The sequence below is a fragment of the Camelina sativa genome, chromosome 20 (genome assembly GCF_030686135.1).
Source record: "Camelina sativa cultivar CO46 ecotype springtype chromosome 20, ASM3068613v1".
Classification (NCBI taxonomy): Eukaryota; Viridiplantae; Streptophyta; class Magnoliopsida; order Brassicales; family Brassicaceae; genus Camelina; species Camelina sativa.
In genome coordinates, this window is record NC_141899.1 from 20,963,009 (window position 1) to 21,035,097 (window position 72,089).

General features: G+C 38.5%; 1 protein-coding gene, 1 long non-coding RNA gene, 1 other non-coding gene and 3 pseudogenes across 18 annotated transcripts; 3 read left to right on the top strand and 3 right to left on the bottom strand.

The window, feature by feature from the left end:
- Positions 1 to 4,103: 4,103 nt before the first annotated feature.
- On the bottom strand, positions 4,104 to 4,210 carry LOC147919240 (small nucleolar RNA R71). The gene has a single exon (XR_015594262.1). It is a non-coding gene; the product is annotated as a small nucleolar RNA R71 (small nucleolar RNA).
- Positions 4,211 to 15,642: 11,432 nt separating this feature from the next.
- LOC147919241 (uncharacterized) lies at positions 15,643 to 16,038 on the bottom strand. The gene has a single exon (XM_087503903.1). It carries the CDS (start codon positions 16,036 to 16,038, stop codon positions 15,643 to 15,645), a length of 396 nt encoding a protein of 131 aa, XP_087360029.1.
- A 2,633-nt stretch (positions 16,039 to 18,671) lies between these two features.
- Positions 18,672 to 19,851, top strand: LOC147919242 (agamous-like MADS-box protein AGL36 pseudogene; annotated as a pseudogene).
- Positions 19,852 to 25,579: 5,728 nt separating this feature from the next.
- LOC147919243 (uncharacterized) lies at positions 25,580 to 27,949 on the bottom strand. 15 transcript variants are annotated; one of them, XR_015593590.1, is made up of 9 exons: positions 27,468 to 27,949; positions 27,177 to 27,245; positions 27,036 to 27,077; positions 26,868 to 26,952; positions 26,625 to 26,692; positions 26,483 to 26,553; positions 26,306 to 26,379; positions 26,083 to 26,221; positions 25,580 to 25,993 (listed from the first exon to the last, which is right to left on the bottom strand). It is a non-coding gene; the product is annotated as an uncharacterized LOC147919243 (long non-coding RNA). The 15 variants fall into 15 exon arrangements; XR_015593583.1 differs by having other exon boundaries at positions 26,071 to 26,221; positions 26,805 to 26,952; positions 27,468 to 27,948; XR_015593597.1 differs by having other exon boundaries at positions 26,071 to 26,221; positions 26,483 to 26,537; positions 26,872 to 26,952; positions 27,468 to 27,946.
- Positions 27,950 to 40,242: 12,293 nt separating this feature from the next.
- LOC147919244 (agamous-like MADS-box protein AGL80 pseudogene) lies at positions 40,243 to 41,214 on the top strand (annotated as a pseudogene). Its single transcript, XR_015592465.1, has one exon. The product of XR_015592465.1 is annotated as an agamous-like MADS-box protein AGL80 pseudogene (transcript).
- A 1,463-nt stretch (positions 41,215 to 42,677) lies between these two features.
- On the top strand, positions 42,678 to 46,064 carry LOC147919245 (uncharacterized; annotated as a pseudogene).
- The last annotated feature ends 26,025 nt before the right edge of the window (positions 46,065 to 72,089 follow it).

Here is a 72,089-nt window from a genome sequence, read left to right on the forward strand (position 1 = left end):
GATTTTGTTCCGTCTTGAGTGATTTTTGGTGCTAACCCACTCAATTTTCCCTTTTTTTTTTCCAGATCCAGTGTCAATTTCCTGGTTTGGAGTGATGTCACTCCAGAAAAAACAGAAAATGACCGGCGGCAAAGCTTCTTCTTCTCGCCAGTCCGTCCACCGTCAGCCACCGCGAGCTCCGGCGAGACCCTCCACCACCTTGCCTGACCTCTCTCTTCCTTCTCCCATTCCATCTCTCCCTCCATGGCCAAAGGAGGAACATGCCAAGATTAGCACTGAAAAGGAATGGGATGATGAACCTCTTGTTGAGGTTGGGAAGCCTGTATTTATCAACAGGCCAATGCTGAATCAGTGGGGGGAGAGTATGAGACAATGTTGTACAAAGCTTTGTTAGAAGTTACTATCAAACCCACCAGGTTTGTTGATCCTGCTATTATTCATAGGATGGTAATTTATGCTGAGGTTTTAGGTTTGTTAGAGAAGATGCGCTTGGGAACTGTATGCACTAAGCAATATGATTGTTATCCGGATTTAGCGCGTCAGTTTATGGCTTTTATTAGTATTACTTATGAGGATGAGCAGGATCCGCAATCTTATGGCATAAGATTTTCTGAGATTTGTGATATCTACGAGTGGCCCCGTTTCTTTCAGCACACTTCTCTGCCCAAGCAGTATTTGGACGTTTCTACTCTTTGGTCTTTCATAGGCATTGGAGAGTATAACTCCAAGGAGTCTCTTCAGTCAAATGTCAGACATCCAGCGCTCAGGTATATTCATCGTGCCATTGGCAACACTTTCTTTTGTAAGATGGAACCAGGAAAGATGAGAGCTTCAGAGCTTCAGAGTTGTACTTGTTAGGCCTCGGAGTTGGTGACTTGATTCACCCTTTTACTGAGCGTAGTGATCCTGTAGCTATTAACTTTGGGGGTGTTTTTGCACATCACATGGTCTCTCTGCAGGCCAAGCCGTTTATGGGTATTGGTATTAAGAGTGAGTCTTTGGGGAGCCTTCTTACCGCGATTTTTCAGTTCAAGAACATATCTACCAACGGTTTCATTGTTATCACCAAGAGGAATCTCATGGATGAAGGTTACTTGAAGAGTGCTACTTGGCTGAAACAGGATTTGATGTGGAGGTTTTCTGATGACACTGGAGAGCATTTGATTCGGCTGCCGCGACCTGATCTTACCACCATTGGTGATGATGCGGAGCAGTTACGTTTTACTCCTACTGCTGATGACTTTGTTTCTTGTCCTCCTACTCATCTCCATCGAGTACCGCGGACTACTCCTGTTGTTGCACCTGCGGTTGACCCTGATGGGGGTTTTGAGGTTGGTTCTTCTTCTGGGACCACGGCATTTGAGTTTCCAGAGCCTCCACAACCTTTTGCTACCATGGAATAGGGAGCTTATCAGGAGTACCAGACCTCCACTATGCCTGCCATCTGGAACACTATTGCTGAATTTTCTAGGTGTGGATGTGATGTTCATATATTTTACCTTGTTTTCCCTTAGTATATCACATCTTTTACATCTTTTGCTATCTATATTGACCATTATTGCATAACTTTAGGACTGTTCATGCATTAGAGTATAGTTGCATTGCATTTGCATCTTTTCTTGCATAAACAGGTGATTTTGGAGCCTAAGGAGCATGGAAGCAATGCTGAAGAGGAGTGAAGCTATCAAGAGGAGAAAGCAAGGAAGTTAGAGCTGAAGAACCAAGGTCCAGAGTTCCACTCGACCGCCCACTCGACCAGACACTCGACCGTGTGCAGAGAAGGACTCGACCGAGTGGAAGGAGCTGAAGAAAAGCCAACTCGACCGGTCACTCGACCGAGCACCTGGTCGAGCTGACCGAGCCGCCTAGCTATTTTGTCTTTTAGCATTTTTAGGGCTTCCACTTCTTTTTCTATATATGGCCTTGTACCCTTCAGCCACCAAAGAGTCCAGCTTTTTAGATATTCTAAAACCTAGTATTTACCCCTTTGGGAATTATTGCTTTTTGCACTTTTATTTTCTTAGATCTTTTACCTCCTTGAAGGACAAAAACAAGAGATTCCTCATATTTGATGGTTTCATAACTTTCAAAATATTGAGAATTCGAGTTTGATTCCTTCTTCAATATGGTAGATCTTTGCTTTATCTTTATATTGATGCAAGTTTCGGTATTTTTTGGGTTTATGACTTTGTTGTTCATCATGTGTGATTGTGAGTAGTTTCTTTAGCTCTTAGGGATGGTTTAGGCTGGATGGATGTTGTGGTTGTTTGATTTGGTCAAGCTTGATTGTTGTAGATCTCTTCTAGGCTAGATATTCCTAATGCTGATCCTATCACTGAGAGGGTAGAGTTTGATCTCAAGCCTCTTAGCATCACACCAATGTCTAAGGTGCAAAGATAAGGCTAGATCTAGAGATTTTCATTAGGCATGCTAAGAGATTAGATGTCTTGTTTGATTATTGACTATAAATGATCTGTTGCTTAATGCTTGCTTGTATAAGTTATTTGCTTTGTGAGAACAAGCCTAGAAATATATGAGCTTGATTGTTTCTGTCATGGGAGTGGATTAACATGTTCTTGGAGATCTTTGTCTAGAGATTAGCTCATATTGGTTGTGGTTTGTTGATTAAGTTAGATAACCACAATCTAAAGTCCAGCCCATGAATCCATCCCTAAGACCTTCCTTGTTTATTGATTTCCTAGCTTAATTCCTGTTGTTTGATCGTTGTTTGATTCGCTTTTGTATTGCTCTGTTTTGCTTGCATTGCTCTGTTTCTCGCGTTTGTCCAGCTCGACCCTGTACTCGATCTACACTCGATCGAGTCCTCGAGCTCATCCCCAAAATTCTTGTTTATGCTTTGTATTTGTCCTGTTTCATTTTAGTTGCATTTTTGTTGCATTCACTTAGTATCCTTTTCATTACTTGCCTTGAATTAGTTCATTACTTGCATCACCATAGCTTCTATTTCTGTTCTTGTTTCATCATAGCTTTGATTAGTCTGTTTTTTTTTTACATGTAGCATCTATCTTAGTATTTTACTTTCTGCATTTTACATTTCATCAATAGGTTGTTAGTGACAAACATCCTTCATATTTGGCTTGACTTAGACATTTATGCACATCCTGATTGCTTGCAAACACTCATTTAGGATTGACATATCTTATACTACAACAGCATAAGGGTAATTGAAACACCTTACACCCACCTGTTCATCATTCTTATCTCATCATCATTCCATCATTCACCAAACATCCATATCCACCACCATAAAAAGATTGTTACAATTTGGCGCCGTTGCCCATTTGAGTGTGTTTTGTGACAATTAGGATCAATAGAAGTCTAAGATTAAGTTTGTTTATCCATTTGTTCGCTACTGATCTCGCTTCTTCTCCTGCTTGTATGTGATTGAGTTTCAGGTACCAGCTCGACCACCAACTCGACCACCACTCGACCGAGTGAGTGATCGAGCACTTGATCGAGTCAAAAGCTGGATACAAATAGACATCACTTCCCAGTCGACTCGACCACCCACTCGAGCCTGTGCTCGACCGAGTGCCTGTTCGAGTCTGTACTCGCGCCTGTTGATGCAAACAAGGTCAAAGGGTCATCACAATCTTCAGAGACTCCTAGATCACATCAACCGACCACCAAGGGACCTAAGACAGCAGAGAACAAGGATCTATCAGGAACAAGAACAACAAGTGCTAATGGAGCAACAAGATCAACAAGCTCCAAGGGCAAGAAACATTGGTGCTGGAGATGCACCAAACACACATAACCAGAGAGCTGGTATTGTGCCTCCTACAGTAGCAAACAATAATTATGAGATCAAGAGTGGATTGATCTCCATGATTCAAGCCAACAAGTTCTATGGGTTGCCAATGGAAAATCCCCTAGACCACCTTGATGAGTTTGATAGGATATGTGGTCTCACCAAGATCAATGGTGTGAGTGAAGATGACTTCAAGCTTAGGCTGTTCCCTTTCTCACTTGGAGACAAAGCTCATCTCTGGGAGAAGACACTTCCAACTGGAGCAATCACCACATGGGATGCTTGCAAGAAGGCTTTCTTGGCCAAGTTCTTCTCCAATGCTAGGACTGCTAGATTGAGGAATGAAATTTATGGGTTTGCTCAAAGGAATAATGAGAGCTTTTGTGAAGCTTGGGAGAGGTTTAAAGGATTCCAGACTCAGTGTCCTCACCATGGCTTCAGCAATGAGTCCCTCCTAAGTACTTTGTATAGAGGAGTGCTTCCCAAGATCAGAATGCTTCTTGATACAGCCTCAACTGGCAACTTCCTCAACAAGAATGTGGAAGAAGGATGGGAATTGGTTGAAAATCTTGCTCAGTCAGATGGCAATTACAATGAGAACTTTGACAGAACAATAAGGTCCACCTCCACTGATCAAGAGGACAAGTACAAGAAGGATTTGAAGATGGTCAATGAGAAGCTTGACAAGATCCTCCTTAGCCAACAAAAGTCCATTCACTTCATTGGTGAAGAAGAGGTTCCAGTTCAAGAAGGAGATAGGAAATTTGCTGAGCTCTGTTATATGCAAAACCAGGGTGGATTCAAAGGCTACAACCAAGGAGGAGGGTTCAAGAACAACAACCTCTCCTATAGAAGCACCAATGTGGCCAATTCACAAGACCAAGTCTATCCACCTCAACAGCCTCAACAGCAAAACAACTATGCACCCAAGCAACAACATCAAGTGTTCCAGCCCCAATTGTGTCCCCCACCAGGGTTTCAGACTAACCAAGGCCAGGCAAAAGACTTAAGAGCAATGATGCAGCAAATGTTGATTGGACAAGCCAATGGCAAGATTGAGGAGGCCAAACAGTTTGCTGAGTTGAACCAAAGGCTCACATCCCAGTACAATGATCTGAACATGAAGTTTGAGGGTCTCAACTCTAGAGTGAAGTTTGTGGAGAGCAACCTTGCCTCTACTTCAGCTCCTAAGCCCAACCAACTCCCTGGAAAAGCAGTTCAAAACCCAAGGGAGTTCACTGCCAAAGCCATTCATATCTTTGATGAAGCAGTCACTGAGGACAGTGATGTTCAAGATGGGGAGGATTGGTCATTTCTTGAAGTTCAGACTGAAGTTTGTGCAAAGCAGACTGAATCCAGTATTGCACTCGACCAGGTGCTCGAGCCAGCACTCGACCGAGTGCCTAATCGAGTGGTCGATCGAGCCAAAGGATCAGAAGCTGTCAAGCCTGCTAAGTACATTCCTCCTGCTTACAAACCGCCTCTACTATTCCCAGGACGTTTCAAGGCACAGAAGCTTAAGGAATTAAGGGAAATCATTGAGAAAAAAGAAATGATGGCTTTGCAACAAGAGGAAGTGAAAGCTTTGAAGGAAGAGTTTGTGATTGAGAAACAAGAGGAAGTGATGGCCATACAAGAGGTTATCATTGCTTACCAAGAAGAAGAGAGAGGACCTGCCTTGGAACAGTATGATCCATATCCTCTCTATAAGGATTTTTTGCTTGAATTGTCAAAGAAGAAGGCTCATGCTCAAGATGAGAAGGATCTTAAAGACCTTGGAGGAGTTATCATCCCAATTAAGCTTAAGGATCCAGGTCCATTCTATCTGCCTTGCTCACTTAGCTATCTTCACTAGAAACCAGTGCTTATGTGACTTGGGAGCATCTATCAGTGTGATGCCTTACTCTATAGCACAAAAGCTTGGGCACATTGAGTTCAAGTCCACCAACCTTCACATATGTCTAGCTGATGGATCAAACAGAGATGTGGTTGGCAAGTTGGAGAATATTCCAGTCAAGATAGGAAAGGCAAGGATTCATACAGACTTTGTGGTTCTAGAGATGGATAAGGAGCCTGAAGATCCTATCATTCTAGGGAGGCCATTCTTAGCCACTGTTGGAGCTGTTATAGATGTTAAGGAAGGTCTTGTGACCTTGAACATTGCTAAGGGGATAACCATGAAGTTTAACATCTATAACCCAACCAACCTTCCTACCATTGATGATCAACCTTTTACTATCATGGACAAAGGTAGTCATGAAGGCTTAAGTGATGAGGCAACTCCAAAGGCTAAGCTCTCACTTCAAGAGGATTCAGTGGAAAAGCTTAAGGGTTCAGTTCAAGAGTTGACTGGTATGGTGAAGGATCTCCAAGTTAAGCTGAGCAAGAGGTCTTTGAAGAAGGCAAGACCAAGACTCAAAATCAAGAAGAAATATGGTTTGTGTGTTAAGGGTGAAGTGATCAAGGGTCAACTTCACAGTGATCAAGAGGTGCCAGGGAGGATTTCATCACCTCCTTGGTATCCAAACCAAGCCTGAAAAGGCAACCAAAGTCAAGCTTAGTGACTCTAAACAAGCTCACTAGGGAGGAAGTCCCTAAGGTATCCTTTGTAAATATGCTTTATTTTCCTTGTAGTTTTGATGTGTTTTATTTTATGTTTGTGTTGGACAGGCCTTTCAATGAAAGTGTAGATGGGTATGGAGAGATTTGGACTTGGGGAAGTAGATTCGCAAGCCCACTCGACCGGCCCACGACTCGACCGAGCTGAAAAGAAACCAAGGCCCACTCGATTCCCATTTCTCTAGAATGATCGAGTGGAGGGAAGAAAAAGAAGAAAATCTTGAATTTTCAAACTTTGGTCAAGGAGCTCGACCACGTGCGGTCGAGTGTGGGGTCGAGTGGCAGCAAAAAGCAGGTTAAGATTTCTATTTCAAATTTGAATGGTATGGACGCTCCACTCTTGTCTCCTTGTCCCCTTAGCTTCTTTAAATAGAGCTTGATTCGATCATATACCTCTCACACTCTCTCATTTGCTTAAAAACAAGTTAAAATCAAGTTCAAATTTCTCTCAAAGTTCATCTTTTTGCTCAAGCTTAGCTCTTTTAGTTTTTGGGTCACTAACCTATTAACTTTAAGCTTTGAGTCTATTCCTCTCAGTTCTATTCGAAAATATCTTCAAGGATTACTAGGAAGTCTCAACAAGCGGCTGAAAGCTCCCTAGATCGTTGTGATGCTCGTCTTGAATCAAAAGGAGAAACTGGAAGAACCACTCGACCACCCACTCGAGCATGCATTCGACCGAGTGGTAGTCCGAGTAGCCGATCGAGTCGGATTCCAAGTTCAAGAAATCAGTCAGCTGAGGAAGATCCTGAGAGAGCTGAAAGTGAAGAAGAAAGGGAGCCAACTCTTAGGGAGATCATGAGGAGAAACAAAGCCAAAGGCAAGAGGCCAGCAGTTGAAACTCCACAAGAGGAGGATGAAAGTGAGAGTGAGGAAGAAGATGAAGAAGAAGAAGGAGAGGATGATGGAGAAGCAGAATCTTGTGGTTTGACTAAGAGGGAACTTTATTAAGACTTCATGATAATGCAGTTCTTGGGGACTAGATACCCACACAAAGAAACCATGGAGAAGCTAGGCATTGATGAAGATGTGGAATATCTTTTTGAGAAGAGCAGCCTAACCAAGTTCATGGGGCTTTGCATGGAGGGTTATAAGGAAGAAAGCTGTGAGTTTCTAGCCACAGTCAAGTTGCACACCTACATAAGGAAGGATGATGTGTTGGGAGCTGGTCATATTGCCTTTACTATCAAGGGGAAGAAGTATGAGCTTCCAATGAAGAAGATAGCCAAAATCTTTGGCTTTGAAGTTGGGAGTAATAGGAGCTTGAGGATACCAAGAGAAGAGCTCTTTGCTGTTTGGGAAACCATTGGAGACAACATCACTTACTCATCCTCCAAGACCAAGAGTTCCAAGATAAGAAGCCCAGTCCTAAGGTACTTCCACAAGGCCTTAGCAAACACCTTCTTTGCTAGGAAGGAAACTGGAAATCTCAATGAGGGTGAGCTCAAGATGATTGATATGGCTCTCAATGGAATCATCCTTAAGGCAAGAGATGGAACCATCATTCTTGGGAGCACTGTGGAGACTGATCTTGCAATGGTGCTCATTGACCACATGATATATTTGAGAAGTTGGGTAGGCAAGCTACAAAAACAAAGGTTCAAGAGGAGCCCTAACCATTGGAGGGATCATCACTCCAATACTACAAGCTGCTAAGATCCCACTTAGAGGAGAGAAGGTCTTGCCAAGATGGATTGATTCAAGCTATCTCACCTCTACTCTCATACTAGCCAAGGAGATACATCAAGGAAATCACATTTTCAACTTTGAGCTTCCAACAGTTGGGAAAAAATAGTTTATCCTACCTAACCAAGACCTCACCACCATTCAAGAAGGAGCAAATTTTTAGCATAATCATGTTAGTATTTGCATAGCATCTAAGGCATAGAAAAACCCTAAAAATTTGAAAATTTTTTGCAAAAATCTTTATAAAAAAAAAGTGTTCATGTAGTTGCATTGCATATTAGGATCTTGTTTAGCATGTTTCATGTAGGACTGTCAATTATTTGCATTAGATATCTATGATGAGTTTTGCCTTGTTAGCTTGCTAGATTCACCAAACTAGGATCAATGCCCAAGTTAATAGTACTTTGATGCTAGTTGAGTAGTTAGAAGCATAAGATTGAACCAAGCCTTGAATTCCTGCATTGTATTTTGTCTAAATTGAAGCATGTTGTGATTTGATGCCATTTCCTATCTATAAGAACCTAATATTGACTTTCAATTATCAACTTGTGCATTGCTTTAAACTCATGGATACCATATACATATTTGGATCATCTTTCTCCTTTTTACCACTCTTGTTGATCCAAGTAGCTGATTAAACCATTAAAATCAGTTTTCCTACCCATTAACCAACCCTTCTTTCAAGCCATGTTTATTCTTGTGTGTGTGAGGCCTATTTTTGGGATTGAGCTTGGTAGAAAGTGTTAGGTTTGAACTGACAAGAGTAAAGTCTTGTGTAGTTCTAGTTTGCATTTTTCAAACTAGATAGGACTAGGTGGTTCACTTGTTGGGTTTGGGACTTGGCTGTTTTGAAAAGAAAAGAGGAAAAAAGAGAAAGAAAAAGGTAGAGTCTTTAAGACGAGAGTGTGTAAAATCAATGTCTAGTGAAAGGATGGGAAGTATGAGATTGTTTAAATGTGGTTCTAGTTAAAGAAAAGAAAAGAAAGAAAAGAAGAGTCTAGCAAAATGCTTGTATGTCTTAAGAATAAGAAGAAAAGAGAACCATAGCAAATAAGTAAGAATCCCCCATTCCACTAGAAAGATCAAATAAGAAACCTCTCCTAAGACTTTTAAATCAAAAGAGAAAAGGGTGAAAGAGAAGTGAAGAAGTTAAAGGGTAACACTAGGATCATTTGGGTTTAGATTGATAGGATAAACACTTTGGGTGCCTTTTGGATAGACAAGGTTTTGTTCTTGTATGTGTCTAAGTGTTCTTACCTTTAGCATTCTTCTAAAGCTCAATCCATTTTTTATGAGAGAACCTTGATATTGATAAGCCCCACTCTAAAAAAGAGACCATCATTGTCTTAAAACCTTTATCTCCAAGCCAAATGAGTTTAAGCATAGCATATAATTGATTCATGTTCTTGATTAATGAATGTTAAAGGAAATGGTTGATTTGAATGCATGTGGACATCTAAGGCTCAAATCAGTAAAGGTTGTGATAGGCTTGTCTAAAATCTTTAAGTACAGCTCATTCAACTTGCATCATAGTACTAGTAACTTGGACATTGATTCTAGCTGGTTTATTGGCAAGCTTTAGGAGCTGAGATCCCACTTTTAAACCTTACCTACCTTCTATGTCTTGATTATTTGCTTGAAGGCAAGCAAAGACTAAGTTTGGGGGTGTTGATGTTCATATATTTTACCCTGTTTTCCCTTAGTATATTCACATCTTTTGCATCTTTTGCTATCCATTATTGCATAGCTTTAGGACTGTTCATGCATTAGAGTATAGTTGCATTGCATTTGCATCTTTTCTTGCATAAACAGGTGATTTTGGAACCTAAGGAGCATGGAAGCAATGCTAAGAGGATTGAAGCTATCAAGAGGAGAAAGCAAGGAAGTTAGAGCTGAAGAACCAAGGTCCGGAGTTCCACTTGACCGCCCACTCGACCAGACACTCGACCGTGTGCGGAGAAGGACTCGACCGAGTGGAAGGAGCTGAAGAAAAGCCAACTCGACCGGTCACTCGACCGAGCACCAGGTCGAGCTGACCGAGCTGCCTAGCTACTTTGTCTTTTAGCATTTTTAGGGCTTCCACTCCTTTTTCTATATAAGGCCTACAGCCACCAAAGAGTCCAGCTTTTTAGATATTCTAAAACCTAGTATTTACCCTTTTGGGAATTATTGCTTTTTGCACTTTTATTTTCTTAGATCTTGTACCTCCTTGAAGGAGAAAAACAAGAGATTCCTCATATTTGTTGGTTTCATAACTTTCAAAATATTGAGAATTCGAGTTTGATTCCTTCTTCAATATTATAGATCTTTGCTTTATCTTTATATTGATGCAAGTTTCGGTATTTTTTGGGTTTATGACTTTGTTGTTCATCATGTGTGATTGTGAGTAGTTTCCTTAGCTCTTAGGGATGGTTTAGGCTGGATGGATGTTGTGGTTGTTTGATTTGGTCAAGCTTGATTGTTGTAGATCTCTTCTAGGCTAGATATTCCTAATGATGATCCTATAACCGAGAGGGTAGGGTTTGATCTCAAGCCTCTTAGCATCACACCAATGTCTAAGGTGCAAAGATAAGGCTAGATCTAGAGATTTTCATTAGGCATGCTAAGAGATTAGATGTCTTGTTTGATTATTGACTATAAATGATATGTTGCTTAATGCTTGCTTGTATAAGTTATTTGCTTTGTGAGAACAAGCCTAGAAATATATGAGCTTGATTGTTTCTGTCATGAGAGTGGATTAACATGTTCTTGGAGATCATTTTCTAGAGATTAGCTCATATTTGTTGAGGTTTGTTGATTAAGTTAGATAACCACAATCTAAAGTCCAGCCCATGAATTCATCCCTAAGACCTTCCTTGTTTATTGATTTCCTAGCTTAAATCCTATTGTTTGATCGTTGTTTGATTCGCTTTTGTATTGCTCTGTTTTGCTTGCATTGCTATGTTTCTCGCGTTTGTCCAGCTCGACCCTATACTAGAGCTACACTCGATCGAGTGCTTGCTCAAGCTCATCCCCAGAATTCTTGTTTATGCTTTGTATTTGTCTTGTCTCAACTCATGTTTCATTTTATTTGCATTTCTGTTGCATTCACTTAGCATCCTTTTCATTACTTGCCTTGCATTAGTTCATTACTTGCATTACCATAGCTTCTATTTCTGTTCTTGTTTCATCATAGCTTTGATTAGTATGTTTTCTTTACATTTAGCATCTATCTTAGTAGCTTTTACTTTCTGCATTTTACATTTCATCAATAGGTTGTTAGTGACAAACATCCTTCATATTTGGCTTGACTTAAACATTTATGCACATCCTGATTGCTTGCAAACACTCATTTAGGATTGACATCTCTTATACTACAACAGCATAAGGGTAATTGAAACACCTTACACCCACCTGTTCATCATTCATATCTCATCATCATTCCATCACTCACCAAACATCCATATCCACCACCATAAAAAGATTGTTTCAGGCTGCATTTGTCCTACTAGGCGCAGATCACCATCCCCTCCTGCCGGTCCAGGTGCTGATAATGCCTAGCTTCTAATCATGGTTTTCTTTATCTTTTTCCTTTTTAGGTTGAGTCATTTTTCTTCTTGCATTGAGTCAGTTTGAGTTTGGAGTTGTATGAAACTAATGAAATATCTATCTATCATGTTGCTTTTAACTTGTGTTTGAGTGCTTCTTAATAGAGTAATCATCCAAGGATTACTTACCAACACAATCTAACTGCAACTAACAAAGGATTTTCGATCATGTTTCTGTCCGCAGAGGGTGTCAATCAACACCTTCATGGCGTCGGTCGACACTGTGAACTTCACAGAATAACATTGGTCGACCCATGGGTAACCTGTAACCAGTTCATCTTTTCATTACAATTTTCAATACATTTTTTTTTAACTTTGCTTCTCTCTTTCTTGATAACACTGGAGACAGTGTTGTTTAAGTCTAGGGGAGGTGTCTACTAACTACTAACTATGTTTTTGTTTCTATTGTGTCAGTCAAAACCGTATTTTGTTTTTATTGAGTCAAATTTTTCAAATTTTTCTTTTGGGAATTATGATATTTAACTAACAGTTTCTGTTCTTTGGCTAACACTCTAATGACTCTTGATTAAGTTTGACCTCAGAACCGAAGTGTGGAAAAGACTATGAGCTGTATGAACAATCCCGAAAGCCTTATTCAATGGATATCTGGTTAAATTAAAGTTTTCTCAATTTTTATCAAGATTTTAACTGGACTTAATCTCTTACTTTGGGAGTTGGAAATCAGTGGACTAGACTTCTTCTTTGGGCCATACAAGACAGTGCAAGTTTTCAAAATACGTCTCCCCTCTCTCTTCCCTTCAGTTCTCTAAAACAAAAGAGAAAGATCAGAAAAAAAATGGAGAAACAAAAAAAGAAGAAGGATATAAGTGAGCTGAGGGATGTAGCGTAAACTTGTGCATACTTCTATAAAAAATTGTTTGATAAAAAAAGTAAAATGATACTCTAGAAAATTAGAGAAAAATGAACCCCTTGTAAGTGAGAAAAGAGATAGGAAAAGAGATGTATGAAGAATGTCTTGGCAAGAAGATAGACCATATGCCGCTGATCGATATTCCCAAGGTAAGAACTCGCTTTTATTTGCTTTAATTTATTTAATGAGATTACAATGGCGAAACTAGAGACTCCAGAGGATTGTGGGATTTGAGTAAGAAATGTTGATGCTTTTTATTGACAAATAGTATGAAGTAAATTCTTGAGAGTCAAGGCGATGAAGAGTGTGAAGATCAGTTTCTTGCAGTTGAGTGAGTTCATATGTTTTCAAACGTCTTTCACAGGTCTAAGTTTCTGTTTTGCTTGAAGGCAAGCAAAAGCTAAGCCTGGGGGAGTTGATATATCATGGTTTTTACGGTTTTTAACCATGATATAAGTGTGCCCATAGAGCATCATCCAACTTCTTTGTCCAATCCTTCCTTGTGATACCTACTGTTTTCAAAAGAATTGCCTTGATTTCCCTGTTGGAAACTTCAAATCGACCACTAATTTGAGGATGGTAAGGAGTAGCAACCTTATGCTTCACTCCATGCTTCTTGAGAAGAATCTCAAAGACCTTCTTGATCAAGTGTCTTCCTCCATCACTTATGACCACTCTTGGAATACCAAACCTTGGAAAGATGATTGTCTTAAACAACTTCAACACCACATTTGCATCATTAGTAGGACTAGCTATGGCTTCTACCCATTTAGAGACATAATCAACAGCCACAAGTATGTAGTTATTACCATATGAAGAAGGGAATGGTCCCATGATGTCTATACCCCATACATCAAACACTTCAACTTCAAGAATAGGAGTTTGAGGCATTTCATCGCTCATGCTGATGTTTCCCTTTCTTTGACATAAATCACACTTGGAGATAATCTCTTTAGTGTCCTTGAACATTTTTGGCCACCACAAACCAGCTTGAAGGATTTTTGTAACTGTCTTGAATGTGGTGAAGTGACCCCCATAGGCTGCTCCATGACAAAGTTCTACTACCCTTCTATCTCTTCTTTAGAAACACATCTTCTATAAATTTTGTCCTACAAAAAGCGAAGAGATAAGGTGCATCCTAGTAGTAGTTATTGATGTCCTTAAATAACTTTTTTCTAGCATATCCCACCAATTTTGGTGGCTAAAGACCACAAGCTAGGTAGTTAACATAATCTGCATACGAAGAACTATTCTCTTCTAAACTTATGACCTCTACAAGCTTTTTCCAAGTCTCATGGCTCTTATCTAGAAGTTGAATTGCCATTAGCCGCTATTCCAGAAGTGAATCATTGATTGGAATCTCATTGTCAATCCTCAATCTAGATAGATGAAAAGCTACTCAATTCTCAATGCCTTTCTTGTCTTTAATCTCCAAATCAAACTCTTGAAGCAACAATATCCAACTCTTGAGCTTGAACTCCAATCTAGAGCTTGAACTATTGGAGCACTAACCAACTCCAGATTTGGAGATTTGGAGATTAAAGACAAGAAAGGCATTGATATTCAAATGGTAAACTAGATTTGGAGAGTGTTCCATATAAAGAAAGAGTTGGTTAGTGCTCCAATAGTTCAATATCAATCTGGAGCTTGAACTATTGGAGCACTAACCAACTCTTCATTTATCTTCTTGAAAGCTTGTAGACACTCCTCATCAAACTCAAATGCAACATATTTACACAACAACCTTGTAAGAGGCCTAGCAATCTTTGAGAAGTCTTTTATAAACCTTCTATAAAACCCAGCATGGTCCAAGAAGCTTCTCATTTCCTTGCTGAATTTGGTGGTGCTAGATTGGTCATCACATCAATCTTAGCTCTATCAACCTCAATGCCCTTCTCTGAAATCTTGTGTCCCAACAAAATCCCTTCTTTCACCATGAAGTGACACTTCTCCAATTTGAAACCAAATTGGTTTCTTCACATCTCTTTAAAACCCTGCAAAGATTAGAGAGGCAAGAAAAAAAGAATCTTCATATACAAAGAAGTCATCCATGAATACTTCAACAACATTTTCAATGAGATCCGAGAAAATGGACATCATACACTGTTGGAAAGTAGCGGGTGCATTACATAGTCCAAACAGCATTCTTCGATATATGAAGGTACCGGGACATGTAAATATCGATATACGAAAGAATCCTGAGTAACCGTCTAAAAAGCAATAATGACTATGGTTTGCTAACCGTTCTAACATTTGATCAATAAACAGTAAAGGAAAGTGATATTCTAGAGGCGGCATTAACTTTTCTATAATCAATACACATGTGATGTCCAATTATAATCCTTGTAGGAATTAACTCATCTTTATCATTCTTAAGAACAGTGACTCCTCCTTTCTAGGGTACCACATGTACCGGTGAAACCCATGTACTATCTGATATAGGATATATGATACCCGTATCAAGGAGCTTTAGAATCTCTTTCCTCACTAGATCTCTTAGGTTAAGATTTAACAATCTTTGTGGTTCAATGGAAGTCATTGATTCATCATCTAAATGTATCCTATGCATGCAAAGAGATTCAAAGATTCCTTTAATATTATCTAGTGAAAAACCAATAGCTCTCCTTTAGTTCTTTAATTTACCTAGGAGAGTAACAGTTTATAGTTCACTAAGTTCTTCATTGATAATAACAGGATAAGTAGAGTTTTGTTCCAAGAAAATCATACCTTAGCCCTTTAGGAAGTGGTTTAAAATCAATCTTGGGTGCTTTAAGCTCACTCAAATCATCATTTGAGTCCCATTCAACTGAGTTCACCACCTGCTCTTTCAACTCAAGGAAGCTTCCATTATCACTTGAAGGCTTGCGAGAGTCAAGAATCTTCTCATACCCTTCACTATCTTCCTTTAGTAACCCAAACTCCCCTTGTTTAACAGTCAAAGTGTTTTGGGGCTCATCTTCTATGGCTAACTCTTCCAAAAGCTTATCAGCCAAAACATCCCTTTCTTCAATGTAGAAAGCTTGTCTTTTAATTTTAGGCTTCCTCATCACCTTGTTGATGTCAAAACACAGGGCTTCCTTTCCTAAATTCAAATGAATCTTTCCTCTTTACACATCAATCATAGCTCCTGCGGTTCTTAGAAATGGGCGTCCCAAGATGAGCAGGTCCTTTGGTTCTTCATACATTTCTAATTCAACAAAGTCAGTTGGAATCTCAAAATTCTCTACCATGACAGGTAAGTCTTCAAGCAGTCCTACCGGGGTTCTAACTGACCTATCCGCAAGAACAAGGGAGATTCTACACTCTTTGTAGCGAGTGAAACCTAATCTTTTGGCAACCGAGAGAGGCATCAAGCTCACACTAGCCCCAAGATCACATAAACAATGGCTAAAAGATAAAGGTCCCAATGAACAAGGAAGAGTGAAACTACCAGGATCATCAAGCTTCTTTGCTACTATCTTGTTTTGAATGATAGCACTACACTCATGGGTTAATATAATCATTCCTTGAGGAACTTGTCGTATGATGGGTTCAGCAAGAATGCATCAATGAGTGGCATTGTAATAGCAACATCTTTCATTTGTGCATCAAACATAGCTCTATACTTGTCCACTTGTTGTTTCTTAAACCGACCAGGAAATGACAATCTTGGCTCATAAGGTGGAGGCACAAATAGAGTCTCTTTGGCAGCCATTTGACTCTTCTTGGAAACTCCATCAATGATCTTGTCCTGCTTAGGATCCTCCACCACTTTACTCTTTCCTTTGTCAACCACAACCTCTTCAGCTTCTATGTCTTTACCATAATCTTGCTCTATCAACTCATCTTCAACTTCAATCTCAACCACAACCTCCCCTTCTTTAGGTTCAATGTCCCTATTGAGCTATTGAGTTGACAACTTCTTATCACTTCTCAGTGTTATTGAAACGACCTAACCCTTTTTCTAATATTAATAACTAATAATCTAGTGATCTCATAGTCACTAACATCCTAACCCCAATCAAACAACAGCGGATAACATAAACGATACCATTAAACCAATGAATTAACCAATAACCAAATATCCAACATTAATTCCATAACAAATAAACCAACAAACCAATCTAACATAAAACAAAGAACCAACAATCTTAGACAACTTTCTAAGGATTCAACTCTAGCAACCTACAGAAGCCAAACAACAACCAATCGAGCCACTAGAACATCCTCCTCTTCATTGCCTTGATTCCAGGATCACACTTTGCCTTTACCTGCACCACAAACACAAATTGAGATGCTAGAGTATTGTCATAAACACTCAGTGATGCAATCCTCCCATCTATTGGGCTACACACACAAGCAACTGAGATTCCAATGTCAAACAATTATCAAACAAACATAACAAACCAGGGAAACAAGTATCATCTGCTCGCTGAAAAGGGAGGTGTCGACCGATACCAGCCAAGTGTCGATTGACAGGGGCTATTGGTGTCGACCGACACTACCCCTCAGTGTCGATCAATACTGCTCCATGGTGTCAATCGACACTAACTCCGCAGATGCGATCTGATCAAAGCCAAGAGTCGAATCTCGCTCCTCTTATCCTCCTATATGTCCATAACTTGACCAAAAGTCAGATGAAACCGTAAGAACCCTATAGCAATCATAACAAGCAAGACAAAGGTAATCTCAGGCTTAGATCAGCCATGGTCATGCACTCACCTCTTTTGTAGAAAGTTTCTGACCCAAACTGACGAATCCAACACCCAAGCAACCTTATATTACGTCTCAAGCCCTGGATCTTCACTCCCACAGAAAGATCTCCAAGGAAAAGCACCAAAACTCCAAAATCTCCCAAGAACGCTCTCTTGCTCTCTGTTTCTCTCTGAAAAAGGGAAACAACACTGAAACCACGACCTAGGTCGACTTTCCACTTAAATAACCCCATTTTAAGGTTTCACTTAAATCAAACCAAACCAAATCGACAATTTAAATCAATATGGTCGAACCAAAAATTGAAGGTGTCGATCGACACTTCCTTTGGTGTCGATCGACACCCATCCCCAAAACCAACAAATAGATAAGATTTTAAAATTAAACAGAATTATTCTACTGAACAAAACCAGGGCCGACCCATAAATTACCTCTTAATCGATGAATCCCAAAAAAAATTTCAAAAAATCCGAAACTTCGCTGTCCACCAACAAACTTCACAGTCGACCCAGGAACTTTCAAGTGGACTCTTCCTTTTCTTCCCCACTTCCGTTGTTTATTACATCCTTTTACTCTTCGCCAACATCTTTTAGAATTCGCCTCGCTCCATTGTTATTGTCGATTTGATACCTATCAACAAGTTCGTTCTTTAGTTCCCAAATCATACCACAACATAATCGTCATAATTTATTGAACATAACATCTTCTTAAATTAATTCTACCAGAATTGTTGACAAAAGCCACTTGAATCACTACTCCGGTTCAAACGACACAAACGACTCCTTGGTTTCTATTGTTGTTTAGGGTTTAATGTTTCATTGTGTTTTTATTATTAATTATTTTTTCCATTTATAAATGAAAATGACACTTTTGTAGTTACGAAATTAATACATGGTTTAAAGTCTTTTTACAACAAATTAGTACTATTCTAGTAAGTAACACTTTATATGTGCTAGTCTAGTAATAAACCAAAATATATGCACTACTTTAGTAATTCTTTCAAAATGAAATATTTTCAAACCTGCTATATTACTTCTAATAATAAGCTAATAAAAAGTATTTTTAAATAAAAATAGCTGGCATAACGCCTCTAAAGGTATTATATCTAATATATTTTTTTCTATATTTCAAATTTTATTCACAAAAGTATTCTTATATTACTAACCGCACGTTCTAGATATGTTCTTTTTTTTTTTGGACAAAATTCTTCCAAATTTAACAATCTATGAACAAATTAAGCTAGATAAAATTAGTTTTAATAATAAAAATAACTTATATGTATATATATATTATATTATATTAAGTAATAAGCTAATGATAATGCACCAACTACACACAGAAATATAAGGATCTATATATAGATAAACACATAGTAAATTGATAAAAGATTTATTGCCTCTAATTTGGACTTAGTGATAAGAAACCTAATGAATAGGGAAACCCTTTCGTTGCTATATAAACAGTCTTTGTGCCAACAAACTAGACAAACCATACAAAATAAAAGAAAAAAGATAATGAGGAAATTGAAATTATCTTTGATAGCCAATGAGAGATCAAGAAAAAAAACATTCATGAAGAGGAAGAAAGGGATAACGAAGAAACTTCACGAGTTGACAACTCTTTGTGGTGTCCAAGCTTGTGGGGTCATCTACAGTCCGTATATGTCGGTACCAGAGGTTTGGCCGTCAAAGGAAGGTGCACAAGAGGTGGCAATGAAGTTTATGGAGATGCCAATGGAAACAAGAAACAAAAAGATGATGGATCAAGAAACGTATTTGCGGGAGCAGATTACCAAAATCAAAGAGCAAGTAGACAAGCTGGCTGTTGAGAATCGGGAGTTACAAGTTAAACGATTTATGTTTGATTGTCTTGAAGGAAAGATGTCGGAGTATCATTATGGTGCAAGTGACCTTCACGATTTGCATCGCTATATTGATCAATATATCAATCAGCTTACTCAAAGGATGCAAATTCATTTAGAAAATGGTGAGTCTTCTTCTTTATCTCCTCTTCCTATTGGAGTTGCGGATATAGATCCTTCTGCTGTTGCAGATTTTGCTGTTGGTGTGAATACAGCCGCGGTAAGTGCTGCTAGAGAGTTTTGTGCTCATATTCCATACCAAAATATGAATATGAATCAAAATCTGCAAGAACCGGTTCAATATCATACTTCGCATGATTTTTAAGGTCATATTCAAGGAGTCTACAATAACATGACTTGGAATCATGATTTGAATTTTCATTTAAATCATAACATGAATTTGAATGTAGATCTGAATTCCAATCAGTATCTGAATCAAGAAAACTCATTTAATGATATGATGTTGGCACAAAATGTGGGTTATGATGGAGGACATGCTAGAATTCCTTTGATAGATGGAAACCACTACAACTATCACCAACAACCAACTGGTGATCTTGCCATCACCAATCACATGCCTTCCATCACCTCCTCTACCACCTCTACTACCAGTGTTTATGCTTCATACATTAACAATAATCTTTAATTAAAAGAAGCATATTTTTACTGTAGTTTTCAGTTGTCTGAATTTATGAGTTTTATTTTCTTCATTTCAGAAAAAAATATTTAATGTTGTCTTTATTTTTATTCTTTTTTCAGTTAATTGTTGTTGGCTAAGGGTTCTACCTGAATGCATTTATCTTATTTTGATTATTAAGAAATGTATTTGTGCATCATAGCATATCAATTTTAGTTTTATTGAAGAAGTTTAGTTTTTTCGAAATAAAATAATTAGTTTTTTTGAAATATAATAAAACAATTAATCAGGTACAACCAAAGATGTGGGCAAATTAACTAGAGTTTGTTTTTTCACAAAATAACTTATTCTTATCATCATATTTGCCACCCAAAAATGTGGGCAATTTTTATTTTTATTTTGTGAAGTAGTATGTTTAATCACCATCAAAATTAGTTTGACTTTTCAGAAAACGATGATATTTAGTGCTAAAATTCAAAAAATAAAGAGCATGTTAAGTACCCACATTCGTAGACACATTTCAGTGACCAAAATATCTATTACATTTTTGTGGTTTATTCATTATAGTTCCTTTAAGTCTGGTACTAAATTCAGGATAATGATTCAATGAAACTACCAGACGCGTTTTAAAAATAATAGAATTAAATACTCTATTATATTTAATTACACCCAAAAATAAACCAACAACAAATCAATATGCATAGCGGAAGGAAGATATACAAAACCAATTCTAATTTATTATAAATATAATATCCAATATAACCAATAAAAATCAGTAAACTAAGACCATCTCCACTAAAGAACTTGTATTCTCCACTATAAAAGTCCTAGTTCTGACGCAAGAAACAAAAAATTATAGTAGATCTTACGAAGAAGAAAAGAAACTCTAATTATAACAGTATGGCGTAAGCTTGTGACGTTCTGCAAGTATCTCAGAAAGATACTTGCCAACAGAAAAATTGCAAATGATCCAAATCAGTATGACCTTGAGCATACAAGAATACATGAAGTTCCACTCCTTTTCACTTAGCAATCACGTTGATAAGCGTATGTAAGAAAATGTCAGATCTTAAGCAGAGTGGAGTATTTATAGCTTCACGAAGTCAACCATCACAAAACGAAGAAAAAAGCTGATTCTATAAGATATTGAGGCACTAACAATCCATTACCCAATCGAGGCTAGACAAACAGGGTTCCTAGATTTAGATAAATGTTTTAAAATTATAAGCATAAGAATTTTTATAGAATCCAGTACACAATTGCAGTAGTTTGAGCTAAAATAAAGAGCTTAATTTGCAGTGGTGGGTAGATAGCAACTCATATTTGAAGATCCAAATCAGTAGTACAGAGACCACCACCATAGAAGTTAGGTGACTGAGAAGCCGACGGAGACACAGTAAAAGGCGTCGATACGTAACGAATCTCCCTCCACCAGTAACACCAACACCTCTGCCTCCACCACCACCACCACCAAGTGAAGTCATCATCATCAGCACCACCACGACGGTTGTTACCAGGAGAATTAAACAACTGAATAGAGATAGAAAAGAACAGAGCTGGGCGTAGATCGAGGAAGTGCAGTGGCGGCGGAAAGCCGGAAAAATCAATCATTCAAGGTGAACTAATTGATTTTTATGGAATTTAGGTGTGAATTGCCGGTTACGTCGAGAGGGAATCGCGAAAAAGGAAAGAAGAAAATGAAAAAAAAAAGTTGTATTTTTTATTTATTTATTATCTAACTAAATATGGGTTGCTTCCGTTGCTATCTTCAGAAACGATTCTACGAGAAATAGGTTATATTTTAAGGTTTTTGATTTATTTTTGAACAACAAAAGTATAAAGTAACTTCCAAACTAGGTTCCAATAATAATAACAATCCAACAACATACAAATTAGACCCTAGATAATTCTGCTCTTTATCGCTATGATTTCACGGCACACATTATCTGCACCATATAGACAATGAGATGCGTGAGTATTACCAGAAAAATTTTATGAGGTGATCCTTCCATCTACAAACTATACACACAATCAATCGGAATAACAACCATAAATAAAACATAAACAAATAAGCCAATAAGCAGAACATCTAAAAACAAATTCATCATCTGTAACGCCCGAACCGTGCTATGGTTGGACAAGCCAACAAACAGCTACGAGCCACTACGATTGAAACTTTATCAAGGTGGTCCGGTCAAGGTTTGGAAGTGTAGCGCCCGCAAACCAAAATCCCGGTTTTGGGTGTGCATTGGTTGATGCAAGGTACTTTTTTGTGGGACAGCTTGAGTTAAACGTATGTGTTGCTGCGTTTTGGGTTTTGGAAAACCCTAAGGTCGGCTATAAAAGGAGAATACTCGACATTTTAGAGAGTTTTACCCACTTTTTTTGTTCCAGAGAAAAAAATAAAGAGAAAAAAACATTTTTGAGAGTTCTCTATGATTTTAAGGAGATTTCTAGCCAGTTCTTGTGAGATCTGTCAATGGGAGTGGCGATCTGAGGCTGAATACGTGAGAGGAGCTTGTTAGGAGAGTATTTTCGTGGGTATTAGAATCATATTCGTCATTGCGTGCATGACCATGGATGATCTAAGCGATTAGATTTGTGTTTTTATGTGATTTTGGGTATTGAATGCTTATGTGCTCCTATGTGAGTGTTTATTGTGAGTATTGTGGCCTTTGGAGGTTGGTTTCGGCATCATAGAGCCGAGAGGGGACGGAGGAGATCGTGTGCAGTGATGTGTTGCATGATTGCATTGCATCGATAGACGAAATTATAGATTTGACGGCAAAGCGAGGAATTGCATCGGTCGATGCAAGGAGTCCATCGGTCGATGCAAGGACGTTGCATCAGTCGATGTAAGGAGTGCGTCGGTCGACGTAAGTGCGCAGAGTCAAAGCGTGTGTCCAGAGTTTTCTGGTTTGCTTGTTTCTTTCTGTATTGATTGTGTTTATCTTTTCGCTTGTGTGTATAGCCCAGTAGATGGGAGGATTGCCTTATTATAATACTCACACATCTCATTTGTGTTTTTGGTGCAGTTAAAGGAAAAGTGTGATCGTGGAATTACAGCGATGAAGAGGAGGATGTTCTAGTGGCTCGATGATGTGTTGTCTGGCTTCTGTTAGGCTGCTAGATTCGAGTCGTTAGAATGTTTCTAGGTTGTTGGTTTAATGTTTAATGACTTTGTTGGATCGTTTATTACTATTTGTGATGAATTGATAATTGGTTTATTGGTTATTGGGTTAATGGTATCGTTTTATGTTATTTGTTGTTGTTTGATTTGGGTTAGGTATTTAGTGAGTACGGGATCATTAGTTTAATAAGGTATTAAAAATAAAAAAAATGGGTTGGATCGTTTCAGTTTGGTATCAGAGCCCTTACGGTTATAGGTACGGTTCACTGTGTTTTTGTTGTTGATGTTTGGATTTGCATGTCTTTGATTGATTATGTGAGTTGGTCGATTATGTGTGGCATGGATTCCTAGAACATCCTCTACGAGCCTTCAATGAGATTTCACGGTAAGTTGTGTTTCTGTGTATGGTTTTCGATTTTTTTCTTAGCCTCCTGTTCATGGTAGTGTAGTAGTTAGAGGTGGTGCTGTCACTTGTCGTGGATGAGGACGTGGTCGTGGACGAAATCGTGGATGCATACGTGGTCATGGTAGGGGCAGAGGCCTAGTTGTTAGTGCCACCGTGGACCAGAGTGTGATAGTCGAGGGCGTCGACGAGTCGTAGGAATTCCAGGAGGGGTCCACAACCTGGCAGACGATGCTCACTTGTGGTGGAGGTCGATGGCTGCCAGGAGGGTGCAGAGTGAGATGGCTTGGGTTGATTTCGTGGAGGAGTTCAACCGCTAGTATTTCCCTCGAGAAGCACTAGACCATATGGAGGTGAAGCTTCTGCAATTGTCTTAGGGGACTCGGTCGGTTCGTGAGCTTAATGTGAAATTCAGTCGACTTGTGGTATATGGGGGCGAGAAATGGAGTATGAGGAGTCTTAGGTCAGGAGGTTCATGTCGGCGCTTCAAAATGATTTGAGGGTACATTTTGGAGGGCGGAGTTGGTTAAGACCTCAGCTGAGATCAAGGAGAACATCCGTGCACATGTCGTGACGGTCAGTCCAACGGTTCAGCCAAGAAGGGATAATCATCATGGAGGTTCTGGCAAGGGCTGCAAGATTGTGCAGGGAACCAAGAGCAAGTGGGAGGCTATGCAGAGGCCAAGGGGTGTGGGATGCTTTGGGTGCGGTAGCTTGGATCACAAGATGGCGAGCTGTCCACAGAGGAGTGGCCCAACGGCAGCTTGAGTGTGTTTTCACTGCAGGGAGTCTGGGCATATCAAGGCCAAGTATCCCAAGTTGCACCAGATGGCGGTGGCAACAGCGCAGCATGGAGTGTAGCCAGGAGTGATGGAGTGTAGCCAGGAGTGCAGCCGATGGCACAAATCAAGCAGGCGCCGCGGGTGTACTTGACCGTGGAGACCAGTGGAACCATTGTCGATGCGATCACATGTATAACTTCTGAGACTAAGACCTAGTGAATCCTAGTATTTTAGACTAAGACCTAGTGAATCCTAGTGTTAGGTTTCTTAGGACATAAGATTTGTATAGGGACCTTATTAGTGGGCAGGTTTAGGTCCCACGTCATGTTTGATTCTAGAACAACCCATTGTTTCATTACCCGTAGTGCGATGAGAGCGCCAATATCAGAGGAGATCCCGTAGAGTGAGCGGGAGGTGAGTGATGTGTGTGGTTTTTCACTCCAAATCTTTTACCTTAAAAAGACCATAAGACGGCTGAAAGTGCACAACTAATCGGTAGTAGTATTTAAGGATCAATCCTACACAGAGAGAGTTGTTGTCTAGAGAATCCGTCGGAAGAGAAGTAAGGCTATGATTCAATAAAAAGGGGTTTTGGTTGTCACGGTCGTAAGTAAGCAAATAACGTAAATAAAGCAAGTAAAATAAATGAGACAAGCATTGGGCATCAAGAGAAATCGCAAAGGTTTGATGATCTATCTATCTAGGAAAGTTTAGGATTAGTTTGTTTATCTAAGACTCGGACTACGAAACACGAAAGAACCATTAACTTATAGGTCACAAGCTAACCGCCTAAGATCTCTATACTCCGTTACTCAACTATCGCAGGCAACGACGCATAGATCAAATCATTTAAAACAGGTTTGATTCTAATCCATGAAGTTCCATAGGTATGTGGTATGTGCTTCCTATGACACGACACACATCTTAGCTAGGTCAAGCACATATGCAAGTTTTTAGCGACGCACACACACTTTAGATCATACTTAGTTCATGACGCTAAATTAAAGCATTAAGCAAAAACTTAGAATTAAAGTATAAAATAAACAGCATATAAATCTAACAAACCCTAAGAATTGTCACCTAAACTAAGATCAGTTTCCCCCTTTGATTATCCCTTTAAACCCAACTAGAAAACTACTCTAGGATGTTTAAGGGAATCATCAAAGCAAGGTTGAATAAATTCATAAACACACTACAAGAAATATATGTATTCTTAGCACACGAAAAAACTCTATTATATCATTTAGATAGCGATTTCGTAAACGCTGTCTTTGCCGGTGCTATCTTAGAAGGCGTAAATACAATAGCACTTTTTCTCTATGCTATTATTTGTCACTCTATAATAGCGTCTTGTTATCGTTATATGAAAATTATTAGTAGCATTTCATATTTGTTATATTATAATTAATAGTAGCGGAATATTTGTACTACGATTTTGTAAACACCAGCTATATATTTTTGCTATAATATATTTTGTATTCTAAATTTTCTATATTTAATATATATATATATATATATTAAATTTGGTCAAACAATATAAATTTAAATATATATTTTTTATAGAAAATCCATAAAACATATCAAATTTTACAAATATTAATCCAAACCAAATCTTATACAAAAACATCAACTACTCTACTCTACTTTATGAGATAAAGGAAAAGGAGAAACAAACTTCCCCTCTAGATGAAACAAAGTTTATTTTCTAAAGCTTACCGTATTTCTGAGCAATCATCTTCTAAATGCTCCTCTTCTTGCTTAATAGGTTCCCAGCTGATCTTTACCTCTTCTCCCCCGCACAATTCCACAACCATTTTCTTTCCAACAGTACACAACCGTTCTGGTTCTCTCTCCCTGTGAAACTCCGACTGGCGCTTCATTGTCGAAGACTTGTTCTTGCTGCAATTTAAGAAAGTATGACCCAAAATTTGGGAAGATATCTTCTACATCAAGCTGCAAATTTAAATCAACTCAGATGATAGGAATGAAAAAGAGAAAGAAAACCAAAAACTGTAGATAAGTTCTCAAACCAAAGAGCTAACTGTAGATAAGTTCTCAAACCAAAGTTCTAGAAGTCTTTGGTAAAAACTCAAGCTTGGTGCTTGGCTGGTGCTATTCCTTGCTATACTCACTTATCGAACTCTAGTGATCAAAACGCTAAATTCATGTTGAATCGTCGTCCTTAACAGAAATAAACAACAGTTATTAACAAATAAAGCTGCAACCCTTTATAGTACCAAAACATTAAAAGCCAAGTGAATATACCTTGTAAGCACCAGCATAAAACTCATTTCCGAGCATGTCCTAAAGCTCATCACGTAATCAGCTTCAACCTCCAACTAAACACACAAACACATGAAGAAGAAAGAAGTATTAATAGTCTAAATTTACAGATAATGATATAGCAAAGTGATATGCTTTTAGAGAGCTTAGATTGAGTACCTTCGGTGACTTTGGTGACACTGAGGAGAGCCGAGTTGAGCCTTCTTTAAGCCACCTACTACCCCAATAACCTTATGAACACATAAAAAATTAAATAGTCTGAAACTACAAGAGACTAAGCCAAATATACACTAACACGTACCATGGAGATTGTAGTTACCCCGGCATAACCAGCCATACAAGACTCAACCACAATAGCTGACACTTGATCTGAGAGAAACCCACCAAAGAAAAAGAAAAAGAAAAACAATCTTGCACATAAGTACTCAAGAATTCTGAAAAGATGAAATAACAAAGCAGTTCCAGGATTTTAAAAAGAAACCTTTCTCCATCGAGACCAAAACAGATGGAGCTAGACATTTGAAAAAAATGACCAGAGATATACCCACGTGGCAACAAAGCTATTGATGCGCTACGCCTTCCTTCACTTCTCCTTCATCATTCTTCTTCTTCTTCTTATCCTCCCTCATCTGCAATCACACCATTTCCGTTACCACAACATCATTTAAAAATTCCAGAATCAGTTTGCAAAATAGTGTTTCAGATAACTCACAAGCAGATTGATTGTATCAACTAGAATATCAACATTCCACGACTTTGGTGTGGGAAGTTCAGATGTTGAAAAGGTGGTGTTATAGGTCATACTCGGAGCTTTCAGACAAGAGAAACCAACATCATCAAAATCAAGACATACCAATTGGAGAATTCTTGAGTTTCCAAGACGAGTTAAGCAAGAGCAGGCTCATCATTCAATCACTATCAACTGAAAAAAAAAACAAAGCATTGCACTAACATAGTCAAAACAGGGGATGAGAGACGCGAAAAGGCGACTCAGTGGATCAAATCAGCATTGGCTACCGATATCAAGCAGATAAATCAAACTCGTTTTCAGCAGAATCAAAGTGAAATTCATGCTCCTACTGCGGAACAGGAAAATAAAATAAAATAAAAGGGATAACAAATGAAAGCAACTAATAAGCAGCACCTGAAAACATCAGCTTCAAGAACGTCAGAGAGGATAGGTGTGACTGTGAGAACAAAACAGAACTTGACCCATTGTTGCTTGATAGAAAAATCGATTCTTTACTCGACCAAAGTTTTCGGCTGTGCGCCCGAGAACCACACGACTTGAATCGAAGCAGATCTTTCTCGGTTTTGAGATCCCAACGTCTAATTTCGTCGATAAATCCACCGCTTAGAAAAAACTGACCTTCTCCCACGGAAACCAGTTTCCCTTCTCGATCTGGAGATACTTAAAATCCAATAATGGTTGAGACTTGAGAGCTAGGGTGAGTGAAAGAAGTGAGACGGAAGAGGGAGAAGAACAACTAAGAATTTGGGATGTAAGAAACGGATTTGGATATGGACATAGGAAGAGTTTGATTTATGGTTTGAAGGTGGAGAGACGTATCTTATTTTTGTTTAAAAAAATGAAATAATCATTTTCTATCTTTTGGATTCAACACTTAGGGCATCTCCCTATTCCCTCAAATTTAAAGTTTTATGTCCTCCAAGAGATACTTCAATATTTCATAATTTGGAGTTTTAAAACTCCAAATTCGAAGTTTCATCTTTCTTTTTTGCATTTCAATCCCTATATGTATTTCATAAATAATCTCATAAATTATGTTTTTTATCATTTTAGTCCTAAAATTTTATCACTTCAAAGTATTTGACATATATTCTTATAAATTTAATTATTACATATAAAATTAATTAAATATGTTTTAAATAAATTTAAAATATTAATATGATAAAAGTTTTAATGTATTTCTAAGAGTTATAAAATATTATATGTTTTCTTGTATTATAAAGTTATAAAATATTATATGTTTTAGAGTTATACAATATTATATGTTTTAATGTATTATCTATTATAAAATATTAAAATTAACATTTTAATGTATGTTTTAGAGTTATTTATAAAAGTTTTATGATTTTAGAGTAATTATGAATAATATAAGAACTATAATGTAAAATACTTATTTTAAAAACTTCATATATGAAGTATACTCTTAGAGAAAAATAGCTTCATACTTCATTTTTGAAGTTTGCATACTTCATTTTTAAAGTATCTCTTGGAGATGCCCTTAGGCGGAAAAACAAAAAATTTTAGCTAAATGTTACCACTTTATCAAAATTTTGGTTTGTAAACTCGATTTTAGTTTTCCGCACACTTAATTTAGGTATAGTGTTTTAAAATCGCTATTATAGAGTTTCATTTTTAAAATTTTATCAACGATAACACTTGCGAAAACTGCACTATGCTTTTCTGCTATCAATGCCTATATTTCTTGTAGTGACATAAAAGAATAAATAGTAAGAATAAGGTTTAGAGATTAATTCTTAAAATCGAATACAAGATGTAAAGACTTCTCCTTATGAACACTAGTGTATCAAACGAACAAAAGAAAGAGAAAGAGTTGGTGAACTTCAAAGGCTTCAAGGAGAGGAACGAGAGAGAGCTTCTGGTCGTCGGCTGCTCCTCTGGTCGTCTCTTGGCTGCTCCAATGATTGCACACTCTAAACCCTAGGGTTTAGATGAGTATTTATAGGGTTTTGAAGGCTTAGGGTTCTGTACGGGTAAAAACATCTTTTCTTGTTGAGTGCAGGACAAGGGACGGCTGAGGAAGGTTCTGGACCGTCGTGACTCCTCTGGACCGGGCCGCCGTGAAAGTTGCTAATCGGACCGTCATCAAAGTGCACTTGCTTCAAACTTATCTTCTCGTCGGTTTAATACACGTTCTGGTAAATCAGGCATATCTTCCAATTGACTGAACGAAATAGCTTGATTTCATTTGGAGGAGAACGATGACTCTTCCATCTTTCCATAGACACCAATATCGTCAAAATGTGAGTTATAGAAGTTTTTCAAAAGTATCTTGTACTGTAAAACTCTGAATCTATCCTGAAACGTATTTTCCTTATCTTTTGGTCCTTTTTGCTATAAAACCAGTAAAACCTTCTTTAAACCTAAATAATGTCATTAAAGCCTTTAAATCATGTAAAACTCTTCCTAAATTCATACTAACACTATAGGTAAACTAGGTAAATTAATGATGTTATCAGTGAGTTTCTGAGAGTCCTTGGACGGGCGAGGGATGTGGATATTCATATAGCAGGGGAGTTGAGGCCAGCGGATTTGATTATCAGTACCGTGGAGTTGTATGATGTTATCATGGGGATGGATTGATTGCGTCGTCATAGGCTACATCTGGATTTTCATCAGGGTAGAGTGGTGTTTGAGCGTCCAGAAGGGAAGTTGGTATTTGAGGGAGTAAGACCGACTTCAGGAGTCTTGTGATCTCGGACATGTAAGCCGGGAAGATGATCGAGAAGGGGTGTGAGGCCTATCTGGTTACAATCTAGATGTTGGAGTCACTAGGGCAGTCTATGATTGGCGGCATTCAGGTTGTTGAGGAAATTGAGGATATGTTTCAGTCGTTGCATGAGTTATGACCATCGCGGTTTGATCCCTTAACGATTGAGCTGGAACCGGGGACTACGCCGGTATCCAAGGCGCCTTACAAGAAGGCTCCAGCAAAGATGGTAGAGCTAAAGAAGCAGTTGGAGGATCTTTTGAGGAAGGGATTGATTCATCCTAGTATTGCACCGTGGGGAGCGCTGATGTTGTTCGTTAAGAAGAAAAACATGAGTTTGCGCTTGTGCATTGATTATCGGGGTTTGAACTGGGTCACTTTGAAGAACAAGTACCCTTTTCCCATGATCGATGAGTTGTTGGATCAGCTGAGAGATGCTACTTGGTTCTCCAAGATTGATCCGTCGGTATATCATCAGATTCCGATAGATGAAGCAAATGTGAGGAAGACTGCTTATAGGATGAGAAATGGGCATTATGATTATGTGGTGATGTTTTTTGGGTTGGCTAATGCACCAGCAGCGTTCATGAGGTTGATGAACAGTGTGTTCCAAGAGTTTTTGGATGTGTCTGTTATCATCTTCATTGATGATATTCTGGTGTACTCTAAAAGTTCTGAGGAGCATGTAGTACACTTGAGAGCAATGTTGGAGAAGCTGCTGGAGCAAAAGTTGTATGCCAACTTGAGCAACTGCAGTTTCTGGCAGAGGGAGATGGATTTTTTGGATCACATTGTCTGCAGAGAGAGTTTTTGTGGATCCAAAGAAGATTGAGGCCATCATGGATTGGCCTAGACTGCCAAATGCCACGGAGATCAGGAGTTTCTTTGGTTTGGCGGGTTACTACAGGAGATTCGTGAAGGGTTTGGCGAGCAAGGCACGACCGATGACTAATTGACAAGGAAGGATGTTTTGTTTGTTTGGTCACAGGAGTGTGAAAAGGGCTTCACAAACCTGAAGGAGATGTTGACTACTACGCCAGTGTTTACACAAGCATTCAATCAACATCTACAACACAAAGCATACAACGAACCCGTACCTAGAACCGTATGGGCTCTGATACCAAACTGAAACAACCCGACCCTTTTTTTTTTTTAATATCCTAATATCTAGTGATCTCATACTCACTAGCAACCTACCCCAAACAATAACAGCGGATAACCAATAAAGAATCCAATAAACCAATAACGAATAAATGAATGACATAATATCATTTCAGCAATAATCCAAAACATAAAAACAAAGTCATAGAACCAGCCCCTGTTTTAAAAATCGGGCGCCTAGCCGATTACGCATCCGCCTAAGCGCTGATCGGAGCATACCCGCGGCGATTTTGACCAAATTGGTCATATTAGTCGGTACCCGACTTATTACCCGATTAAGTGATTAAAATCGGATATTCGGCCGATTTTTAAATTTAAAAAAATTGTACTGTACTACAAACTGGCCTTAATTATATCAAGCCCAGTTTTAAAGTAACTAAAATCATGAGATTTGGATTTCTGTATTTTTAACTAAACAAATCCTCCAGAATCCTAAAAATTATTAAAATCCTAATCCACAAAACTGTTTTGAATAACAGTGGATTTTAAAGTAGATTTTTAAATCATCTGTTCAATAACAAAGGATTTTAATGGATTTTAAAATAGTTTTTTAAATCACCAGTTCAATAACAGTGGATTTTAATAGGCTTTTTAAAATCCATGATTGAATAACATAGAATTTGTAAATTTCACACAAATCACTTAAAATGTCAAGTTGAATATACCTCCTAAGTTTCTAGTTATCAGTTCTCTAGCAGCCGATATGGGATACTGCCTTTATATGTTTTTAAAAAACAATTTATTAAATAAAACTATGATCTGTACGCGAGTCAGTGTGTTTTCTTTTAGCACCTACGTGAGTTAATAATGTATGCACAAGGGTGAGTGTTATTTTCTGTCATATTACTATTTTCATAATATATTTTTCTTGTACAAGCTTTATTTTGTTTTATTATTTTATTATAAATGGAGCAATTATATTATAGTGATAGATAACTAATATATTAGAAATATACATTAGTTAGAATCTTACTATATTTTTCAAATTTTGTTTTAACTGAAATTTATACTATAATAAAATTTATTACATAACAACTTAGATTTTTAACATCATATATTTATTATATTAAATTATAAATATATTAATTATTAAAAACTAGTCTCTGATTAATCCCCGATTTTTCTTCTAGGCGCTAACCTCACCGCCCGACTAACGCCTAGCGATTTTTAAAACAGGGGAACCAGCAATCCTAACATCCGTTATAGACCACTAAGTTCCATTCTAGCATCCTAACAAAGACAGAGAGCAAACAACCGAGTCTCTAGAACATCCTCCTCTTCATAGCCTTGATTCCACGATCAAATTTTGCCTTTACCTGTGCCACAACACAAAATAGAGGCGTAACTATTATCAGAAATACTTACTGAGGCAATCCTTCCATCTACTGGGCTATTATACACACAAGCAATTGAGATATCTCTAACCAACAAACAACAAACAACAAACAAACCAGGACAATTGCATCGATCGACACTGATTGGGGTTGCATCGACCGATGCAAGCCTCCATCGACCGATGCAAGACTCACCTGCATCGACTGACACCAACACTGCATCGATCGATGCATGTTTGACATTTAACGAAATCTCTAATTGCATCGACCGACACCTCCACATGGCATCGACCGATGCTCTTAGACCATCTCCAATGGTTTTCCCTATTTTTTCCTCTATAATAGGGGAACTCTATAATAGAGGTGAGTTTTACTCCAATGGTTTCTCTATAAAATAGAGATTGCTATTTTTTTCTCTATTTATAGAGGAACCTTTGTTAAAAAAAAAATAGGATTTCTCTATAAATAGAGGAAAAAATAGCAATCTCTAATTTAGAGTTGAAAATAGAGGACCATTGGAGTAAAACCATCCTCTATAATAGAGAAACCCTATAATAGAGGCAAAAATAGAGGACCATTGGAGATGCCCTTAGGTCAAATCGCACCGTCTTCGCATTGCATCGATCGACGCACATGCCGAGCATTGTCTTCCCCGAAGCTCCTCACCAGATCTCCGTACCTAAACCACCAACACATGATCCAATGCCACAAAAGAGCCTCTCAAAGCCCCAAGTGACTCATAAATATTCTAACAAGCCAAGGAATCAACCACATAACACATAAACAAGAAAATCAGAGAAATCTCAAGCTTAGATAAGCCATGTTCATGCACTCACCTTTGCCAAAGAAGAATCTGACCCTACACCAACGACTATGCGCTCCTAACAAGTTCCTACAACAATCCCAGCTACAGATCTCCCTAAGAACAGCCACAAATCACTAAACTCTCATGAACGCTTAATAACTTCTTTCTCTCTTACTTTTTTTCCTCTCAAAAACGGCTAATTTCCACTAATGACGACACCAACTCGACTTCAGGGTTTCCAAATCCCAAAACACAGCTAAACACGTGTTTAACTTAAGTTGTCCCGCACAAAACCGACCTTGCATCGACTGATGCAACTCCTCGATGCAACTCCTGCATCGACTGATGCAACTCCTGCATCGATCGATGAACATCCCAAACTAGGAATCCGGTTCGTAGATGTTACAATGCGTCGGTTATAGAAGTGATACAAAGTACGAGCTTTTGACTCTGCGTCAAAAATTTAAACTGTCGTAAAACTCAATAAAACCGATGAAATTATATTGACGTATATGTTAACGTCATTTGATCAACCGAAGCCAATATAATTTGTATCGGACGCTGTTAAGTCGGTCTGAAAACCGACGTCAATACTTTTGTGTCATTTAGTAACCGACGTTATCATAAATATAAAACGTCATTAAAAGCCGGTTATCTTATTGTGAGGGGTGCGTCGGTCGATGCAAGGGGGTCTGCTTCGATCAACACTAGGAGTTTGTCGGTCGATGTAACCTTCGCCAGGTGTCTGTGTCGATCGAGGGTGTCGGTCGACATAAACCTTTCAGCAGGCGGATGACTTTTGCTGTTCCTATTTTGATTGTTATTTGTTGCTTGTTGATTGGAGATTCTCAATTGCTTGTGTATAGCCCAATAGATGGGAGGATTGCCTCACTGGATATTTATGATAATACTCACACGTCTTAATTGTTGTTTGTGATGCAGGTAAAGGCAAAGTGTTATCGTAGAATCAAGGCAGTGAAGAGGAGAATGTTCTAGAGGCTTGATTATTTGTTCTATGCTGTTGTTAGGTTGCTAGAATGGAACATAGTGGTCTTGAATGGTTGTTTAGGTTGCTGGTTCATTGTTTTATGACTTGGTTTTGCTATTTGGCATTGATGGTTAGATGTTATGGAATTAATAATGGTTATTTAATTCATTGGTTTAATGTTTGGTTATTTCCGCTGTTTGTTTTGAATGTGGTTAGGAGAATAGTGAGTATGGGATCACTAGTTTAATTTTATATTAAAAAAAAAAAAAAAAAAAAAGAAAAACGGGTTGGGTCGTTTCACTCCAACATCAGCCAAACCATGCCCCAAACATCAAAATAACAGGCACACAAGAGAAAAATCAACCACACAATTACATAAAGAGAGATTTAATCGCTTATATTAGTTATGGTAGTGCACTCACCTCTAAAACACAAAGTGTCTAACAAAGAGAACGACACATACAGCCACATCAGCCTCCTAACCGTCACCACACACTCAAATCTCCTTCTCCATAAATCTTCCAAGAGCAGGCACATAAAACTCTCTCTTCGATCAAATAAACTCTCAGGAAACTTTCTCTCTTCTCTTTCACAAAGGAGGAATAAAAAGAGACTCCTAAACCCCTAAAATGTTGAGACTCCCTTCTTAAACCAAGTCCTAAGGTTTTCTTTCAACCACACCAAATCGGAGAAACATAAATCAAACCACAATCCAAATCAGCTTATGGTGGCAAGCGATACCACCTACCACCTATGGTGTCGATTGATACCCCCAACCAAAAACCAGTTCGCAGACGCTACATTTTTCTTTGTTAACTAGTCACTTTTAATATCGTCGGTTTTTATTTGAACAAATTAGCAACAAAAACACAAGCGAATATTATTGACAACAAAATAGAAACTGATAGTAAAAATATAATGTAAGTGTATGTGGGCAAGCTCAAGTTGAAGATGAAGTTTAGGAAGTTGTACAAAATATGTCTGCACAAGCTTCTGTCTCGGCACAGGCATCTGATGTATGCTCAAGACTCTGTCCTACAAAATAGCATCAAAGGCATGTTGATCTTGTCTGTATGTCTTGGTTTTGAAGATTTATGAAGATATATTTAAGCCACGTTTTGGGATATTACTTGGAGGTAAAGCACGAAGAAAAAGGAAGCACGAAGAAAAAGGAAGCTTGAAGATATTTAGAAGATTTAATGGAATTAGGAAATATTTGTTTAACAAAGAATAAAGTTAAATGGAATATTTCCTCTTGATTTTAGGAAAGTTGTTAGCCTTGGGAGAGGCACGAAATCCCTTAAATATAGAGGGTCTAAGACTTAAAAACTTATTTCTCTAGAACGTGAAAAAAAAGAGGAAAAACCTTGTAAGCCTTTTGGCATCTTTGGAGAGAAAAGGGTGAGGGTTTTGTTTCTAAGTGAGAGTTTTGGGTGTAGATCATTGCTGTTAATCTTAGGGATATCTTAGGGAGTTGGAAATATATTGGAAACAAGCTAAGAGAAGATCTTAGGGTTGTGTAAGTCCAATATTGAACGCTAACTGTCATTTTGTTCAAGAACTATTTTCAACAAAGGTTGAGGACGTAGGCATTTGCTGAGCCTCATTAAAAATTGTGTGTCTCCTGTCTCTTCTACATTAACAAGTGGTATCAGAGCGGGCATCTATGCAGAGTCTAACTCAACTAACAGGTGAAGATCTTGGGAAGAAGAACATGGAGGCACAATCAATATTATTCATGGCAAACAACTTATTGATGTTAGATCCAAATCATTATGGGATGTGGAAGGTGTTGATGATGCATATAATTAAAGGAATTCATAAAGATGCATGGACAGCAGTTGAATGTGGATGGGAGTCGCCAAAACAGGCTGTTGTTGTTGTAGATTCTGACGGGAATCAAGTGGCTGTTGAAAAACCCAAAACAGAGTGGTCAAAGTCTGACAAAGCATTGTCCACACTCAATTCACTGGCACTTTAAGCAATATTTAATGGCATTCGCAGGGATCAGTTCTCATTGATTCAAGGTTGTACATCTGCTAAAGAGGCTTGGGAGATTTTGCAAAATATCTTTGAAGGTACAACAAATGTGAAACGCACAAGGTTATATATTCTTGCTTCTGAGTTTGAGAACCTTAGAATGTATAAGTTTGAGAACATTACTGCTTTTAGTGGTAGAATATATGCTATTGCGAATAAAGCTAGAGCTCTTGGAAAGAATTAATAAAACAGGAAGTTGGTCAAGAAATTGTGGAGGGGTTTAGCTCATAGATATCATCCTGTGAAAATTGTGATGGATGTTGCTCTTGATATAGACAATATTTCTTTTGAGGAGGTAGCCAGTAAATTGTTGAGCTATGAGTTGCACTACTTATCGTCTGATGTAGGTAAGAACACATAAGGGATTGATGTTTGTTCAGTCTGTGATAATGAAGAGAACACAGAGGCTCGTAAAACGGAAGAACTTGAGAGTCTTGTGGTGAACAAAGGACGCAAAAGTTTGAAGATTACAGCCGAACAGAAAAGGAATAAGGTTCAGTGTCATGTGTGTCAGGGCTTTGGTCATTTTAAATCAGATTGTCCTTCAGTGAGGAAGAAAAGGATCAAGAGTCCGCATTCGCCAGAAAGGAAGAAAACACACACAAAAGCCTCAAACAAATAAGTTAAAGTTTGTTGCTCTTTGTGGCTCAATGGAACTTGCTGCTGATAAGTTGGAAGTGAAGTCTGATAATGGAACAACTTGTTGTACGAATCAGGACTCTGAGCCAGTAGAAGAAGAACTTAATTTATCGCTGAATGATCAAATCAACACTCTGAGGAAAGATTTGATACAAAGGAAAAAGGAAATTCAGAGGCTTGTCATAGAGAAGAATGACTTGTCAAGCAAAATTTCAAATCTGGAAGAAGATCTAGCTCTGGAGAAAGTAAAGTCTTGTGATTTAGAAAAATGTTTAGAAGATCAGTTAAGAAGCATCAAGATGTTGAGCAGAGGAACAAAGGATCTTGACAAGATTCTGACAACTGGTAGAACATGTAATGTCATATGGGATTTGGGTTACCATGGAAGTGATTCTAGTACAACTACTCAGTTTGTTAAAGGAGCAACCTTGGCTTCAAAGTCTGTAGATGCAAGTCGCTGTCTATCTCCATCAAAGGTCCGAAACGTTTTTTTCAGCAAGGAGACAGGTGACAACCGGCTGAAATCTTGGCAGGAGTCTGTACACAACAACTTTAAGAGAAGAGTGATTGGTTGTTGGTATTGTAGGAAACCTAGTCATATCAAAGCTCAGTGCTACAAGTTCTTGAAGAGGGTAACACAAGTCTTGAGAAGGAAGAAATATTACAAAGAGGGTCAAAGATTCAATCAAGTTTGGATCAAGAAGCATGATTTATATCGTCCTGAAGACTACACAAAGCATGCATCAAGGGACATACGTTTGTATTCTAACAGTGGCTACTCAAGGAATCATAGAGGTGTTCGAAGCAAGAGACGACATCTAAGACATGTGCATGAGAAATTCCAAGATTCAGGTCAATGGACAAAACGTTGGAGACCGAGATGTTGAGCCAAAGGATGTCGTCTCACAGACCAGATAATAAGAAGAAAGACAACTGTCTGTTTGACGACTGATCTGATGGTTTGTCAAGGTAAACTTGAGCTCTTAAAGTTTTTTAATGAGTTTTTCATTCAAGCAGGGGGAGATGGTGTAAGAAGAATATGATTCTTGATTATGGGGGAGTTTCCATGATGTTGTTTGATTTTGGAGGAGTCTTCAAGAGGTTGTGTTATGGATTTCCAAGAATCATGAAGTGTTGTGCTTGAGTTATAAAACTCAGTAAAAAAGGGGGAGAATGTAAGTGTATGTGGGCAAGCTCAAGTTGAAGATGAAGTTCAAGAAGCTGTACAAAATATGTCTGCACAAGCTTCTGTCTCGACACAGGCATCTGATGTATGCTCAAGCCTCTGTCCTACGAAAGAGCATTAGAGGCATGTTGATCTTGTCACTGTGTCTTGGTTTTGAAGATTTATGAAGATATACTTAAGGCAGGTTTTGGGATATTACTTGGAGGTAAAGCACGAAGAAAAAGAAAGCTTGAAGATATTTAGAAGATTTAATGGGATTAGGAAATATTCGTGTAACAAAAAATAAAGTTAAATGGAATATTTCCTCTTGATTTTAGAAAAGTTATTAGCCTTGGGAGAGGCACAAAATCCCTTAAATATAGAGGGTCTAAGACTTAAAAACTTATTTCTCTAGAACGTGAAAAAAAAAAGAGGAAAAACCTTGTAAGCCTTTTGGCATCTTTGGAGAGAAAAGGGTGAGGGTTTTGTTTCTAAGTGAGAGTTCTGGATGTAGATCATTACTGTTGATCTTAGGGATCTCTTAGGGAGTTGGAAATATATTGGGAACAAACTAAGAGAAGATCTTAGGGTTGTGTAAGTCGAATATTGAATGCTAACTGTAATTGTGTTCAAGAACTATTTTCAACAAAGGTTGAGGACGTAGGCATTTACTGAACCTCATTAAAAATTATGTGTCTATTGTCTCTTCTATACTAACCTGTAATACAAGTACTCGATCTAGGTAAATTTTTGTTATAAAAATCATATACTTTATAAATAGTGCAAACTTAAAAAAAAATAAAGAAATCAGGTAAACATTTTAAAATATATAACCACATTATATAAAATATGCTTTAGACCTCATACATTCTAGGACTGGCCCAGTGTACAAACTTTGAACCTACTAATGTGTAATTTGTTCTATAGATTGACGCAAGTATTTATTGTCATATTGGATTGTGATAAATTCAGAAGGTTTTCTAAAATACAAAATGTTGAATTTGTGGATAAATCTTATTTTTTTTAATAGATTTCTAAACAATATTTAATGTTCTGATTGGAAGATTTACATACTATTTATTGGCATATTGGATTTTTAAAGTTTTGGAAAGATATCCAAGTCTAAATAGAAAAGGCTGAATTGGTGGGAAAATCTTATTATTTTGAATGGATTTATAATTTCTAATTACTAATTAATTTTTTCTGTTACTTATTCTAAATATTTACATAAGTCTTTATTGTCACATTGAATTTTAATGGATTTCTAAATATTAGTTTATATCCATAGGTTGAATTTTAAAATCATTATGAATTATCAAGTTTTTATAAATCTTATATACATTTCCAAATTTGACCCAAAAATATATATATATATATATATATATATACATTTCCAAATTAATTAACATATACAAAAAAAATACCCTCTTAAGATAATTTATTTTTGAACAACTTTTTAAAAATATATTTAAAGATATGTAGGGTATGTGTGTCTTAGTAGTGAAATTAACCTCGAAATAATATATTTCCCTCTGTTTGATTGGGATTTTTAAGGCATCCAATTAAGAATAATGATGGTCATGGATAAGAAATAAAATTATTAAAATCAGCCCAATTACGCACGTTTTCTATATACCCATATATACAATTGTCGGTTCTTGTTAATACCCACACTTTTGCATATCAAGGAAAATTAATAGTTGATAAAGTGGGTAGTACCCTTCCTGCTGGAGGATTTTTCAGACCGAAGCGCTTTTTCGAATCTGCTGGAAGATTTTTCAGTGCTCCGGTCTTCCTACCCTCCTTCACCCTAGCTAGGATCCCACGAGACTTCAACACAAGGGCTGATTGCCTTGCTCGGTCTTCAAGACCTTTACTTTCTGAATCTACTTTTGTAAACTCTTATCTTCTTATTTGGGCCACCAATCTTGGAGTTATCTTTTAATTTTATTAATGTTTGGTCGAAAAAAAAAGTGGGTATAAATATATTTTAACAGGAAAAAAAAAATCTATTCAGACTCCTTGATAGTAAACTAGAAAAGAAAAAAAAAAGTAAAATAATAGTAAATAAAAGTAAAAACAATTACCCATAGTTGAATAGTAAATTTACTTCTATAGATATAAATATTTCTTTCCATTCAGTTATTACCAGTTATGATATCTTTTAGAAGGTATGATATAGATTTGTATATGTTTGAATTGTGATAAAATTTCTTTTTTTTTTTTAAATTGTGATAAAATTTCCTTATCTTAAACAATCAGATTATATATATATATAAGGAGCACTAGTCCCTTCAAAAATTATAACAAATATCAAAAACAAAAGCAAAAAAAAAATTAAAAAAAAATAATGACGAGAAAGAAAGTGAAAATGGCTTTCATTGAAAATGAGACAGCAAGAAAATCAACATTCAAGAAAAGAAAAAGAGGTGTTCTGAAGAAAGCTCATGAGTTGGCAACTCTATGTGACGTCCCCATCTGTGTTATCGTCAACAGTGCATACGAGTCGAACCCGGAGGTGTGGCCATCGAGAGAGGCGGCTGACAAGGTTGTGTCCCAATGGAGGATGATGTCGGTGATGGACCAAACCAAGAAGATGGTGAACCAAGAGTCCTTTCTCCAACAAAGGATCACCAAAGCCACCGAGTCTTGGAGAAAGGCCCGGAGAGAGAACAAAGAGCTGGAGATGAAAAACATCATGTTTGATTGTCTTAGTGGCAAAACTTTGGTTTCTCGTCTCCCGAAATGTGATCTTCGAGATTTCGGTTCTGTCATTGAACAACATCTCAAAGATGTTACTCGTAGGATGGAGATTCTGAAGAGGAATGATGATGAATCATCTTCGTCCCTTGTTCCTATTGATGTCGCTACAACATCAAGTGTCATGCCTATGATTGAGATGGGTTCTTCATCATCAAGTGTCATGCCTATGATTGAGATGGGTTCTTCATCATCAAGTGTCATGCCTATGATTGAGATGGGTTCTTCATCATCAAGTGTCATGCATATGATTGAGATGGGTTCTTCATCTGTTGGATTTCATGATAAGATTCGTGATCAAATTCAGAAGACTTTGAATATGAAGAACACCAATAAGGATTTGGATCTGAATAAGAAACAGTGGTGATCAGAATTTGATTGTATCTTAAGTTTTCGTTATTTAAATTTTCAATAAACCTTTATATTTGAGTTATGTTTGTTTTAGTTACATGTTTGGGTTGGTCTTGACATGTTGTTGTATTTTGTCATGAATGAAATTTCATTTTCTCTATTTAATAAATGTTTTGCCCATGATGTTATCTTGCTAACGAAGTTATTTATTAAACTTTACCCATAAAAACGATCGAAGTTGGATAAACTCTTACATCAAATAAGTACTTAAAACATGTTTATCAGTGAATCTAAAAATCAAGAGCTAGGATTATGAGAGACAATTTTATTAATCCCCAACTTTTGGTTGTTTTCTTCAATGTTTCATTAATTTAATTAAGGATATATAATCTTCAAAACTATAAAATAATTTTTAAAACTGTCAGTATCTTCGGGTTGAATATGATTTTGTAAACCAGAGAAAATGAAAGTCAAATTTAAAACTTTTATAAAGGTTTACTAACACTAAAACTAAAACTAATTTAGCTAAGTTAACGTAAATAGGAAAAAATCTCGCCAAAAAACAAAGAAATTACAAATTCTCTTGGCAATTTAAAAAGTAAGATTGACCAAAACATGTAAATCGAGATTTTTACAATTCTTTACTATGTTTTTTTATAAAAAAAATATTTATTCTATAATTTTTTTGGGCTAAGTTAACGTAAATAGGAACTAATCTCGCCAAAAAATAAAAAAATTACATATTCTCTTGGCAATTTAAAAAGTAAAATTGACCAAAACACGTAAATCAAGATTTTTACAATTTTAAACCATTTTGAATATAGAAAAATTATTATATTTTAATTACTATAAAAATCAAGATTTGTTAGTTTCTACAATAATTTCTTTATTTTTGAATTATAATAACACACGATCGTATATTCACAAAATACACACATTTTTAAATATTTTTATATAGGGAAAATCCCACAAAAAAACCTCAAAGTGACACCAGCTTCCAGTTTAAACATTGAAGGTTTTGTACTTCCACTTTTATACCTTAAAATGATAATATTGCTAATATAATACCCTAAATTAGCTTATATGTTCGTGACATCACAAAATTTAACAGAATTTCAGAATCTGTTAACAGAACTGTTAACAAAAGTTATCTCAGTTTAATTATTCGATTTATTGGCCACGTGCATCTGTTTTTTTTTTTTTTTTTTAATACTACTACATAAAACAAAATTTTAAATAAACTACAATTATTAAAAATGCTAAAATCCCCAAATCGTTTTGGGGGAGTTCATAAAAAAAAAAAAGACTCGACGAAAGAGAGAGACGTAGAGTAGAGAAAAGGAGAATCAAAGAATATAGCATTCCACTGATCGAAATGGGGTAAGAATTGTTTCAGCCTATCAGTTTTAGTTGATTATTACTGTTTATGATCTTCCCAATTGATTAGAAAGATTTCTGGGTTTCTGATTTTGACTTTTGCGATGTAATGTATCGATTGAATTCGTGTTTCTGGGTTTGAGTGGGTGGTTTCGTATGAAAATTGCAAGTGTTTTCATTTTTTTTTCCTTTTTACGAGACTAGAGATTGATGTTCTGCTTTTTTTTTTTCATTTTGTTATTATACAGTGAGGAGATGATTAAACTAACAATCCACTATGGTGGAGAAATGAAGAAAGTAGAAGATGATTACAACTATCTTCATGAATTAGGTTGTAAAATTGTCTTCTGGAAATTGGCAGAGGTTGGATGGATGAAGTTTGAAGACTGCTGTAGGTCTGAATGTGTTAAGGCCCCAATAAGTATCATTTGGTTCAAAGATGCAAGAGAGGAGATGAAGATGTTGCAGTATGTGTTTGATAGCTCAAATTTTGACATGCCCGAGCTACATTCTTCTGCAAAATCAACAGGTGAGATTGATGTATTTATTGAGCATGGTTGTCCAGATCATTTGATTGGTTCTGTTGATGGAACAAGTATAATGGCTGAGGGGATGGGAGAAAAAGGATATGAAGCTGATGAAGATGAGAGGATGGAAGAAGAAATGGATTATGAATCAGGTAATGATGATGACAGGCCGCCAAAGGAAGAAGATGACCCTGAGGAATCTGAAGATGAAACACATGTAGTTGAGAAAGAGGTTGATAACAATGAAAAAGAAGTAGTTAGTGGAACTGATATGTTGAATGAGAATCAGAATGAAGGTAAGGGTCAAACAGAGATCGATGATGGAGATGACGTTGTGATAGATGCAGGAAATGGGGCTAATGATGATAGGTTTCAGACAGTGTTTGACGAAGGTACAAAGACAACTGCAGAGTTTGATGAAGCTATGCGTAAATTGGCTGAAGAAGATGCAAAAAAAAAAAGACGAAGAAGAAGAAGAAACAGATCCAGAGTTTGGCTTAGAGGATGTAAATTATCCAGATACTCCAATAGAGTCAGAAGAGGAGTGGGAGCAATGGAAGAATCCACAACGAGAAAAAAGAAATCAGAAGTATCATGGAGATTTAAATACGAAGCCCTATATCTGGTTGTTTCAAACATTCAACAGTGGATTGGAGTTTAAAGATCAATTATTACGTTATTCTTTGAATACTCAATATGATATAAAGATGGCCAGGTCAGAAGCAAGTAGGATAGCTGCCATTTGTCGCACAAAGAAGTGCAATTGGAGAGTGTATTGTTCAGTGGAGCCTAGATTGAATAAGTGGATGGTGAAGGTATGTCACTACAAGCACAATCATGGAAAATCAAGTCGGGTATCAATGTTGAAACAAGGTGTGATTGGAGGGTTGTTTAGAGAAGAGATAAGAAGGAATGTTAACTTACCAGCTGCAGCGATAAAAGACATTATCAAGGAACGCTATGACATTGTTGTTAACATATCAAAGTGCTACAAAGGAAGACGAATTGCTCTAGATTCAGTCCTTGAAGCTCAATCAATACAATTTGGCAAACTATGGGATTATGAGAAAGAGCTTAGAAGGTCTAACAAGGACATCACTACTGAGATATTAACAGTTGACATCAATGGTAGACAACAGTTTAATGGTTTCTACATTTGTTTTAAAGAGTTTAGGGAGAGTTGGTAGAAGTGTTGTAGACCTGTGATTGGCTTGGATGGTTGCTTTTTGAAGTGGGATTTAGAGGGTGATTTACTTGCAGCTATTGGTAGAGATGCAGATAACAAGATGTATCCAATAGCTTGGGCAGTTGTAACAGGGGAAAATAAAGATACCTGGGGCTGGTTTTTGCAGAAGCTTAAGTTGGATTTAAACTTGGGAATTGGCAAAAATCTTACCATCATTTCTGATAAACAGAAGGTAACATTTTGTTTTACTTTGGAAATTTATTTAAGAAAATTATTTTGATTGACAATTCCTAAACCTTAATGTCTTGACAACTATTTCAGGGTCTTGTTATTGCGGTTGCTGCTGAACTTCCTCAAGCAGAGCATCGTATGTGTGCAAGACATATTTATGCTAATTGGAAGAAGTCTTTCAACAGGTCAGAGTATAAAAACTTGTTTTGGGGTGTTGCTTACAGTTACCATGAAGGAGAATATGAAAAAAATATGCAGATGGTACATGCATATGATCCTGCTGCATATGAGGCGTTGCTTGTGATAGAGCCAAGAAGGTGGTGTAGAGCATTTTTCAACCCGGAATCTCATTGTGCTGATGTCCACAACAATCTCTCAGAAGCTTTCAATAGGACTATTAAAATGGCCAGAACAAAGCCTGTTATAACAATGTTGGAGGATATACGAAGACAAGCTATGACAAGGATATCTCGCAGGTGGTTAAAAGCATACAAGTTAGACTCTCATCTCACACCTATCACACTTGCTATATTGGAGAAAGCAAGAAAGGATAAGAAGTATTGTAATGTATTGCAAGACATTACGCAGCAGCAAATACTTGTATGAAGTTACAGAGTTCAACATTGGTTATTCAGTTGATTTGGCAACACATCAATGTGCATGTCGCCGATGGGATTTGACAGGTATTTTCTGTGAACCTGAATTTGAGTTTAATTTTTTGATGATATTAATATAAGTCTCATTAACTATGTTTGTTAGGCATACCATGCAAACATGCTGTATGTGTTTTAGACGACAATCAAGATAATCCAGAGAAGTATGTGGCTGATTATTACCAATCCTCTTACTTGAAGAACACATATGTGGATAATATAAAACCTGTCAATGGTGAGCAACTGTGGACGAAAACATGGAAACCTCCCCATTGGGATCCCTAATATTCGCAAGCCAAGAGGTAGACCAAAGAATCGTGACAGAAAAAAAAGAACCTTTTGAATCACTCCAAAATGCAGGAAAATCAACTAGACATGGGAGGATACCACATTGTAGCCAATGTGGTCAAGCTGGTCATATTAAAAGTGGTTGTAAAAATGAAACTGTTGTTGTGGAGGGACCAAAAAACAGACGTGGTAGACCTCGGAAACTTCCATTAGTTGAGGTACTTTCTCTCTCTTTTTTATTTGACCAATGCTTGATAATTGGTTTTAAATTTTCTCTGTTTTATTTGTGTGAATTAGGTTCAGCCACTACGTCAACCAAAGACAAGGAAACCTAGAGCCAATTCAGCTGTTAGCTCTCATCCATTACCAACCACTGAATCCACCACAATCGATCAAACTTCTTCTGCAATTAGCTCTCAACCGTTTCAACCGAATCAATTATCTTCTGCAGTTCATGCTTCTTCAAGTACACCACAGCCTTCAGTCTCCTCCAACAAACCAAAAAACAAGAAGCGTGGACGACCTTTAAAGACAAGAAAAGTGGAAAATGTTTCAAGAGGAGTTGGAACATTTTATAGTCCATTCACAGGTCGGCCATTTCAAGTGTTTGGAGACAAGGTGTATGATATGTCTAACAATGACCATCAACCTCCTCTTTGAATGTTCATGTCTTTCAGTTTCAGTTTTGGGATGAAAACTTTATGGTTTTTGTGTTGTCAATTTTAGATTTTGGGACAAAATATGTTTTTTTAAACAAGTTCTGGGAATTTTTTTACTATGAATTATGTGTGTTTTATATTTATTTATTGTTTTTTTTTCCCTAAAGTTTTCCAGATTATCTATTCTAATTTATATAAAATAACATTTTATTAACACAAACAACGTTAACTACTGTTAACTGTTCTGTTAACAAATTAAAATTTCCGTAAAACTTCTGTTAACTTTTGTGATGCCACGAACGTGTAAGCCAATATGGGGTATTATAGTAGCAATATTATTACTTTGAGGTATAAAAGTGGAAGTGCAAAACTTCTAAGGTTTAAACTGGGAGCTGGTGTCACATTGAGGTTTTTTTGTGGGATTTTCCCTTTTTATATATCAACATTGAATAATTAAATATTATTATCACTCTATTTTATATAAGATTTCTGTTTTACAGTACACGTCTTAATAAATTTTATGAAATTATATCTAAATAATATCAGTCACATATAATATAATAAATAACGTAAATAATATATCAAGGCAATGAGTAATTCTTGGATCACAAACAAGGTTTGAGGAAGACAACTTAATTAACAGCAATTTTGGTAATTTTTCTTTTGTTCAACATTTCTTTAATTTAATTATAGGAATTAAATCGTCAAAAAATTAATATGTACTAATTTAAAAAATCGTCATCTTATTATTTTTGACCAAATAAATCATCTATTTTGCATAGATTTTGCTGAACTACAGCTAGTGAAAAGCAAATTGAAAAATCTATTAATTTTGACTAACATTGAAGCTATATTTGGTTAAGTTTAACGTGAACAAGAACTTCTCTCGCCAAAAACAAAATTACAAATTACCTTGGAAAATAAAACTCTTAGAATTTTAATGGCCAAATCACTGAAGTTTCATTTTTTTAGTTTGATATTTTTTGTGAATTGAAACAGAAGACAGAATTTGTATTCACAAAAACATAAATTTTTTAAGTTTCTCATTAATCTTCTATAAACCTTGTTAGTATCAAAACCGAATAACTACGTACATTCACTATATTTTTATAATTTAATAGTTTCTACAATAAATGTCTTAATTTACACAAAACATAAATATGTATTTTGATAAATGTCTTAAATTACAGAAACATAAAATTGTATGTCGTTTATAATCTATTAAAATATGATAAAATATCCTCCCTCCATTTTTTATAGAATGATTTCCTGAGTTTATCACACATATTAATAAGAAACATTTAATGTTAACTTTTTTTAATTCATTTGATTTACAAATAACACCACATTCAAGAAACTTATATTAACTCTATTCTATATTATAATTATTATTTAATAATAGACCAATTAAATGTAGTTATCTAATTGTAATTAATTATCAAGTAAAAAGAAATGTAATAATTAGGGTCTAAAATCAACGATCGGTAGTGTATACAAACATATATAAACGATCGAAAAGTTTTTATTAGTAAAACTTAAAATCACATATTAGGTTTCCAAGAGAAAATTTTCATTAATGAATGGGGAGCCCGTTGCACGTTTTTTTTGTTTGGCCGGCCTATCTTCATAAGTATCCCCTATTGTCAAAGTAAGTGATGCTAGTTCTAGAGCCATTGATAGTCCAATTTAATACTATGTTAAACTGATTAACATTATAATAAAATTAAGTCAAATTTAACATAAATACGATTTTACCTCATCAAAAAAAAAGATACAAATTCTATTGAGAAATAACATTTTAAGATTTTTATTGTCCTAAATGCTTAAAATAAGTGTTTTAAAAGTTTTCTATTTAATTTATGTTTGAAATTATATTAATGAACAATATGTTCATATAATAGACATGTTATAAAGTTTTTCCTCTTATAAATATTTTATAAACCATATTACATATCAATATTAAATAAATTAATAAAAATTTACAAAAAATAGAATTAATAAAATAAATATATATATCAATATTAATGGCTTTTTCAGAAAACATAAAATTGTATTAAAATAAAATCCTTATAACAGTTAAATAAACAAAATAATATTTTCTCTATATATTTAAAAAGAGACATCAATTCTTACATGTCAAACTAATAACTATTCTCAGTTTTTTATTTTTCTTTGCTAAGTTAGACTATATCGATTTTTAAACACTTTTATTCCATAATATTTATCTTTATTATTCGAAAATAATTGCAAACATGTATAAATATTAACTAGAACTTATGAAAATTACATATTTTAAGTTTTTAAATAGTAAAAGCTTCCCTTATAACCCTTATAACACTTTTATTTAACAATTAAATGCATTTCAACACCATGCAATTATTTCACATGTATAACTTCTGAGACTAATTTCAGTACTTCTGATTTATGAATTGCCTGTGATAAATGTTAGGTTCTTAGCACATGAGTTTTGTGTACGGACCTTATTGGTGGGCAGGTTGAAGTCCCACTCTCACATTTTTTTGATTCTGGAGCAACTCATTGCTTCATTACCCTGGAGTGCGCCGAAAGCGCCAATATCAAAGGAGATCCTAGAAAGCAGTTGGGAGTTGTTAGATTCGCGGGAGGCCAGTTTCTAAGGGTGTTTGGATGGGCGAGAGGTGTTGATATTCAGATTGCAGGAGAGTTGATGCTAGCAGATTTGGCTATCAGCCCCGTGGAGTTGTTTGATGTCATCCTTGGTATGGATTGGTTGCATTGATACTGAGTACATATGGATTGTCATCAGGGTAGAGTAGCATTTGAGTGTCGAAGAGAGAAGTTTGTATATCAGGGAGTGAGGCCGACTTCGGGGAGTCTGGTTATGTCGGCTGTGCAGGCAGAGAAGATGATCGAGAAGGGGCTATAGGCCTATCTAGTTACAATTCCAATGTTGGAGTCAGTTGGGCAGTCTATGGTTTGAGGTATTTGGGTTGTTGAGGAGTTTGAGGACGTGTTCCAGTCGTTGCTGGGGTTACCATCATCTTGGTCTGATCCCTTCACGATTGAGATGGATCCAGGGATTTACGGCAGTATCCGAGATGCCTTACAGGATGGCTCCAGCAGAGATGGCATAGTTGAAGAAGCAGCTGGAGGATTTGTTGAGCAAGGGATTCATTCGTCCTATCATTTCACCGTGGGGAGCACCGGTATTGTTCATTAGGAAGAAGGACAGGAGTTTCTGCTTGTGCATTGATTATCGGGGTATGAACCGGGTCAGTGTGAAGAACAAGTACCTTTTCTCAGGAACGATGAGTTGCTGGATCAGTTGAGAGGTGCTACTTGGTTCTCTAAGAATTATATGGCGTTGAGTTACCATCATATTCCGATAGATGAGGCAGATGTGAGGAAGACGGGTTTCAGGACAAGTTATAGGCATTATGAGTTCATGGTGATGCCTTTCGGCTTGACTAATGCACCAGCAGCTTTTATGAGGTTGATGAACTGCGTATTTCAGGAGTGTTTGAATTTTTTTATCATTATTTTCATCGACGATATTCTGATGTACTCCAAGAGTCATGAGGAGCATGCGGTGCATTTGAAAGCATTCTGGAGAAGCAGCGGGAGCATAACTATTTGCTAAGTAGAGTAAGTGCATTTTCTTGCAGAGAGATATGGGATTTCTGGATCATACTGTTTCTGCAGAATGATTTTCTGTGGATCCGAAGAAGATTTATCATAGATTGGCCTAACCACAAAATGTCACGGAGATCAGGAGTTTTCTTGGTTTGGCAGGGTACTACAGAAGGTTTGTTAGGGATTTTGCGAGCAAGGCACGACGGATGACTAGGTTGACTAGGAAGGATGTTCCTTTTGTGTGTTCACTGGAGTGTGAAGACGGTTTTGCAAGCCTGAAGGAGATTCTGACTATTACACCAGTGTTAGCATTGCAAGAGCAGACTAAGCCTTATGTGGTTTATGCAACCTATAGCATTATAAACAAAGAGGCATTACTCAACAAACAACACAAGGTTTGAAAGAAAAGGCCGGGGTTTAAAGGTATGGCAAGGGATTGGGTCAAATAAATAGAGAGAGAGATTCTTAACCCAAAATTAAGTTCCATGAGCTAGCATTCATAGCCCATAAGCAATATATTTTAAAGATCAAATTAAATTCCAAATAATATAGAGATGCAGCAATGATCATACAAGCTTCACACAAGAAGAAGATGCTTTCAAGTGACACAATGCTTTAAGCTAAGATTCTTCATTTTTTACCAATGATTAAACAAGCACCAATGAACTATAAATGAGGGCTGTGGGTTCAATCCTAAGACTCTACTTCAAACATGGCAAATTCATCAACATTCCAAATGCAAAATGCATACTATATGCTTCTAGACTCAATCCTGAAGACAATAATAAATATGCAAAACTACATGCATTTGTTTTTGATTTTTTGAAAATTTTCATTTTTTTTTATTTTTCTCAACACATAGCTATTAACAATGCATCATACACAAAATAAAAATCAAAACAAAACACAATGTTAGATGGTTAGTCTCTCCCACCAAACTTATTTCACAACGTCTCGTTGTAAAAAAAAGTCGGGAAAAAGACTAACAGAAAAATAAAAACGAAAATAAGAAAAGACTCTATGTACAATGACTTGGAGTGTACCTCTAGTTCATGGAGGAGTAAAGGGAGTAGGAAGAGTTGCTATTGCATGGTGTTGGAGACTTCTATGCTCTCCTCTTCCTCCTTTGTCACCTTTCATAGGCTGAAGCTCTTGGTGGGTCATGAAAGCCAATAGCATTGCTAGCTTCCCCATGGAATGAGTGCCTCTCCATCTCATCTTCAACCATGTCTGCTGGCCCCTCACTTGAGTCCACAACCACCTGGATTAGGGTTAGAGCAACTTGCAATGGCAAGCTTTTCTTCCACATGCTTCAACTTTTTGTTCAAACCCTTCATTCCCTTTACAAGCTTCTTGATGGTCTTCCCTTTCCATTTGACAAATAGCTGGAGAAGGTGGATGTGGGTGTGCGCTTCTCTAAGAGCCTTGTTAGTAACAGCTTCTTTAAATGGTAGGAAGTCGTAGCACGCACTACCATAGACTGGACTTGGAGGAGCAGTTTGTCAAGGGTCTTTGGTTGGATCCTCCCTACATACTTCTTCTTTCTTTGAAGCTTTGAATGGCATGCAGACCCATCATCCTTGAGTTTATAGAAGTAATCATCTGCAATGTGGCAGCTTGTTACAAACTGGTGATAAAGAGATGTGACATCTTTTTGAGGGAGTAGGAGCCTCTTCTTTTGCATGCTGCGCCAAATGAAACCTATGTATGCATAGAAGCCTCTCTCAGTCTATCTATCCAAATATGTAGTCTTCTTGAGATAAACTAGATCAAGCCTTGCAATTCCATGGTCAAATGTACCAAGCTCAATGCCCTTCGCTTCTAAAATGGGAGTGACAAGCCCGCTCATACTTAGAACTGGAATACTATCTGTTGTTGTTCATACCCAGCTTTGGTAATGAACCATTTTGTGTAGGAACACTGCCGCAACACAAGTGTCTTCGGCATTGGTCATTGGCGGATGCGCGATGTTGTAACCTCTTATGAATGTTTGCAGCCCTGCTATAAGACAGCCAATCTCATTGGCTTGAACTGTTCAAGTCTCTCTTCGGGGAAAGGGTATATGAGAGAGAACCTTGTGGGCATATCTCACTGTAGGATGCATGATGCTTGTGCTATTCACATGACCAGCTGTGTAGTTGCCTATGCCAATGCTTCCCCAAAAGTCATCACACTCCTCTGGGTCAGTGTAATACTCAAGCCTTGTACATGGTTGGAAAACATAAACAGTCCCCAACTCTCCAAAGGTCATCTTGTTTTGCTTCCCTTGAACCTTAAACTCAAAATGCCCAAGACCTTAGTCTCCTCCACCATCTCCTCATCATAGTAAGTGTAACGCCCGTGAACTGGAATCCCAGTTTAGGGGGTGCATTGTTATATATCATGGTTTTTTACGGTTTTTAACCATGATATAAGTATACTTTTTGAGTCTTTTGATTTGTGTTGTAGGATGTTTTTGAGTTCTTTTAGGTTTTCTAGGATTTTGGCATAGATGGAGCAAAGTGGAGCAATTTGGATCATTTTGAAGCATTGAACCAAAGAAATCAACTTGGAGTCGATCAAGAGTGATGGATTCGATCGACGCCACCCTAGGTGTCAGTCGACACCCAAGTAAGCCGACACACAAAGCCTAAGTTTTGGAAGATTTACAAAATATCCCGAAGTTTTCCATAATTGCAAGACTAGTCCCTGACGTGTTTTAGGACATATCTTATTATATAAAGTTTGGTTCTCAAAGTTAGTAACTTACCAGATCGTGACACGTGTTAGTTTTAACGATCAGAGATTAAAGTTAAAAACTCACGAGATCGTGACACGTGTCAGTTTTAACGATTATATATCCAAGTTAATAACTCATCAGATCGTGACACATGTCAATTTTAACGATCAAAAATCACATATCAAAGGTAGTAACTCATTAGATCGTGACACGTGCCAATTTTAACGATCAGAAATCACAGTTTTCAAGCTTGGTAAAACGATGCATAAGATAATTGTAATTTTATTATATTAAAAAAAAACTTTATTAATCCTAAAAGGAAAAAAAATTGTAAATACACCCCTCTACATAACCAAATAGATGATGATATATTTTTCACCAAACAAAATAATTTTGACTAGCTTTGTTTTTCTTGGTAAAATTTTCATTCTTTGTTTTTTATTAACCTTTTGTTTGACACATCATCGTTCTTGAACAAGTCTCGAAGGCAATTTGTTTGTTGTCTAATCGAAGCAACTATATAAAAAGATTCCTAGATATTACCACGTGTTTTCGTCGTCGTTTCATTGAATTTTGTTTCGTTTCTCAGTTTCATTCATACTATGCAATCTTTGACTTTGAAATGTTAAAAAAGTTTCTTATGCATAATAACTAAGGTCTTTGGGATTACAAATTTCTCACAGTGTTATTATGATTTCTATTAACTTGCAGGACAGGTAGCATAAAAAAAAGATGAATACACAAATGCAATATAACAACAGATATTAAATAACACTAGATCAACTAAACAGAAAGTGTTCTTATCGTCGAACGATAGTACGTCTTACAAGAAAGTGGGAAGCAAGAAATTTTTTTATAGGCTCATTGGAATAAATTTGCTCATAAAATAGAAAATGGATTAAGGAAAATATACTGAAAATTATTAATTCTAAAAAATGTAAATACTCACTAGATCGTCTCATATTATTTATCTAACAAAATAATTTATCAAAAAAATTGCTTTCAACTTTGTTCTATTGGTAAAAGTTTTTTTTTTCTATTGATCAAAGTTTTTTATTAGGAAAACAAATTTTCCTTAAATTTTAAACCAATATATACTCTTACTTTCTACCTTTTGAGTTTGGAATAGGTAAGATTAGTATGTTGACCCAAAAAAATGGGAGATTGATATATGCATCTTTTTTTTATAATAATGTATTTTAAATTATTGTAGTAGTTTTAGACTGTTTTATTTAATTTATATTTTCATCTTTGAATTATTTGAGATTCATATATTACCGTGCTTTTAATTTTCTATTATTTCATCAATTATGTCAAATTAATTTTCTTCTAATTTCTCAATCTTGATTGGTTTGTCATAGACCTTTTTTTTTTATGCAAACATATTTGTTACCATTCGTTCAATCTCAAAAGGAGATAAAGAGGAGAAGGTTATCAACTTAATGGTTGGATAAAATAGGCTAATCAAACACAAGCCTACAACAAACATAGATAGATTGGAAAAACAGAAATTATTGTTGATAGATCCATAGGAGTTTGGAGACATATGCTACATCATGGTGTGTCAAAGAAACTTCCATGAAATACATTGGGAAATTTAACATTAGTTACTGTCAAAAGATTTTGTGACGTTGGAAAAGGGTCTTTAGTTTCATTGGTTGCTGGAGCAAGCCACTTTGAGATAGCTAAAAGACGTGAACATGTTCTCTCCACACAGGAGGAGGGCAGAGCCAAGGTTCTCTCTATGGTGGAGGAGGTTGGACGCAAAATTATCCCCCAAGGGAGGAAGGTAGGGGAGGTTGGACGCAAGGTTATATTCTCTCAAGGGAGGAAGGCCCCTTACAACCAACACAAGATAGATAGAGACACAAAGAGAGAGAAACATTAATCCCTAGAGTGAAAGCGACCTGACTTGGTCTCCCAAGAAGATACCAAACCCGTGACTCTCTTCTTCCTTCTCGCCTAACGGCTACAAGGAGGTTCCCGATCCTTCTCTTGGGCCTTAGATCATTGTGGCCTCTTTCTTCACTCCATGGGACATGGTAAGACTCGGCCTCTTATGTAAGACACGGCCCATTAACCTACTTGTACGGACGACGGTACGAACACCTCCTAGCTTACTCGATCTTGATCAATACTAAACTCCCTTCTAACTTTTTAATATCTATTGCTTATTATTCAGAAAGATGTTTTGTGTTTCATTGAACATGTCTGAGTAGTTTGCTTGTTAGGTTCAGGGTTTTTCACAAAGTTTTTATTGATTATTAGATCTGTTTATTTAGGATTCATTATCTTCTTAGATCTTCATCATAGGTTGTTCTTCATATTAATTCTTGATTGATCACCTAGAATTAATAACCTAAGAAAATATATTAATATGAGAGTATAATTAATTTTTCTGATAAAATCTTTGATGAGCAAAATTACTTTTTACAAAGAGATTTGAATTAGTAAATTTGTGAATAATCTAAACTTGTTTTCAAAGCTGGTTTTTAACCTGAACTTTACAAGGAGATTTGGATTTTCGGGTTTTAAACTTAGATAATATTTGCAGTGAGAACTGATTTATTTTACAAAAGAGTTTAGAGTTCTAGATATAATTTTAATTGCTTGGATCCTAATTAATTGATTGATTTAATATTCTGTAATTTCCTAAGAAATTCCCTAGACCTAGCTATATAATCCTTTGAATTTACGCAACTTATTTTAGTATTTTGCATTGCATTTATTTTAATACAAATCATTATGTTTAGCGTAATTATAACACTCTGTAATCTATTGTGTGATCTGAGTCGTTGTGGAATTCGACACCTAAGTACTATAGCGATCTCTTAATTTGAGAGAGTATCTCAGGGTTAAATTTGAGCATATCAAATTTTGGCGCCGTTGCCGAGGACTCTTTTGATCTACCATAAGATTTGAGTTTTTAGTTTTGTCTAAATTTTTCTTTTTATTTGCAACTAACACGCTTTTGTTTCTCTTTTCTTGTGTGTTTCAGATTTATGCCTCCTAAGCCTAACACTAAGAACAATAAGACTGGTCCAACTGTGAAGCATTCAAACCAAGAGTTGGGAAAGTTAGAGCGTGAAAACCGAAAAGCAACCAAATTTTTGGAAATGGTTAACACAATCATTCTGAGACCTGATGAGGTTGGTGTTTTGAGGGATCAAGATGGCCACTTGCGCAATGAGCAGGGCCAAAAGATTGATGCAGAAGGCAACATGATTGCTGACATTATTGACGCTGAGGAGCAGGCCGATGGTGTCGACCGACGCCAACAAGGTGTCGATCGACACCCTCCTTCAGCAGACACACGTGGAGCTGCCAACCACGTTAACAACCTGGTTCTTGATTGTTCTTTTTTCACTGACCGATTTGCTAGATCTTTGTGTGATCTTGGTTCTAGTTTCAACTTGATGCCAAGATCAGTTGCCTTCAGCCTGGGAATGACAGACTTCAAGCCTACCAAGATCACTTTTATCCTTGCGGATCGATCAGTTCGTATTCCTGATGGTGTTCTTGAAGTGGTTCCAGTTAAGATTGGCGATTGCTTGATACCTACTGAATTTGTGGTATTAAAATATGAAGAAGAGCCTAAGGACCCCCTTATCCTAGGAAGATCATTCTTAGCCACTACTGGAGCTATAATTGATGTCAAGAAAGGGCAGATTGGACTTAATGTTGGTGATCTACAGATGCATTTTGACATGGACAAGCTGGTCAAGAGGCCAACTATTGATGGTCAGACTTTATATGTGGACACATTGTCTAATCTTGCTGAAGAAATATTCAAGGATCTGCATCCTGAGGATCCACTAGAGAGGGCATTGGTTGCTTAGCTGAAGAAGCTGAGAATTTAGATGACATTATTGTTGGGTATTTCAAGCTTCTAGAAGCTCATGAGCAAGTGAAAAAGTTGGTTGGTCAAGAGGAGTTCCAAAGCTTGATCTCAAGCCAATTCTCTATATCATGTTATTGTTAATGCTTCCTTAAAAAATGCAGAGCTCACTTTATTGCTAAGCAAGCTGCACAAGTTTTGCAAGGCTCTTGGTTATTCTCTTGATGACATTGCAGGGATTTATCAGACTTTATGCATAGGATTCATCTTGAGGAGGGAGCTAAGACATCTATTGAGCATTAGAGGAGGCTGAATCCAAATTTGCAAGATGTTGTTTAGAAAGCAATCATGAAATTGCTAAATACTGGGATCATCTATCCGGTTTCTGACAGCAATTGGATTAGTCCAGTACATGTTGTTCCTAAGAAGGGAGGAGTCACAGTGGTAAAGAATGACGAGAATGAGCTAATCCCATAAGGACAATTACTGGCCATCGGATGTGCATAGACTACAGAAAACTGAATGCCACAACCTGGAAGGATCACTTCTCGCTTCCCTTCATTAATCAGATGGTTGAAAGGTTAGCCAATCATCCATACTACTGCTTTTTGGATAGTTATTCAGGATTCTTCCAGATTCTGATTCATCCCGATGACCAAGGGATCACCACCTTCACTTATCCCTATGGCATTTTTGCTTACCGCAGAATGCCTTTTGGTCTCTGCAATGCTCCTGCGACATTTCAGAGATGCATGATATCTATCTTCACTAATATGATTGAAGATTATATGGAGATATTCATGGATGATCTTTCAGTTTATGGATCTTCATTCAAGAGCTGTTTGGATAATCTTTGAAAGGTACTAGCAAGATGTGAAGAGGAGCATTTGGTGCTTAACTGGGAGAACTGCCACTTCATGGTTACAGATGGTATTGTGCTTGGCCACCGGTTTTCAGAAGCTAGAATAGAGGTTGACCGCGCTAAGATAGAGGTGTTGATAGGTCTTCAACCACCAGAAAATGTGAAGTCAGAAAGGAGCTTTCTTGGGCGTGAAGGGTTCTACAGTTGTTTTATTAAGGATTCAGCATGATAGCTAGGCCACTTTCTGCTTTGCTGTGTAAAGATGTCAAGCTTGAATTCATGAACGCCGCATAGATTTTGAGAGGATCAAGCAAGAGTTTGTGAGTGCTCCAATTGTTCAGCCACCAGATTGAGATTTACCATTTGAGGTAATGTGTGATGCTAGTGATTTTGCAGTTAGAGCAGTGCTGGGACAGAGGAAAGATAAGAAACTTTATGTTATCTACTATGCAAGCAGAACACTTGATGATGTACAAAGAAACTATGCAACAACAGAAAAGGAGTTGTTGGCGGTGGTGTTTGCTTTTGAGAAGTTCCGGTCTTATTTAATCGATTCCAAAGTTATTGTTCATACTGATCATGTTGCATTAAAGTATTTGATGCAGAAGAAGGATGCTAAGCCTAGACTTTTGAGATGGATTCTTCTTCTCCAAGAGTTTGACATTGAAATCAGGGATAAGAAAGAAGTTGAGAATGGTGTTGTTGATCACTTGTCAAGGATTATGATTGATGATGATGTTCCAATCCATGATTTTTTACCTGAAGAACATGTTTACTTTGTTGATACAGGTTTTCAGACTGACAACGTGATGAATACACCTTCGGCTAAACCAGCATCGACCGACACCACCTGGGTGTCGGTCGACAGCACCTACGAGACCAAAGTATATGTTCGAGACAATATTTCAGCATCGACCAAAACCACCATAAGTTTCAGTCGACACCTCTCTTTTACCGAGACAAATTGGCCACTTGATGGAGATGTAGTTGCTGTGGCTAGCTCCAACCAACCTTGGTATGCTGATATAGCCAATTATCTTGGTGCAGAAGTAGAACCAGAAAAATTCAGAGGCTATCACAAGAAGAGGTTCTTGAGGGAACTTAGAAGATACTATTGGGATGAGCCATACTTGTATAAGCATTGTAGTGATGGAGTTTACAGAAGATGTCTAGCTGAGACTGAAGTTCCTGATGTTCTGTTTCATTTTCATGGATCAGATTATGGTGGACTCTTTGCTACCTTTAAGACAGTGTCCAAGGTTCTACAAGCAGGGTTTTGGTGGCAACAATGTTCGAAGACGCTCATGAGTTTGTCTCTCGATGTGATGCTTGTTAGAGAAGGGGACATATTAGTAAGAGATATGAGATGCCACAAAATTTCATCCTTGAGGTTGAAGTTTTTGATTGTTGGGGCATAGACTTTATGGGACCATTCCCTTCCTCTTACAAGAATCACTACCTCCTAGTAGTTGTTGACTATGGCTCCAAGTGGGTTGAAGCAATTACAAGTCCTAAGAACGATTATGCTATGGTTCTTAAGCTGTTTAAGACCATTATCTTTTCTCGGTTTGGAGTGCCTCGAATTGTTATCAGTGAGGGAGGTAAGCATTTTATCAATAAAGTGTTTGACAAGCTGTTGAAGAAGTATGGAGTTCAACATAGAGTCACTACTCCATGTCACCCACACACTAGTCGACAAGTTGAGGTTTCCAACCGTCAGATTAAGGAGATTCTTGAGAAAACAGTAGGTGGTACAAGGAAAGATTGGGCTATGAAGTTAGATGATGCATTTTGGGATTATCGGACCGCTTATTAAACACCACTTGGCACTACTCTTTTCCATCTACTTTATGGGAAAGCATGTCATCTTCCAGTGGAATTAGAGCACAAAGCAGCCTGGACTGTTAAATTGATGAATTTTGATGCCAAGACAGCTTCAGAGAGAAGGCTAGTACAGCTAAATGAGTTGGATGAGTTGTGTTTTCATGCATTTGAGAATTCTACGCTGTACAAGGAGAGGACAAAGGATTATCATGATAAAAAGATCATCTCACGACACTTTGAACCTAATGACCAGGTACTTCTATACAACTACTGCTTGACGCTGTTTCTAGGTAAGCTATGTTCCTCTTAATCCGGTCCTTTTACCATTCAAGAGGTTAGACCATATGGAGCCATTGTGTTGCTAAACTCTAAAGGAGAGAAATTTACTGTTGAAACGACCGAGCTTTTTTTTTTTAATAAATAATAAATAATATATATATATATATATATATATATATATATAAATAAACTACAACTAGTGGTTCCATACCCACTAGCCACCTAACCACATTCACAATCAACAGCGGAATAACAAAAAAACCAATATCCAATAATAACCAATAATAATTCAATAACAATCCAATATCATAGCATAAGCAATAACCAAATACCAAACAACAAGAAACAATGAACCATCAACCTAGCAATGTTTCTAATGACTCAACTCTAGCAACCTAGCAATGCCAGACAACATCCAATCGAGTCCCTAGAACATCCTCCTCCTCATTGCCTTGTTTCTACGATCACACTTTGCCTTTACCTGCACCACAAACACAAATTGAGATGCATGAGTATTTGATAAACACTCAGTGAGGCAATCCTCCGATCTACTGGGCTATACACACAAGCAATAATGATTCCAAAGTTCCAAACAAGCATCAAATAAAACACACAAGCCAGGAAATCAAACATCGTCTCGCTGGAAGGGAGGTGTCGAAGGCTTAGATTAGCCATGGTCATGTACTCACCTCTTTGCAGGAAGTTTCTGACCAACAATGGACGAATCCACACTCCCAGCAAGCTTCCCACATGTTCCTAGCCTTGAATCCTCACTCCCACAGCAAGATCTCACCCACAAAGCCTCCTAAAAACTCAAGAACGATGTTTTCTCCTCTTTCTCTTTGTTTTCAGCGGCTGGACAACCACAAAACACGACCTAGGTCGTTCTCCCACTTAAATATCATGGTTTAATGGTTCTCCTCAAACCAAACCGACCAAAAATCGATAATTAAATCGAACCGGTTGAACCGGAAAACAATCGGTGTCGATCGACACCTCCTGTGGTGTGGATCGACACCCTCACCAATTTACCAAAAATTGGTTTGCGGGTGTTACAATTCTCCCCCACAAATCTAGATTCGTCCTCGAATCTCGAACAACCATCAGCCAATGACTCCGTGCAACCGTCTCCACGGTCCGCACTCCCCCGACCGATCTACAGAAGGTCACCTCTAGGCGATAGACTCACGCTCCAGGCGTCATTTGCTCTCGACTTTTGGACTTTCCTTTGCTCATAGGCTTAAACCTTGAGTTTTATTGGCTCCTAATCATACCTAAGTCTGCATGCCAAATGTTGGCTCCTCATCGGGCCTAAACCCGCATGCCATAATATATAAGGAAAAATCCAACTCGTCTCTTGGGTCATCACCCTACAGCGCGCCTCCGGACCGTCATCCGAAGTCGATATACCAACCATACTCCCAAGCCACAAAGTCTCTGAATATGGCAGTACTAGGAGACCTAAAGTCCCCCAAGAGTCGCGAGCAAACGATTCTGAACATGTCTGAGTCATATCCCTATCCAGGTTTCCTTCCCGTGGCTCGCATAAAACATCTCAATGTCCTACCAACCACATATCCCCTCACTGGAATACCTCATGACCACACAAGGATCATATACATGCCACAAGGGCCGCCACCAAGGCCAAACAAAATGTCCTAAAGAGGACCGCCACCAAGGCCAAACAAAATGTCCTAAAGAGGACTGTCACCAAGGCCAAACAAATGTCCTAAAGAGGACCGCCACCAAGGCCAAACAAATGTCCTAAAGAGGACTGCCACCAAGGCCAAACAAATGTCCTAAAGAGGACCGCCACCAAGGCCACTCGTCCCAAAGGACCATCACAAAGACCATCTGTCCCGAAGGACCGTCACAAAGACATTCTGGCTAAACAGCCCGCCACAAAGGCCACTCAATTGGCTAAACAGCCCGCCACAAAGGCCACACACGGCTAAACAGCCCGCCACAAAGGTCACACAATGTCTAAAAAGACCGCCACACACGGCACACTGACTCGAAAGTCCACCACTAAGGCCACACACAAGCCCTTCCCAGGCTCTCTACTACTAAAATGGACAAATTCTAACTCCCGTAAAACTTTCTATATTTAGCACTTTCCATTTTTGGAAACTTTCCACTTTTGGAAACTTCTATTTCAGGAAAACTTTCCTCAAAAACCCCGTCTCACAGAAACTTTGTACCCCGAACACCACCTCATCTTGTTACTGAGTCGCACAACCAACCACCCCAAGCGACCGAGTAACAAGAGAGATGGGCTGGAACACTCCATTCCCGCTCCAGCCACGGATTACAGATGGAACCAGGCTAAACAAGCTCAAGTTGCGGCTTGCTTCTCATACCACTTCTTGAACCTCGCTTTCATCTTTGCCTCAAGCTCCCAAGTCTGCTCCTCAACACCATCACAGTCCCACATGACTCTCATCAAAGGAATCTTCTTCTTCCGAAGTTCCTTGATCCTCCTCTCGAGAACCCTCACTGGTCTAGCCTACAAAGTCATGTTAGGCTGAAGATCCTCAGGAATCTTAGCCAACACTCGCTCACCCTCACGGAGACACTTCCGCAACATAGACACATGGAAAACCTTATGGAATGCACGCATAACCTCTGGTAACTCCAGTCTATATGCCACTGGTCCGACCCGCTCAATCACTCTGAACGTACCCATATACCTCGGACTCAACTTAGTTTCTGACAATGACCTGTTCGGACCCCGCAACATGGCCATCTTGAGGTACACTCTGTCTCCTACCTGAAACTCAAGATCTCTCCTCCTCTTATCAACATAACTCCTCTGCCTATCCTGAGCCTCCTTCATGTTCAGCTTGAGAACCCGAATCTTCTCTGAGGTCTCCTGAACAAAACTAGCACCAAACATGCTCCTCTCCCCCACCTAAGTCCAGCATAATGGTGTACGACATGGTCTCCCATACAAAGCCTCATAAGGAGCCATCTTAATACTCGCCTGATAACTGTTGTTGTAAGCAAACTCTACCAGGTTCATGTGATCTACCCAATGGCCACCCCAATCTAACACACACATCCTCAGCAAATCCTCCAGCGTCTGGATCGTCCTCTCAGACTGTCCATCTGTCTGGGGATGATAAGTTGTACTCATATGCACCTTAGTGCCCATCTATGCCTGAAATGCCTTCCACAACACCGAAGTGAACTTAGAATCCCTATCAGACACAATGCTCGCTGGCACCCCATGCAATCTGACTATCTCTCTCACATACTTCTTAGCCAAGACCGCTGCTCCATCAGTCTTCTTAATGGCCAGAAAATATGCTGACTTAGTCAACCGGTCCACGATGACCCAAATAGCATCAAAAGCCCGTGACACTGGCAATCCTACCACAAAATCCATGGTGATCATATCCACTTCCACTCAGGAATGGGTAAACTCTTCAGTAAACCGCCAGGAACCTGATGCTCAGACTTCACTAGCTGACACACATCGCATCTCGAAACCCAACAAGCCACATCCTTCTTCATCCCGACCCAATGATAGTACCTCTTGAGATCACGGTACATCTTAGTCGCTCGGGGATGAATAGACAACTTGCTCGCATGAGCCTCTCTCAGAATCTCCTGCCTCAACTCCTCATCCTTGGGCACACAAACCCGACCGTGCACCAAGATAGTACCATTATCTGAGACCTGATACTCTGAATCCACATCCTTAGAGACAATTACCAGCCCTAAATCCTTCTCCTGAGCCAACCGCACCCTACTCAGAAGATCTGCTCTATCCACTGCTTCCAAACCCAACGGTTGCTGTGAAACAGCACACAAACTCAAAGCACTGATCTCTCCAACCAGAGACTCCATCTCCTGCTCCTGAGCCGAAGCTACCCTCTTCCAACTCAGAGCATCTACAACCGTGTTAGCCTTACCAGGGTGATAGGCTATCTCAAAATCATAATCCGCCACAAGCTCCATCCACCGCCTCTGCCTCAAATTCAACTCAGGCTGAGTGAATATATACTTCAGACTCTTATGATCTGTAAACACTTATACCTTTGCACCATAAAGATAAGATCTCCAAATCTTCAGGGCAAAAACTACAGCACCCATCTCCAAATCATGAGTAGGATAGTTGCCTTCATGCACCCGCAACAGCCGCGAAGCGTAGGCAATCACCTTCCCATGCTGCTTCAGAACACACCCCAAACAAACTCTAGATGCATCTGTATAAACCACATAGGGTTCTCCCTGCTCAGGCAAAGCCAACACTGGCGCAGTAGTCAACATCTCCTTCAGGCTTGCAAAGCCTTCCTCACACTCTTCTGACCGAACAAAAGGAACATCCTTCCCTGTCAACTTAGTCATAGGACGTGCTCTGCTCACAAACCCCTGCACAAATCTCCTGTAGTATCCTGCCAATCCAAGAAAACTCCTGATCTCTATGGTATTCTGCGGTCTAGACCAGTCTCTGATAGCCTGAATCTTCTCTGGATCTACAGAAAGCCCCTCTGCAGAAACAATGTGACCCAGAAAGCCCATCTCACGCTGCCAAAAACTACACCTGCTCAACTTGGCAAACAACTTCTGCTCCCGCAGCTTCTCCAAAACGGCCCTCAAATGCACTGCATGCTCCTCAGGATTCTTAGAATAAACAAGGATATCGTCGATGAAAATGATGAGAGACAAATCCAGAAACTCCTGAAACACGCTGTTCATCAATCTCATAAACGCTGTTGGCGCGTTAGTCAACCCAAAAGGCATCACCACAAACTCATAATGCCCATACCTTGTCCTGAAAGCAGTTTTCCTCACATCTGCCTCATCTATCGGTATCTGATGATAACCCGACGCCAGATCTACCTTAGAGAACCAAGTAGCACCCTTCAACTGATCCAACAACTCATCGATCCTAGGAAGAAGATACTTGTTCTTCACAGTGACCCGGTTCAAACCCCGATAATCAATGCACAACCTGAAACTCCCATCCTTCTTCTTGACAAACAACACCGGCGCTCCCCACGGTGATACACTAGAACTCAACAAATCCTCTAGCTGCTTCTTCAGCTCTGCCATCTCTGCTGGAGCCATCCTGTAAGGAGCCTTGGATAACGGCATCGTCTCCGGTTCCAGTTCAATGGTAAAAGGATCTAACCGAGATGGTGGTAATCCCTGCAAAGACTGAAACACATCCTCAAACTCCTCCACTACCGGAATACCGCTAACCGTAGACTTCCCCACTGACTCTAGCATAGATATATTAACCAGATAAGCCTCATGGCCCTTCTCGATCATCTTCCTAGCCTGAAGGGCTGAGATCACGAGACTCCCCGAAGTCGTGCTAATACCCTGAAACACCAACTTCCCTCCTGGACGCTCAAACTCCACTCTACCCCGATGGCAATCCAAATGCACCCTATGCCGATGCAACCAATCCATCCCGAGAATAACATCATATAACTCCACTGGACTGATAAGCAAATCCGCTGGCCACGACTCTCCTGCGATCTGAATATCAATTCCTCTAGCTCGTCCAATCACTCTCAAGAACTCGCCTCCTGCAACTCTGACAACTCCTGAACGCTCTCCAGGATCCCCGCTGATCCCCGCACACTCTGCACACTCCGGAGTAATGAAGGTATGAGAAGCTCCAGAATCAAACATAACATGGGACTTAAACCCGCCCACCAACAAGGTCCCTACACAAACCTCATGTGTTGAGAACCTAACACTTTATCACAGGAAACATATACAATCTGAACCTACTAAATCCACAAAGTTTAAGTACCAGAAAATATACCTGTGATCGCCCCGGCACTGGTTCCACCAGTCTCTGCTGTGATGTAAACCCGTGGCGCCTGCTCAATCCGTGCCACCTGCTGACCTCCAAGCTACACCTGATGCAATGCTGCCACTGCTGCCGGCTGCAACTTGGGACAAAAAGGCCTGATGTGCCCTGTCTCCCTACAATGATAACATACCCGAGGCCCTGCTGTCGGAGCACTCCTCTTGGGACAACTAGCAACCCTGTGATCCTTGCTCCCACAACCGAAGCAACTCGCACCACTTGGCTTCTGCGTAGCCTCCCACCTCCTCTTGGTTCCCTGTGCAGGCCTACCGCCCCTGCTAGAACCACCCTGCTGCTGAGCCTTACTAGGCTGAACTGCTGGAGCAACCGCCACTGACTGTGCCCGGATATCCTCCTCAATCTCTGTTGCAGTCTCCACCAGCTCTGCACGCATAGCATAACTCCGCCCTCTACAGTGAACTCTCAAATCATCACGTAGAGTCCTCAAAAACCTCCTGATCTGAGCCTCCTCAGACTCCAAATCCCGACCCCCATAACAAAGAAGTCGACTGAACTCCAAGTCCAGCTCCCGCACTGACCGTGTCCCCTAAGACAACTGAAGGAACTGCACCTCTAACCGATCCAATGCCTCTCTAGGAAAATACTTGCGGTTGAACTCCAAGACGAAGTCAGCCCAAGTCATCTCTCGCTGCACTCTCCTAGCAGCCATTGATCTCCACCACAACTCAGCATCACCACTCAAGTAGTAGACCCCTATGTCCACCCAAAACTCCTCAGGACATCTCATAGTATGGAAGTTACGTTCCACACTCGTCCTCCACGCATCTGCAACAGTAGGATCTGTACCACCCGAAAACCTCTCAGTGAACAGACCCTTCATCTCCTTGAGCATAGACAAATAACGTCCATGTGCTCCCACATCCGCAACCACTGGCTGCTGCTCCTCCGCCACCACTGGTGGCACTACCTGAGCCGGAGCCGGTACCACTGGTTGTAACCGCACTAACACCTCTGCTAGCATCGCCGCAACGTCAGTACTAGGGACTCCACCTGCTGGGACTCTCACACCCGGGACCCTAGCATCACCGGCCACTGGAGCATCAACACCGCTCCCTCCTACCACACTCATGGAATCCCCCGGAACACCCTGCGACTCGCCAACACCCTCATCTGTCACACTCTGGTCCTCGGTCTCACTAACCACTGGGACTCTGCCCCTACCATGACCACGTCCGCGTCCACGACCACGTCCGCGTCCACGACCTCGACCAGCCACAGCATCCTCTCTAGCCATCTGCACTACCATGAACAGAAGACTAAGCAAACAATTTCTATTATAACACATAAACATAAACTCACCGTGGAATCACACAGTCGGCTCGAAGAGGATGTTCTAGGACTCCATGCCACACACAATTGACTAACTCACATAATCAATCAAGACATGCAATCCCAAACATCACAACAGAACCTAGTGAACCCAAACCTAGAACCGTAAGGGCTCTGATACCAAAATGAAACGACCGACCTTTTTTTTTTAATAAATAATAAATAATATATATAAATATATAAATAAACTACAACTAGTGGTCTCATACCCACTAGCCACCTAACCACATTCAAAATCAACAGCGGAATAACAAAAAAAACAATATCCAATAATAACCAATAATAATCCAATAACAATCCAATATCATAACATAAGCAATAACCAAATACCAAACAACAAGAAACAAGGAACCAGCAACCTAGCAATGTTTCTATAGACTCAACTCTAGCAACCTAGCAATGCCAGACAACATCCAATCGAGTCTCTAGAACATCCTCCTCCTCATTGCCTTGATTCCACGATCACACTTTGCCTTTACCTGCACCACAAACACAAATTGAGATGCATGAGTATTTGATAAACACTCAGTGAGGCAATCCTCCCATCTAATGGGCTATACACACAAGCAACAATGATTCCAAAGTTCCAAACAAAAGACACAAACCAGGAAATCAAACATTGTCTCGCTGGAAGGGAGGTGTCGACCGACACCAGCCTAGTGTCGACCGACACTGGCCTTGGTGTCGACCGACACTACCCCACAATGTCGATCGATGCCCAACTTGCTGGTGTCGACCGACACCAAGTGATGTCGATCGACACTCCCTCTGCAACTGCAATCCGCGCGAAGTCGAGAGTCGAATCTCGCTCCCAAATCTCCTCCAAATCGTCCAATACTCGAAACCCAAGCCTTATTCATCCGTAGGAACCTGTATCAACCAATCCCAGCAAGAAAAACACACAAACAAGCAACAAACAAGCAAGAACAAGGGAATCAAAGGCTTAGATTAGCCATGGTCATGCACTCACCTCTTCGCAGGAAGTTTCTGACCAACAATGGACAAAACCACACTCCCAGCAAGCTTCCCACACGTTCCTAGCCTTGAATCCTCACTCCCACAGCAAGATCTCACAAAAACTCCCAAAAACTCAAGAACGATGTTTTCTCCTCTTTCTCTTTGTTTTCAGCTGCTGGACAACCACAAAACACGACCTAGGTCGTTCCCCCACTTAAATATCATGGTTTAATGGTTCTCCTCAAACCAAACCGACCAAAAATCGATAATTAAATCGAACCGGTCGAACCGGAAAACAATCGGTGTCGATCAACACCTCATGTGGTGTCGATCGACACCCTCACCAATTTACCAAAAATTGGTTTGCGGGTGTTACAACCGTTAATGGGAGTCGTTCGACACCGGTGTTGGACCGCATTACAGATAAAAGGCTATCCGGCAACATACTTTTGGATTCGTTAATGGGCTTTGAATTTTGAGTGGGCTGGGTTTAACTGATGAGCATCGACCGACACCACTAATTGGGTGTCGGTCGACATCGAGAACAGACGCGAAAACCCTTTATAACCCTAGCCGTCTTCTTCATTCTTCATCTTCCTCCAAAACCCGACCAAACACTTCAAAACTTCATAACTTCTTCGATTTTGTTCCGTCTTGAGTGATTTTTGGTGCTAACCCACTCAATTTTCCCTCTTTTTTTTCCAGATCTAGTGTCAATTTCCTGGTTTGGAGTGATGTCACTCCAGAAAAAACAGAAAATGACCGGCGGCAAAGCTTCTTCTTCTCGCCAGTCCGTCCACCGTCAGCCACCGCGAGCTCCGGCGAGACCCTCCACCACCTTGCCTGACCTCTCTCTTCCTTCTCCCATTCCATCTCTCCCTCCATGGCAAAAGGAGGAACATGCCAAGATTAGCACTGAAAAGGAATGGGATGATGAACCTCTTGTTGAGGTTGGGAAGCCTGTATTTATCAACAGGCCAATGCTGAATCAGTGGGGGGAGAGTATGAGACAATGTTGTACAATGCTTTGTTAGAAGTTACTATCAAACCCACCAGGTTTGTTGATCCTGCTATTATTCATAGGATGGTAATTTATGCTGAGGTTTTAGGTTTGTTAGAGAAGATGCGCTTGGGAACTGTATGCACTAAGCAATATGATTGTTATCCGGATTTAGCGCGTCAGTTTATGGCTTTTATTAGTATTACTTATGAGGATGAGCAGGATCCGCAATCTTATGGCATAAGATTTTCTGAGATTTGTGATATCTACGAGTGGCCCCGTTTCTTTCAGCACACTTCTCTGTCCAAGCAGTATTTGGATGTTTCTACTCTTTGGTCTTTCATAGGCATTGGAGAGTATAACTCCAAGGAGTCTCTTCAGTCAGATGTCAGACATCCAGCGCTCAGGTATATTCATCGTGCCATTGGCAACACTTTCTTTTGTAAGATGGAACCAGGAAAGATGAGTGCTTCAGAGCTTCAGAGTTGTACTTGTTAGGCCTCGGAGTTGGTGACTTGATTCACCCTTTTACTGAGTGTAGTGATCCTGTAGCTATTAATTTAGGGGGTGTTTTTGCACATCACATGGTCTCTCTGCAGGCCAAGCCGTTTATGGGTATTGGTATTAAGACTGAGTCGTTGGGGAGCCTTCTTACCGTGATTTTTCAGTTCAAGAACATATCTACCAACGGTTTCAGTGTTATCACCAAGAGGAATCTCATGGATGAAGGTTACTTGAAGAGTGCTACTTGGCTGAAACAGGATTTGATGTGGAGGTTTTCTGATGACACTGGAGAGCATTTGATTCGGCTGCCGCGACCTGATCTTACCACCATTGGTGATGATGCGGAGCAGTTACGTTTTACTCCTACTGCTGATGACTTTGTTTCTTGTCCTCCTACTCATCTCCATCGAGTACCGCGGACTACTCCTGTTGTTGCACCTGCGGTTGACCCTGATGGGGGTTTTGAGGTTGGTTCTTCTTCTGGGACCACGGCATTTGAGTTTCCAGAGCCTCCACAACCTTTTGCTACCATGGAATAGGGAGCTTATCAGGAGTACCAGACCTCCACTATGCCTGCCATCTGGAACGCTATTGCTGAATTTTCTAGGTGTGGATGTGATGTTCATATATTTTACCCTATTTTCCCTTAGTATATTCACATCTTTTGCATCTTTTGCTATCTATTTTGACCATTATTGCATAACTTTAGGACTGTTCATGCATTAGAGTATAGTTGCATTGCATTTGCATCTTTTCTTGCATAAACAGGTGATTTTGGAGCCTAAGGAGCATGGAAGCAATGCTGAAGAGGAGTGAAGCTATCAAGAGGAGAAAGCAAGGAAGTTAGAGCTGAAGAACCAAGGTCCAGAGTTCCACTCGACCGCCCACTGGACCAGACACTCGACCGTGTGCAGAGAAGGACTCGACCGAGTGGAAGGAGCTGAAGAAAAGCCAACTCGACCGGTCACTCGACCGAGCACCTGGTCGAGCTGACCGAGCCGCCTAGCTATTTTGTCTTTTAGCATTTTTAGGGCTTCCACTTCTTTTTCTATATATGGCCTTGTACCCTTCAGCCACCAAAGAGTCCAGCTTTTTAGATATTCTAAAACCTAGTATTTACCCCTTTGGGAATTATTGCTTTTTGCACTTTTATTTTCTTAGTTCTTTTACCTCCTTGAAGGACAAAAACAAGAGATTCCTCATATTTGATGGTTTCATAACTTTCAAAATATTGAGAATTCAGTTTGATTCCTTCTTCAATATGGTAGATCTTTGCTTTATCTTTATATTGATGCAAGTTTCGGTATTTTTTGGGTTTATGACTTTGTTGTTCATCATGTGTGATTGTGAGTATTTTCCTTAGCTCTTAGGGATGGTTTAGGCTGGATGGATGTTGTGGTTGTTTGATTTGGTCAAGCTTGATTGTTGTAGATCTCTTCTAGGCTAGATATTCCTAATGCTGATCCTATCACTGAGAGGGTAGGGTTTGATCTCAAGCCTCTTAGCATCACACCAATGTCTAAGGTGCAAAGATAAGGCTAGATCTAGAGATTTTCATTAGGCATGCTAAGAGATTAGATGTCTTGTTTGATTATTGACTATAAATGATCTGTTGCTTAATGCTTGCTTGTATAAGTTCTTTGCTTTGTGAGAACAAGCCTAGAAATATATGAGCTTGATTGTTTCTGTCATGAGAGTGGATTAACATGTTCTTGGAGATCTTTGTCTAGAGATTAGCTCATATTGGTTGTGGTTTGTTGATTAAGTTAGATAACCACAATCTAAAGTCCAGCCCATGAATCCATCCCTAAGACCTTCCTTGTTTATTGATTTCTTAGCTTAATTCCTGTTGTTTGATCGTTGTTTGATTCGCTTTTGTATTGCTCTGTTTTGCTTGCATTGCTCTGTTTCTCGCGTTTGTCCAGCTCGACCCTGTACTCGATCTACACTCGATCGAGTCCTCGAGCTCATCCCCAGAATTCTTGTTTATGCTTTGTATTTGTCCTGTTTCATTTTAGTTGCATTTTTGTTGCATTCACTTAGTATCCTTTTCATTACTTGCCTTGAATTAGTTCATTACTTGCATCACCATAGCTTCTATTTCTGTTCTTGTTTCATCATAGCTTTGATTAGTCTGTTTTTTTTACATTTAGCATCTATCTTAGTATTTTACTTTCTGCATTTTACATTTCATCAATAGGTTGTTAGTGACAAACATCCTTCATATTTGGCTTGACTTAGACATTTATGCACATCCTGATTGCTTGCAAACACTCATTTAGGATTGACATATCTTATACTACAACAGCATAAGGGTAATTGAAACACCTTACACCCACCTGTTCATCATTCATATCTCATCATCATTCCATCATTCACCAAACATCCATATCCACCACCATAAAAAGATCCTTTGGCTCGACCACCAACTCGACCACCACTCGACCGAGTGAGTGATCGAGCACTTGATCGAGTCAAAAGCCGGATACAAATAGACATCACTTCCCAGTCGACTCGACCACCCACTCGAGCCTGTGCTCGTGAAACATGTTATTTGTTGGTTGTGGTGAATGATGGTGTATGCAATGATGATATATGAATGGAATGATGGGTGTTTCAATTCCCCTTATACAGTTGCAGTATAAGAGGTGTCAATCCAGTCTGAGTGCTTGTGAACAATCAAGATATGCATATGAATCTAAGTTAAGACAAATATGAAAGGATGTTTGTCACTAACAATCCTATGATGATAATGATAAAATGCAGAAAATAAACTACAAGAGCTAAGAACTAGATGCAAATAAAACAGAATGATTATGAACTAAGAATAGAAACAGAAACTGTAAACTCTAGATATGAACTAATGCAAGACAAGTAATGAACTAGATGCTAAGTAAATGCAATGGAAATTAAACAGGAATGAAACAAGACAATCACAAATCATAAACAAGAGTTCTGGGGATGAACTCGAGCAGCACTCGACCGAGTGTAGGTCGAGTGAGTGGTCGAGCTAGACAAATCCGGGAAAACAGAGCAATGCAATAAAAACAGAGTAAAGCAAACACAGATCAAATAGCAAGCAAATAACAAGATTGAGACTTTAAAATCAATAAACAAAGTAGGATTCTAAGGATGGATTCATGGGATAAACTAATCATTGTGGTAATCTAACTTGATCAACAAATCTCAAGCAATGCTATGAGCTAACCTCTAGACATATTAATCCAAGACAAGTCTCTCCCACTCTCATGGTCAAGAGACAATCAAACCCATGCAATCCTAGACTTGCTCTCACAATGAAAAGAATCTACACAAGCATGCATTAAGCAATACATCTCAAACCAA

Excerpts from the sequence above, each read along its gene's own strand:
- LOC147919241 (XM_087503903.1), bottom strand. The coding sequence starts at position 16,038 with ATGATTATATTAACCCATGAGTGTAGTGCTATCATTCAAAACAAGATA.